Genomic DNA, 72089 nt, shown 5'->3' on the forward strand with positions numbered 1-72089 from the left:
AGCCAGTCTGGTTGAGTGTTGAAACAGAGACCTTTCTCACTCCTCTTCATTGGTCACTGGTGGTCCCAGGGTCTGAAGCAAGCATGACCTCCCCTGGCATGGTACAGGGCCCCAGCAGGGCTGGCTGAGTGCTGCTGCAGCTCCTTGGGCATGCCAGAAGCTCAGCTCAAGCTCAGCTCAACACCTCACTGGCTGGGCTGTCACAGCACCAGCTTCATTCCACTCAGTGTCCTACTCTTGTATCCTTTGCCTTTAAGTGCCTTTTTTTCACCCTGGTGGTTACTTACTCATGCAAGTGCTAATGGAAGCAATAAGCAACAGGCAATACTTTACGTGAATACATTCAGCCTTGTTCTCCTAGACTTTGGAAGATAAAACCTCATAGTTCAAATTTCAAGTTACAGCTCCCAGTTCTGAAAGCTGTTTGTCTAACCTTTCTGCATTGACCATCATTTTCACAGTTCTTTTTTATGGAGCCTACTGCACAGGCAGGAGAAACCACTCTGTCGGAAGGAGGTCCCAGTTATCTGAAGGGAAACTCCACCTATTTGCAAATATTTTGTGTGACAAGAAGTGCATTCAACTCCCTAGTTTCAACTCTTTGCAGTATTTCTTTTCTACAGGATCCACCACAAAAAAATAATGCAAGTACTGTGTGAAGATCTTGAGAATTAAAGCAAAATTAAATCTCCACTCTTACCAATACTATTTAAAATACCTAATTTGAGACAGTTAATGAATGAGAAATAATCCAACAAAAAGAAATCCTTTGGCATTTACTTAAGAGGCCTAAATAGAAGCGACTTAGCTTTCTAGCAAAAAAGAACTTAAGAAACAAATAGAGTTTTTCAATTATTTTACATCCTCACAGGACCATTTATTTTGGTTTTCAGCTCAAAACAGTGAAAGGGGTCTCATTTCTATTTTCAGTGAATCAAAAAACATTGAGTTTCGATGTGCATCTATGAAACTGTTGTGCTTTAGGTTTTTGTGAATCGCACCTTTACTTTCGAAAGTTCTATGCTGTCATCAAACACAGGCAGCTAGGAAAAAGAACTACAACAGAAAAAAAGATATCCAGATACTGATTACTGCAAACTGTTGGAAAGGAGCAAAACAAGCACATGCTGTCTGGGGAAGCACTAGTCTGCCTTTTTCTCTCAGGCTAAAATTAAAGTTAATTCTTACTGAAGGCGGGTGGGGGATGGGGGGTGTTTGTGAGTAGATAATCATATCACCAAACCTCTCCAAATATTTCACTTCAAGCATCTGCAGAGCAGTGTCATGTTATATGGAGGTCATCCAGGCAGAAGGCTCTCCAGAATATCTTAGAAGGCAGTTATGCTTTTTGAAAATGTGTTAACCTTGATGGTGTCAAATGTAAAAAAGCAAGCAAACAAACAAATAAACAAACAAGAACGCAGAAAATATTAAATCAAAATGATGAAAAGATAACCAGAAAAGATTTCCATGTGTGGGAACTCACAGGATTTATAATGTTCCTTCAAGGACTGCTGCTACTAGCTAAGGGGTCAAGTGCCGGTCTGTCTGGAATCTCACTTCTAGACCAGTCCCACTTCAAGGTTACCCTATTGAAGATGCATTTACAGCTAGCTGAAGAGTCTATTCACAACTGTTTACTTTGGGAATTACTGATTTCCAGACTGGACAGAGAATTTAGGAACCCACAGCCAGGACTACTGAAGGTCCAAATTAGGACCTTCAGCATTCTTTAACTGTGTCAAAACTAGCCCCCTTTAAGCACATCTGTCTTCATCCAGACCTCATCCAAAAGCAGTTCAACTCCTTCAGGCTGGGTGAGGTAGAAGCAGCTGTACATGCTGGCCGCAGGTGCAAGCAACCACTTCCAGCCCTGGAGGGACAGAGCTTCTCTGAGCTATTACAAGGACTTAAGAGCAGATTTTCTCCTCCTGATGTGATCCCTTTGGCTGTTTCTGATGCCTTCCTTGCCAGAGGAACTGAACTACTGACTATTAGCAAACATTTTGCATCTCTATGGTCACTTTTGAGTCCTTGGGGGTTCATGACACTTGGTTAAGTGACACATTGTGGAAGAGCAATTGTATCAACTTCTCGGATAATTAACTAATTTTAACACCTACCACATTCTAGCGGAGACAATTTATACATGCTTTGGAATAAGTGTCTTTCTGGGGAATGTGGTCAGTCATATAGTCACAGCTTGCTTTCTAATGCCTGTACGAAAAGGTGCACACACATTCTAAACCTTCTACTGACTTATTCTCCAGTATATCCCAAAAGACTTGCTGGAGCATTTCTTGGATGCAAAAGTTGTGTGGAACTTTTTTCCAAATATATAGTAAATACTTTTTCCACATCTTATCTTATGCTTGTTTCGGTACTGCTAAAAATTAATGGGATTCTGGGCAATTGTCAGCATGAGCCATTCTACTTTGAACCTGATTTTCAAACACCTTGAGTCTCCCATGACTTTATTCAAAGTCATGAAGTTGGAGTAGTCTTGGAAGTAGATCCCTGAATGACTGGCAGGAGGTCAGAGACACGAGTAACTGGAGATGCACTTATAAAGGTTCTCATCAATAGAGGTTTCTGATATCTCAAAATATTCTGATATGGAACACAATCCCATATTTCTGAAATTTGTGGTGAAATGAGCAACAAAGTTTGCCCCAGTTTATGGGAAAGGCTGCGGGACCACAAGAGGGAAAAAGGGGACCTGGGAAAACTCGGATTTAGAGCAGCCTGCATGAAGCCATCCTCTCCAGTATTGCTGGAGTCCTGAGGTCATTTTTTCTTTGGCAACCTGGGAGCTGGGAAAGCAGGGACAGCAAACACAAAGAGCTTCTTAAAAGCTTTTCCTATATTACTGAAGGTTTCATGTACAGTAAGAGTATAACTTTCAACTTTAACAAACGGTCATATTATATTTCATTGAAATCTTCCTACCAGATCTAAAACTAATTGTTGCAATGCAGATTTGTTGTAGAAGGCTGAAAGCTGTTCTGTAGTTCGCTCACCATATTTTTAACTCCCTCTTACCCAATCTCTTATTCAATTCCTAGAAATATTCATATCTGTAGCCAACACATTAGCTGGTAGGACTCCTTTTTAATCTCAGAAGTAATTCACAGAGACAAGTCTGAGGAGGGGGAAAAAAGCAATTATAGTCTATTAAACTTGTAATGAAATCATGTCTAGGTACAGAAATATATGTATATAATAGAAACAGCATTTTCTTCTTCTAACAATATACTAAATGATTCAGGCTACTTGCACAGCAATGTCAGCAACATTGGCTGCAACACATAACCTTGCCAAAGCCATACCAGAGAGGAACTCACTCCATGTGCTTTCAGTTGCTGGGCTCAGACCAGGTGTAACAATACACACTTGGTCTCACACAAACATCCCACCTGTGAAAGGTGCCAAGATATTTCCATGGTCATGAGGGTCAAACAGTACCAGGAATGGATTGTGAAATGATTAGTTATACAACACACTTTTCACTCTCCAAAGGGAGAAAACTCTGATATTGGTATTTGTAAAAGAGGAAGAAGTATTGCAGGCTTGTAGTTTGAACAATGGAAGAGAACCTCACTTCTCTGCAGTTCTTTGTTTCTAATCTTCCGTATTAAATGCTTTGAATTTTTTTCCCCAGAAATGAATACCTATTCACTTAAAACCCTTAGAACTCCTTAAAATTCTGTACTGAGGATCTCTTGTTGGTACCAATCTGCCTTGTGTAGCGTGTCTGAGCTCAGGTATCCCATCTCTTAACTACTCAACTTGCCAAATCCTTATTATTATTATTATTTATTCAATTAATATTTCAGAATTTTACCCTAAATACAAAGATTTAAATGAAGGAATGGAGGAGACACTTAAAATTTATTTACGTTCAAATACATTGTTTTGAGGAGGAATGAACCTGAGATTTCTGTTTTCTTGGGTAAATGTTGTTATATGAGGTTCTCTACCTGGAACTGATCCACTTTCTCTGGGGTACTACATCAGTCCATAAGATGGGGCAGACTGTTAGCCTTCAGGATGGGACATCACCAGGGAGGTGTGACACCTGGCTTCCTAATCCAGAAAGTATTTCCTTACCTACACAAAATGAAGACTGCCGGAATACACCTCTAGTCTGGCTTGATACTGAGCCATACTAGAATGAACTGAGAGTTTGGATCTACTCAGGTAAAAGAATAGAATCATAGAATCATTTATATTGGAAAAGACCTTGAAGATCATCAAGTCCAACCATTAATCCAGCACTGCCAAGTCCACCACTAGACCACCACCCATCCAAACTATGAGTAGCCAGTTTCTCCAGGAAAATGATGTGGGAAATGGTGTCAAAGGCTTTACTAAAGTCAAGGTAAACAACATGCAGAGCCTTCCTCTCATCCATTTAAGCATGTTATCTTGTCACAGAAGAAGATCAGCTTTGTCAAGCAGGATCTGCCTTTCATAAACCCATGCTGGCTTGGACCTGATTCTCTGGTTGTTCTGGGGGAAGTCTTTAGCAGCACGACCAGTCTTTAAAAGCAAGACCAGTCAGTGTGACCTTGGTGCTGGGAAAGGTTATGGAGTACATGATCTGGAGTGCCATCACAATTGTGAGACTTCTCCCAGCTGCTTATAGAATATTTCATCTACCTCTTCATCCTGGTTAGGTGGTCTAGAACACACTCCCACCATGACATCTGCTTGTTGGCCTTGTCCCCAATTCTTACCCATAAAACTCAACCTTACTGTCACCATCATTAAGCTCCAGTAGTTTGGTCTGTATCTACACTATTTTAAATAGCTGTTGCAACAACTGAACTGATAAAGTAAGTAAATTCTTGTTCAGAATCTCTATGAGTCTGCACTTCAACCCTCTTCAAAAATTGTTTTGCAAGTTCCTACATAAATTGACTAATAGATTTAAAATTACAAAAACTGCATCTTCTCTGCAAAATTTTATTCAAACTAACAAGATCCATAGAGACATGAGTAATTTGCGTTGACCTTATGGTTATTAAGTAATAATTTTTTTAAATACTTTTTTTTAAAACAAGTATTGTATGAAATACAATTTTTCAGCAGCAGCAACATCTTCGTAATGACATTCTTCATTTTTTCCTGTTGGTATCTTGCTTATAAAGCCTAAGTGTTGGTATCTTGTCTTTAAAGCTTAGGCATCCCTAAGCACTTACACGGAAAAGACTCAAAAATATATATGCAAAAAGCTAGCTCATTATGAAAAAAAGAGGAAAATCCATAAGAACAGGAAAGCATACAATAGGATATCACATAAACTGTAGTTGAAAAGACTTTATTTAAGTCACTTATAGAAAATTGTATTTTCCAAAGCAATACTTGTTTTTCTATTTCTTCCTTCACAAAGAAAAACTTGCTTTCTGAAAACAAAAAAGCACCAATCAAAATGAAAAACCACCCACAACTGTTATTCTGAAAAAAATCTTCATCCTTTAGGCATTGCCCTAAAGACAATATATATATTGTTTATAGTTGAAGATCAGTATTGAAATGACTGAATTTCCAAGATTATATTTTAAAAATGTCAGCTTTAGAAAAAGGCAAAGGACCTTAGAAGACTAGCTCACATCATTGGAAAGAGCTGCAGCTGTTACTAAAAGCTTCTTTCTGTTTGCCTTTAACTGTGAGGACATTTAGCCATAAGCCATATTTAAAAAGTTTGCCAAGTAGTTATTTTCCTTTCAGATCAGGTGAAAAAAATCTTTTTCAGCAAAGTCATTTAGATGAGTTTACATATTTGTTCAATATGTGACTTTTTTTGTGAAAGGCTTCTATCCTCACTGCTTGTATTAACTGCTGAATTTTGGGTTTTTGCAGGATTGTTTTTTTGGGGTGATTGTTTTTTGGGGTTTGTTTTGTTTTCTTTTGTTTTGTTTTTTTGTTTTGGGGGGGTTTTTTGTTGTTGTTTTGTGGATTTTTTTTTCATTTTCTCTCCTGGTAAGTGCTGGCATAAGTGACTGGTAGACAGAGCTTGGCTGGCAGATGTTTTTTACATAACTCCATTGCCCAGCGTAAGAAACATATATTTTTACTATGAGATCATGGGCATTCTGTGTACCTTTCATAACTATTAAAGTTACTTGGGCAATGCTATAAAACATCTTTTTGCCTTTACTTTTTCCACAGGGCAGCTTCTTATTTTTATATCTCTTTTCAATGGAAGGATCAGTATATTCGAAGCTGGACCTACCTAAAGGATGTCTGGCTTTTGAGTGCAAGTCTGCAAATGCTAATTTGTTGTCAAGGGGAGTAAGTGTGCCAGACTGATTGCAGTGTTTCAGAACTGACATTCTTTTAACTCTCATTACTTATTTTGTCATTTAAATCTCATTTGCTGGGTTGAAAAACAAGTAGCTATGTGCCCCCTAATAAACACTTCTAAATTCTTCTGTCTTCTCTTTCCAAGTTAATCTGTATTTTTCCTCTTAGATATATGCTTGAACTTCTTGTTCTGGGTATCTTAAAAGGTACGGATTAGCAGGCTGCAGGGGTTTCTTTCATAGTATCATAGAATAATTTTAGAGATACTCTTATCTAACTCCCAGTTTCAAGGAGTCAAGTTACACTTTCCCTAAAGCTCTCAGAGAACTTTCCTTTTTCTCCCCACACCCTTTCCCCTTGTAGCCTTTCTATTTCATTTTAAAACCTCTTTGGATATTTTTCTGGTGTATATATATGCATATACCATGCCCAACATCAAGAATGTTAATCAATGATCTTAAGGTGATTGTTTTATTACTAAAACTTTGCTGCCTCCACATTTTCCCCTTTCTTTTCCCCTAGTTTTGTTCTTTGGATTGTTTCTGTAGGAACCAGATTTTCAGAGGCTAATTGGCAAATTCTGGGGAAGACTGGACAAAAATAAATGGCAACGTGTGAAAACTAAACTTCGAAGTACGTATAAAAGAGTTTTGCATTTTTCTACCTAGAGTACCTTAGCCCACATATAAAACAGAGCAATTCTCAGCCCATTCCACCCTACAGTCATTCAAAGCAAGCTCTGCTTCAACAGTGTAATACATGTCTTCGGAAAAATATTTTCTGGAGTGTTTCCTTTAACACAATGCAGTCCTTAGGATACATTAAGGAACTCTCCATGTTGCAGTTTGTATTGCTGGAGGTGTTATGAGTTAGTAGTCCAGCAATTGTCTGTGAATGATTGGTGTAGTAAGGCCTTAGCAATGTTTATAGAATATGTGCCAGCTACATAAAAATTGTCTTTTGTTCTATTTAGGCAGTCACATACAAAGTTGAGTAAACTGAGTGTGGTAACAGTATTTGTAAATCACACAATCATAAAGGAGCAACTCAAATGATAAAAAAAGAAGGTGGAATGGAATGTGGTTAGTCTGGAGTTAGATAGAAGGCTAGAAAATCTTCAGCAAACTACTGGATATCAGGACAAATCTCCACTGCAATCTTCTATTCCTCTTGCAGCATACTGTGCATTCACAGTGTCATAAAACTGGGGTTATATGAGACCAGTCAATCTCTGTCATTTTCTCTTCATTTTAGGAGTTTAGAAAAATCAATTTTCTCATAAGATTCTTCAAAGTGCACCTTGTTAAAAGAAATGGAAAAAAAGTCTTCACAAAATACTGTAGTCTTAGTGAATATTGTCTCATTTAACTGTGGAGAAGAGTCGGGCAAAGCTTTCAGTGCAAAACTCCAAATCATATAAAACATCTGGTTTTTAATTCTTTTAAAATGCAAAACTCAGACCAAGTTCTTCGAAAGTTTTGCTGAACTTCACAAGCATTTTTGTATTATGAAACACAGTACTGAGAAAAGCTGTCCTGATTTGTGGTTTGAATGGATACCATGCAAAATATCTGGATTTTTCACAAGATTAGGTGAAACTTGGTGATTTTGACAGAAGGTTTTATTTGAATTTTGGGTTTTGACATCAGCAAAGACAGAAAATGCAGTGTTTACCTGGATTGTATGGATTACAACCCAAACCCATGGTGAGTAGAAAAACAATATTTTGAATCCCAGTAATAGAGGATGAGCAAAATATTTGTTATCCACAGATTTTATGAGACAATAACATAAACTAAAGTATATTAACTATGAGTGCTTTTATATTTGCGGCTGGTTTAGAGCACTGTTTATGAAAATTAAATAAAAATACCAAAGTTCGTTGTCCTGATATCAGATGTATATTTGTGAATGTAAATGTTTATTAACTCTGCCTAAATGAATAATAAGAACTCATTTCAAATTTTCTGGTTCTGCCTTTTTCACAATTTGTCCTAGGAAAAACCCACTGGGAAGAAAGAGGAGAAAAAGAAAAAACAGGAAGAACAGCACCCAGTAGTAAAACATTCTGAGCTAGTGTTTTTGCCAAGTTCTCATCTGCAGCTTAGGTATTTAAAAATCCCTACAGAAATTATTACCTACAGATCTGTAAAAGTTAGGTTTTAAAAAGTCTAAAGTACTCCCCAGCTCATGCTCTGGTCAAATAATTATATCCACAATTATTTATGTATAAGTTGAATTAACTTATGTATGTGAATTATTGATTTACCTTAAACTTCATGTACAGTGTCTATTTCTTATTATACAGGTGATGTTTGTATTTACTTATGTTACTCAACATTCAAATACCAGCCCAGGGAACTGCTTTAAATACAAATCTCATAATTTCCCAGAGCCATTTCCAAGCTCCAAGGTCAAGGCTGACTACAATAAAACAGGTCACATAAGGACTCTGCTGTCACCAGAGTGCCACCAGCTGAGATCTTACCTATGTTTTTGTTTTTCCACAATGCCTGTTTTTAATCAGTGTATTTGCCAGTCATATCACAGCATTTTTATACTAATTTCAACAGCATTTATACAAGTAAATTTTTAATTTCTTTTTTTTTCATCTGTTCAAGAAAAAGTTTGCCATATTTAATGGAACAAGAATAATAGCATTGTCTTTCAGAATAAATATTCTGCCAGGAGGACACAGAAACAATACTTGTTTGACAGCAACTATTTCCCTCTACTTTTACCACATCCTAACCCACACAAAACTACCTCAATCTGGTTATCAGAAAATGTCTAATGTGAATATTGCTCTCAGATTTGGCACAAATTTATTTTCCCTGTAGTATGATATTCTCTGCCTTCATGCTGCTGAAATATTCTTATTAAAAATAGAAAAAAAGTCTGATCTTGACTTGATCTGCTTTTTGTCAACAGAGTGGATCTCACAAGCGAAGTGGAGATTGGTGGCTGTCTTGGCCACAACAACTACGAAGCAATCAAATTTAAAATCTCTGTTAACAGGAGGAAAAGTGCCAGCAAAACCTCAACTCTGGACATGAGGAGAGCAGACTTCAGGCTACTTAGAGAACTACTGAGTAAAGTCCCCTGGGAAGATGTTCTTGCAGGTGCTGGGATCAATCAGTGCTGGTCACTTTTCAAACATCACCTCCCAAGGGCACAGGAGCAGGCAATTCCCAAATGTCAGAAGTTGAGTAGGTGAGACAGAAGGCCTGCTTGGCTAAGCAGGGATTTTCTCAAAAAAAAATGAAGGTGTATGCCCAGCAGAATCGAGGTCAGGGTGACATGGGAAGAATTCAGAGATGTTGCTTGTCACTGTAGGGAGAAAATTCATGCATCCAAAGCTCAACTGGAGTTGAAGTTGGTCAGAAATGTGAGGGGCAATAAAAGGAGTTTTTCCAAATATATTAATGGCAAAAGACAGCTTAGAAATAACATCGGCCCATTAAAGGATGAGGATAGTCACCTCACAAACAGGGACAGAAACAAGGCATGAGGCATTTAACACTTTCTTTGCCTCTGCCTTCAACACAGATGATGAACCAAGGGGGTCTCAGTGCCCTGAGCTGAAGGACCATGACTGTGAGACTCCCAGTCAACCCTGATATTGTGTGGGATCTGCTGCTCCAGTTGGACCCCTACAAATCCATGGGCCTGATGGGATTCATCCCAGAATCCTAAAAGAGCTAGCTGATGTCATCTCAAAGCCTCTCTCAATGATTTTTAAGAGGTATTGGGAATCTGGAGAGGTCCCAGCTAACTGGAAGCTGGGAAATGTTGTCACAATTTTCAAGAAAACCAAGAAGGAGGACCCTAGAAAGAGTCCTGCCAGTCTCATTTCAACGTCAGGTAAAATCACGGAAAAGATTATTCTGGGAGGTATTGAAAAACACCCGGAGGACAATGCAGTTCTCCAGTTCTCCAGTTCGGTCACAGCCAGCACGGCTCCATGGGAGGAAACCTGATTCCCTTCCACAACAGTGTAACCCACCTAGTTGATCTAGGAAAACAGTAGATGTAATCTTTTTTTACTTCAGCAAAGCTTTTGTTACTGTCCCTTACAGTATCCTTCTGGAAAAAATGTTCAGCACACAGCTGGATTACCATGTTATACGGTGGGTGAGCAACTGGCTCATAGATCAGGCACAAAGAGTCACAGTGAATGGAGTAACATCAGGGTGGTGACTGGTCACCAGTGGGGTTCTGGAGGGCTCCATCTTAGGCCCAGTTCTCTTCAATATCTTCATTAACAACCTAGAAGGTCAAAGGAATGCTAAGTAAATTTGCTGACAACACTAAAGTGGGAGGAGCTGTTGACTCCCTCGATGGTAGAGAGGCCCTGAAGAGAGACCTCGACAAATTAGAGAATTGGACAATCACCAACCATAGGAAGTTTAACAAGGACGAGTGCTGGATTCTGCACCTGGAACGGGGCAATCTTGATTATGTGTACAGATTGGGGAATGAGAGGCTGGAGAGCAGCACAGCAGAAAGGGTTCTGGTCAATGGCAAGTTGAATACGAATCAGCAGTGCCCTGGTAGTCAGGAGGGCCAGCCTTTTCCTGAGGATTATCAGGCAAAACATCACCAGCTAGTCAAAGGAAGTGATTTTCCAGCTCTGCTCTGCACTGGTGTGGCCTCACCTTGAATATTGTGTGCAGTTTTGGACCCCACAATGTAAAAAAGACATTAAGCTATTAGAGAGCATCCAAAGGAGAGCCATCAGGATGATGAAGGTTCTGGAGGGGAAGCTATATGAGGAGTGGCTGAGGTCACTTGTTCTGTTCAACTGGAGAAGAGGAGACTGAGGGGAGACCTCATTGCAGTCTACAACTTTCTCATGAGGGGAAGTGGAGGGTCAGGTACCGATCTCTACACCCTTGTGATCAGTGACAGGACTCAAGTAAACAGCATGAAGCTGAGTCAGGGGAAATTTAGGTTGGATATCAGGGAAAAGTTTTTCACCCAGAGGGTGGTTGAGGCTCCCCAGGGAAGTGGTCACAGCAGAAAGCCTGAGTTCAAGCAGTATTTAGACAACACTTTCAAGCACGTGGTGTGATTGTTGGGGTGTCCTGCACAGGGCTGGGGGTTGAACTTGGTGATCCCTAACCCTAACCCTACCCCTAACCCCTTCCAATTCAGCATATCTTATGATTCTATGACCTTCCTCTGTCTATCCTCTCTCACCTTTTGTCATCCCAGCACAAAGCAACAACAGATACACCTTCCCATAAGTGCAGGGGACAGATTTCAGAATTCCAAATTTTAAAAAACATAATGCAAGAGGTTCCAAACAAATGCTGATCATTTTTCTGATCTCCCTGGTGAAAGATAGTGTTCAGAATGCATTATTTGGTCTGAAACTTCAATAAGTAAAAAGGAAAGCTGAGAGAAAAAGCTCAAAATCTGCCTCTTTGAGGAAATCTAATATTTTTATGTTTAATTTCACCCTCAATAAATTAAAAAAAAAAGGTTAAATATTTAAACTCACTGTTTTAGCAGTTCACAAAACATGTCCCAAGTAAAATTAATAATTTTGACATTGCAATTTTGTTTGGATGTGAACACAGCTTTGCCTGAAATGCACAGGTACCTTAAAGGGAAATGTTTGGTTTAATGAACAAAACAAAACACTATCCCACTGTGGTCACAAAACCTTTATAATCAAACCTCCACTTTTCTTTTCCTTTTTCTTTTTTTCTTTTAATTTTCTTTTTTTAAATTTTATTTTTGTTTTCACTAAAAAGCATTCTGAGAGGAAAAATCCTTGCATTTAGCAACAGGGATCTACTGCCACATGTAGCTCCCAATTGCCAGAATCCCCAGTAGAAAATCATTAGTTTTCTTTAACCTATATATCATTTTGCTGGTAATTCTAGGATTTTATTCTATGATTCTATAAAGAAATGCAAAAGAATGACTGTGGAAAAATTTTATGTTGACAGTGAGGTATATTCGTTCATTGTTGTTATTGTTATTAAAGAAGACAGTCTTGGAGACATAAAAAGTTGTAAGACAGCTCAGAAGTGATAGAAAGAGATGGAAAAAAATCTGAATAATTAGAAGGAAATAAAGAACCAAAGAAAAAAGCAGTGTTATGCAAGAATCCAATTCTAGAACCAAAGTTAGGGCTTAGACTGAGTGAGCTATTTTGAATATCTTGTGCAAACTCACTCTTTCTCTCGGTGATGGAAGAACCAGTGATGTCTGTTTAAATTATCAGGCATTGCTTTCAAACACAGATCTGTTTGGTCACATAGAGTCTAGCAGAATTGTGAAAAACATTACTGTAGGATGCTGTGAAGTCTATCTATGGTTTAATCATTTCAGTATCAGATATCTCAAACTGATGGAAGCTAGACTATTAGATGGAATGGTCAGGATAAAATTTCTGTGATAGGATATCACTAAACCTTTGATGGATCAAGGCTAAAGAGCCATCCTATTTTTGCTATTTTTCCCATTAAAATCCACTAGAGACCAATGATACAGACATGGTACCACATACAAACTATCTATCTGATAGTACAAATTCAGCCTATATTTCTGTTAGTGATTAAAATTGCACTTACTTCAGGAGTAGTAGTAGACCTAAACCAATTTCATTGCCAAGCATTCCAGAAAACCTGGATGTAAGTGCAATACAAAATGATTCTTGGTAACCCAAGAGCAACTTGTAGCAGTGACTGCAGATCCTCACTTCATTTCTTAAGTGAGCACCAGGTTTTCAAGATGTATATCCTAGGCTGAGCTTAAGCTGTGGTGAAGTCTGAATTTCATCTTTGATGACACTTCTGGCAGAAAGAGTAACACCACAACCTGTAATTTTGCTGACGTGCTTGTTTTGATTATATTGTCATTGTTGTTTTCTTTTTCTATTTAATTGTAACAGTAACTTTGACATGTATTAGAACTGTTCAAATATTTTCTTTGATCTTGTATTTCAGTCTTCCACTTTGTTTGGCTTATTGTGACAAAAGTTGCTCTAAGAAATGACAATTGTTTGTTCAATTCTTATCTCACACTTAGTTTTATGTGTTCTTTGACAACAACAAAACCTTTGCGAGCTTGTTATTTCCCACATTTCTGTCAGGTCTTTTTGAACCAGAGGGGAAAAAAAACCTCACAATAATGTGTCAGGTTTATAGGATGATCTTGAAGTGGAAAGATAATCAAGATTGGCTTATTTGTTTGAGATTTGTTTGGTTAGGTTTGGTTATTTTACACAAAGCATCTTCTTTTGCAATGAACAGGAGTTTTGAAAATGAAGTAAAAAAAAAAATCAAACAAATCACCTCGAACTTAGGCATTTTATTCTCTGTCCAAGTCTTTCAGTTCAGTACCATTGGCAGCTTCAGAACTGCTGCCTAATTGCTAAACCTTTTAGATGCCTATATTCTTGTAGATAATTGCATGCAGGTTACATAGATATTGGGAACAGAAAAGTGTTTTGGAATTGGTGGGAACCTGTATTTGGTTCATGTCCCAAGACACTACAAAACAAAATTACCAGTCTCTGAAAACACTGAAGTTAGTAAACAAGACCCAAAGCTCAGTGTGTGCTCCCTACTAATATGGCAGACACAAGTTCAAACCTGTCCTTCAAGCAGGGAATTAGACCTCACTCTTCATACCATAGGCCATGTGACATTCAGTATAATCATCCCTTTCCTTTGGCGTTGAATTCCAGAGGAAGATTCAGAGCTCAGGATTCAGAGAGAAGACCTGGGTCCCTATCTAGCTCCGCTGTGTCACTCCTTGTTAGGTGGGTAAAACTCATCCTTTTTCTCTGCATTTCACCTCAGTGTACCTCAGAAGTTTACTGGTGAGGAGTACTTTCTGAGGATTCCCCTGTGAGATAAAATGTAAGGGGAGCTTAATAGCCAACTCCAGTTCTGCATTGCTCAGGCTGGACACCAAAAGTTGGAAGCTTTTGTGTGGAGATGTCTTTGCTGGACTTTCTCATCTATTATCATTTTCTTCCATTTTATAATGCCAAGTAATTTCCACAAACCATTCTTGAACAGAAGAAAGTAATACAATAACAGGTTATTCTGCCACAATGTATTGTTGTAGAGAATTCTCTTCTCACACAACATGGCTAAATGTATGTCTAGATTCAGAAAAAGTGAATTTTAAATATTCAGTTTATTAGGAAAGTTGCAAAAGTTTAAACTAGTTGCATCTGTAAGATCCATTTAAACTTCTGTCCATTTACCTTCCACTTAATGAGATAACCTTTGCTAGTATCACTTTCAATTGCATTGCTAAGGTTCAAAGGTAAATCAAGATGACTTAAGAAAAGACTGAGGAGCTTTATGTACAAGTATGTAGAAAATTTTTGTTAGTTAGCTGTCATCTTATGCGATGAAACTAGTTCAATCATCCACATTCCTATCAAAACCAGTGAGGTTTTGGAAGGATGGACAATTATACAATTTTGTCATCAATCTACAAATTTTTGAAGACAAAGTCCAAAGAACTTCAGTATTATTGAAAAAGTTATTAGTATTCCAGACTTTCCAGGCTCTGGGAACAGGAAATCTCCTGCAAAAATTTAAACTTACCAACAATGGGATTCAAGTAAAGAATGTTTTGCATGTTTTTCAGCTGTCATATATTCTGCTTAAATTAATTCAGTTCTCAGTAATATTATAAAATATACCATAAAAGCCTTTCCTTGATTAGTTTGTTTCCTTTAGAAAATCTAGATGCTACTTAAAATTTAGGGAAAAAATTCTTTTGTAAAGAAGACTTAACTCTATAATCATAGCATAATGCAGTAGTCAAGTATGAAGATTTATAGGTATGTTGCCAGCCTCTTGGAATTCATGGAAATCTTTTTCTTTGTCTCAGTGAATTCTGCTTAAGGAAACCAATCTATACATGCCAGGTACAGGAACATCTACGGAATGCTTAGCAAGAACAGTAATAGCACTGAAACCTGGAAGTTCGTCCTGAACACTGAGAGTATTTGGAAATACAAACCAGAACAGAGAATGAATTAGAAAATTGCATGGCCCAGTCCAGAAAGTCAATGGTACCAGCTATGAACATAAGTTTATTACCACTGCTGACAGCAGCTGGAAGGGAACCCAGCTTAATATAGTGAGAAAATGGCAGCAAATCATACACACTTTGATTTTAACACTCATTTTAACATCATTTTTATCTGATAATAAGGTCAATACTGTTGAAGGATTTTAATGTAATGACCACTGTGGAGTACTGACTACTTTGTGTACCCTCTCAGGACAATAAATCAGAAAGGAAACTTCTTGCACTAAGGAATCTGACTAATGGTAAATGGGAAAGTCAGAAGATTTACTTGTATCTGATATACATTTGAAGAGAAGTGAAATGCTGTACTGCCCAGATTTGCAGTGATTAAATGATATCTTCCCAAGTTTACCCTACAACACTGACAGTTAAGCAACAGTCTTAGAGAGTGAACTGCATCTAAAAATTAATGCCCAGCCAAAAAGATTTCTTTGGAGTCAGCACTTCTCAAGTCTAATCAAAAAGGAATCTTGTCTTGTAGCAGTATTGATATTGACTATTAGTAACCATTTTTATTTGTTAAATAGTCACCAAAATTGTTCAATTTTCACTAAATTTCACCAGCAAAGCAACCTTTAGTTTCAAAAATAATTGCAAGAAATCCAGGTTAAACAACTACAACCTCTTCCACTGACTTTTGAGGAAGTATCCAATCAAAATATTCATTAAGATTTCCTCACAATAATCCAAGATAGTCAGACACTGATGCCCTCTATGTTTCTTAGAGAAACAAAGAAACAAAATGAACAACCTCCACCCTTATTATTTGTGCTTGAAGAAATTAACTGTGTCTTTGGTCAAACCAGTATTATATACAAACATACTTCTTTTTCTCACTTCTGAGAAATTGCTGTTAAAATAATGGAAATAATCTGAGTTCTTTTCCAGTTTGAAATGACGATTTGTTCCAAAAGGAAGCTAATTATGATTTAAAAAAAAAAAGTTTGAAATACAAATTAGAAGTCATTTGTAAAACTAAAAGTAAACATTCAGTTACCTGGAAACAAAAATTTGCTGGAGAATGAGAAAAGGTCAAACACTTTAGATGATTTCCTGAGCTGAAAAATCACTGTCCTTCTAGTTTTATACCTTTAATTTTAATATAAGTTAACTTGCCTCTGTACTTTTGCATCTTTCCCATGTCTGGTTTTGCTATTTTCTTTTACATTTTGCCTGAACAGGCCAATTTGCCAATTGTTAGTCTGAAGCATTGGCTGCAGATGGGGCTCAGAAGCTTGAAGAAACTTAACAAGTTAGGGGAGTCCTTTGTCTTGTGACCAAGCATTCAGGACTGATATTTTGAGCATTTGCACAATCGTGTTGTGGCTACATGGGAATGCCATTATTTTTATCTGCAAGTATTTCCTGCTGAGGTGAGATGGCATTTTATCCCATGTTAGGTCCTTAGGAGCTGTACTAACCTTCTTCCAGCTGGAAATCATTCATTCCAGAAGCCCCTTAATTTGGGATATCAGAGGGTATGATGCCCATTCAGGAACTGATTAATTAATTTTTACATATTATGCTCATTCTTTTTTTCTAAAAGCATTTAACATGCACCTGCTGAAAACTGCCTCATACTACAACACTACATGCTGATAAGGCATCACTAGTAAAGAACAAGAAAAACTTTGTTAATGGGAAGAAAAAGGATAAAGATTTCACAAAAGACTGTAAATTTAAACAATTTTCTAATGACAGTTTTGACTGTTGGATCTTTCTAATATTGTTTTGGGTTTCATAGTTTTGACATAATGAGGGGGATTTCTTTGGCCAAATAGACTCACACCCACATCTGAATCAGTTGTCTGGCCTTCTTTTTTCATCAGTGAAGGAGAAAAGGTCTTCCATAGCAAAGTCATTTAAAGTGGGTGAGATGGATTGTGGCCATTTTTTGCTATCGACTACACAAGATGCCTGAGGATGCTTGATGGCTGTTGATGTCAAAAGCTGGTTTGGATCCCAGGTACCCCGAGAGACCATAGGCCTCCATACTACAGTAGTGGTTTCTTTGTTTAAGGGCCTTCTGATTATTGGGATGAATTCAGGCTGTATCTTATAGCATTTTGGAATCTGCAACAGACATGTGGTTGTCATGTGAGATCTTGGTTTCACTTGACAGTATCCATCCAGCTGGACTGCTCTTACATAAGAAGGTTTTCAGTGTAGTAATATTTGTGTTAAGGGCTTCTAAAAACTAGTTTTAAGCAAAGTTTATCTTAGTAAGGATTTTTCTCTTTTAAAAACAAAACTGCCAAGTGATTAATTTCTTCAACTGCTTAATTGAGAAAAAATATGGCAGTAGCTTAATTTTTTCCTAGCATTAGAGAAGTGTTTTAGATATCACTTCATTATCACTACGTGAATTTCCAGTTAACCCTTTGCATACTATCTAATGATGTGTATTCTTAAGGTCATCTCTGTTGATTGTCATCTCTTTTTTGTCCTCAGTTATTTTTGGTACGATTTCTTCTTCCTTGTCTTTGGCACTGCATATTTTTTTGGGGCTTACAAGTTGGTCATTTTTATTCTAAGTGCTTTTCTTAATCCTTCCAAAGTATTTCAACAACAGCCAGATGGAACAGCCCTGTTTCATTCTGATCATGGGATGAAACAACTGGCACTCTAAAGTTTTAGAGGTAGTTCTGATAATTAAAAGTCTTCAAGAAAACTGTAAAATATAGCAGCAAATCCTGACCATGGCTACACAGTAAGCATGGGGCATCTGTATTTCTTGTATTCGGTATGCCTGTATTTCCTATAACTCCAGACCCACAACTCCGAACATCTGAGGCATGTAGTCTTCCCATGGACCTCCTCCCCTCCAGAACTAGTTAGGTTAGCAGCAGACTAGTTTACTTAGTTGCTTCATGCAGTCTCCTATGCTTCCAGCCATCATATTTAAATCAGTGGGAACATCTGCAGAGAAAAGAACAAATTAAGGAATTATTTAATTTAGATTTTAGTGTAGAGCCCTAGTATGCAATCCTAAGTATCTTGTATTTATTTTTCACTTCCTATTCACATACATTTTTGCACGTGGAAATAGCTCTAAGAGACTGATAAATGAAAAAGCACAAATAGATCCTTCTTCCATCTTGACCTCTAAAACAGTTGCTCTATTTAGCAGAACTTTTAAAAACAGAATTCTCGTATAACCAACAGTTTTATCTTACATTATCATCTACCAGAATGAGACAAATGTAGACAAAACAATGTGCTTCAGTAAGAGAGTGCAACATAAGTAGATTAATGAAAGGTCGGTTATACAACCTTTTAAGTTTTGAGATATGCAAAAAGGCATGGTACTTTCTGTTGTTGATAAACAATAAAATATTAAATATTGAAAAAATACCATTAACTCTGTTTTTTATTTTGCAATATTTGTAAAAATACTTATTTAAAACATGGGAACTAGTTTAGTTTTTTAGCACTTCTCTTTAATGGTTTGAATTGCAATGAGTTTAAGTTGCAAATCTACAGTATCTAGATACCCTGCTAGTCAATACAACATTATCAGTGTGAGCTTCAGTCATATAAGTTATGACTAACTAATTCCAATTTTAATAAAAGGGTCAGGTTTCAATTATAAGCATAAATAATACCCCTCACGGGATTAGAGAGTCATCTGTTATGCTCCTAAACACCTGGAACAGCCCCTAATAGCAGTCACATCAAGATCTTTCTATTCTCTCTGATCAAGTGTTCATTAAACAAATTCATATCCTTCTGCAATAATAGCAAACTCTTTGCATATTTTATTGTGGTCATTGTTACTGATTTTAAAGCTCACTTGTTGCATTTGTCTATGGGAAATAAATGAAAAGTAAGTGCAATTTAATACCTCACCTTTTTATTAAGGTTTTGAAAAATTACTTGAATATCATGGTCACATGGAAGTGCCCTTTAACTCCAGCCCAGAGTCCCCACATGCACCTTACAAGCTGAAGCTAGTCTGTAAAGAGGGAAGTTCAGCCTGGTCCACTGTGGTAGCACAGCACAGGCCACATACACAGGCTTGGGAACCTGGAAGTGAGGGGAGTTGCTGAGAAGTGATTGTGACTCCACAGGAAACATATTACTGAAAGTTTCCTCAGAACTCACAAATTCTGCTTTTGTTAGTGGCTTCCTATGATGTTTGTTAAATTCTGCAGATCACCTTTGGAGGAAATTATATCTCCCACTGACTATATAAGAAGAGTGGGCAAGTGGTATGATTTGTTTCACTTTATGCCAAGACAGAAAATTTTTTTTGCAAAACCTTACCTGGAGGTGCCTATGTTGCCTTTCAGTATCTCACACTAAGCCCCTGAAACTCATTCAGGTTGACAAACAGCTCATATTGTTGTCAGGAAGCTATTGGTTAGGTTATAAAATCTCCAATCTTTAAGAATATACAAAATCCTTTACATTTATCTGTAGGAATTACTATGGAAAGAATAGATGTGCTGTTTTACCTTTTTTTTTTTTTGGTAAAAAGAAGTTCAAAGTAAACCTTAGGAGACATGCAACAGGCCTAAGACTGATCTTCATTTTCCCCAGCAGACCTGGCATTCTTATCCTGCCGTTCCAGGCTGATTTAGGAAACATCACTCCACCTTTGAAACAGAAGCTCCTGCTCAGGGAATGTTCTTGAATAAATTTTTCAATGTTGACTGTACTTTCTGTGCTTCCTATGCTAAAATGAATGTCCTCATACATATTCTAGAGAGGGTTTTTTATTGAGTTAGCAGGTCTCTGTGAAAATTTCTTTTTATATATGACTAATGTCACTTCCTAACATGTGTCTGAATTTTCTGATATAATATAATCCTTGTAAACCCAAAATCCAGGGGAGCTGGCATAGGAAATTGTATCTGTAGGAGCATATTTCTCTTATTTTGTACAAGCCAAAAGTCAAAGATACATTGTTAGTTGCTCAAGTTAAGAAAAAAAAAAGGCCTTGAATTCTGAAATATCTCTTATTTTGAATTTTGTTTGAAGAATATGGCATTGTTTTGATCTCACAAATGAATCTGCCCATCCTAAACTCTGCCCTTTCCAAAAGAAAATCCTTACAGCATTTCTGTTTTACTATAGTAAAAGAGAGTTATAGAAAATTACATTGGGAAAGAAAAGCTTGGAGAGGCAAGATGTTTCTCTGACTCAAACAGGATCCACTATCCCTTGTCAGTGCTTGCAAAAGTATATCAAAACATCTCTGAAAAAACTTTGGTGACATGAACTTGCCCAGCTCCCCAGACCACACAAGCCAGAGCTAATCAAACTCTTACATAGCTAGAAAGTTTCCATAATATTCAAGTTGAATTTTCCTACTACAATTTAATATCTTCCCATCCTGTCCAACAGAGATCTGAAGAACAGATCCCATTCTCTGTATTTATAAACTTGAAGACTGCCATTTTTTCTTTCTTTCATCATATTTCTTAGACTATCCAGCTACTTTTAAGCCATGTTCACAGGTGATTATTTCTGTGTCTTTATTTCTAGACTTCTCAAGACCGCAATAGACATTTGACTGGAATGGGATGAAGATCCTGCAAGAAGAAGGCAGGAAAAAGTGATAGGTTGGTTTTTCTCTTGTGAGTGAACCCAGGATACAATCCAGGAGTTCAGGCCTTGGCTGGAGGGCACAGCATGGGAATCCCAGGTCATTCACAGGGAATAGGATTTAGTTAAGATGAGTTAGGACAAGGAGTAAGCTCTTCACACTGGTTTCTAGGGGGTGTTCTTTAGTCATTCTAAGTCCTCATCTTTCTAAATGTGTGGTGAATAAAACAAGACAATATTCTGTCCTCTGGCCTCTCAAAAATTGAAATGAACAGTAAGATGATTTCATCTTTTGTGCAATTGAAACTTCTCTTTATATATCTCTTGGTTTTTTTCATATATCCCAGGATGATGGTTGTCTCTTTTTTTAAGAGTGTGATGTGGCTAACTTTTGTTCAGCTTGTCATCTTCTATAAGTAATATTCTCTCTTTCACAGGTCTGCTGTAACTTTCTACACTTTTTTCTCCAAACGTGGATATGTTCTTTCATCCTTGCAGTATTTAATCCTTAATATTTTTCAGATTATTTCTCCAACTGGTGAAAATCATTGTGAATTCTCTGTCCTGCATCAGTCTAGCAATTCCTTCCAATTTCACTTCATCACTAGACCATATTAGTTGTAAACATAATGAATATCCTCTTCAGCCAAGGATATCCTGGGCTGCATTAGGAAGAACATTACCATGTGGTTTATCCTTCCTCTCTACTAAGCCCTAGTGAGATCACCTGTGAAGTGCTGGATCCAGTTCTATGAAACCTAGTACAAGAAAAATATGGACTTACTGGAGCAAGTCCAGCACAGGGCCAAAAAAATGATGACTAAAACATCTTCGATATGAGAAGGGACTTATAGCTCGGACTGTTCAGCCTGGAGAAGGAAAGGCTCCCTTGCTGAGGTCACTTTGTTCAGAACGCCTTCACGACATCACTGCCAATCCTGGTCACCAACCTATTTGCTTTCCCAGACCATGACATCTGGTCCTCCTGTGCTGCCAAAGATACCCATTGATGCTGCTCTGCCTTGAGGGATACTACAGTCAGATGGGATTGGTTTTCTCTGGATTGTGGGGCCAGACTGTTGATGTCTTGTCTCTCGTTACAAACTAAAATGTGCAGTCAGAGCTGACCAGCCCCACCATGACAGACAGGTCAACTTATCCTGCAGCTCCCTGGCTCCTGAGGGAAGTAGCTGAGCAGACAGAGACTAACTGTATGCTTGTTGTAACTTGCCCATGGTCCCACATCTCTGTGAATTCTATCCACTCCAAACAAGTTAGGGCTGATTCAGTAGCCTTGCAAAGTGATGGAACCCAAACTTGCCTTTTATTTTTATTTAACTCCTTCATATTTACATTTAATTATTGGTTTCATTAGCTCTAATCAAAGAATGCCTGGTACATTATATACCGATACATTTGTGTATATATATTTAATTTCTTTTTTTTATCTTTATGTTCGGATATATATTAATATATAAATAAATATAAAGTGCAAAAATAAATAAAATGTATTTATGCATGTTTGTACACTCCTATCTATAAATAGAGAAAAATATATATAAAGGTATATGTTTTTATGTAATAGCACTTCCATACCCGAAGGAAACAAGTAGACAGTCAGGGGGTGTTTTGTGATCACATGGCTATGACAAGTTCAAAAAATGGTAAACCTGCCATATGAAAACCTTTGAGGTTATGACATTTTTAATGATGGTGACTTTGGTGTATCTGGTAGGTAGGGGCTTTTTGTTCTCCTGTATTTCAGGGTAAAGTGGAAGAGGCCACTAGTCCTGCCAGCCAGACAAAGGGCTGCCTGCCAAAACATGGAAAAGCCATTTTACCACACGTGATAGAAGGAGGTGAAGTAAAGAGACTTCATGACCAGAGGAGGAGTGGGACTTCCAGGGCAAGTAGGACATGGTACAGCCAGCAGTGGTGGAACTTCCCTAAAAGGCAAGGGACACCCAGCACTCCTAATGTTGCATCAAAAATGTCCTTACCCTCCTTCCCAGGAGGGTGGAAGAGGATTTCCAAGGGGAACAGTAGCCACTCTGCTGTCTGAGCAAGGAGGACAATGAAATATTCAGCTGCTGTTTGAGAGGGTCAGTAGAACATGACTGCACTCACTATGTCAGATCCACAAAGATTCACTACATGCACACTGAGCAGGAAGTGTTGTAGAAGAAAAGCAAGTCACAGCCACTCAAATTTGGAGAGGAAAAAGAAATCATTAAAATGAGGCCAGTAGGTTAAAGAGTAAAATGTGTAGGGTTTGCTTTTCTAATTGGTTCATCAATAAAATTTATATATTGAGTAGTATCTTTAAAACAAGGCATTTTATAACTTTCCATTCCATAGTGAGCTGATACGACACTATAAAATTATACAAGCTGAGTTTAGAATGTCTGCTTTCTCTAAGTACCTTATTAATTGTAATGCATATGCTGCATCCTGATGATTACTGACTGTTGAAGTAAATCAATCCCAAGTAAAAGAAGCAAAGTTTGCAATAGATAAAATTGGTACTCAGCAAGGACTCTGCACATTTCATGCCTAGATTTACTTGAGAGTTGCTAAGTTCTCTAAATCTTTTGTAATAGAAACCTATATAAATTCACAAATTCTGTGTTTGTGTTCATATTTGCATTTTATTTCATTTTGTTATATCATAGGATCATTTTTAGGACTCCTTTTGGGGATGTCCCAAAAGATTATTAACCCCAGGGCTGAGTACTTTAGATAGCATAGGTAATCAACATACAAGTACTAAAACCACCTACCTTTAGGCATTAAACTTCTAGTGAATAAATTCCAGTTAATCAATTGGGTTTAATATCATCACATTATCTATAAATATTAATAAAAGAACAGTACCAACAAGATATTTTAATCTAGGGTTTTTTGATAGTGTTTTTAAACACATGCTTGACATTACACCAAATTAGGAACTTGGTAGAACTTGGCTGGATGTACAGTGCAAGACTGGATTTTATCTTACATGAAACAAGTCAATTGGAGTTGATCCACAGAGCTATAAAGAACCATGTAAAATAGATATAATAAAGCTAAAGAAATGCCAGGTCTTCATAATGAGACTACTCCATAAACAAGATAGATCTAAAATGAATTTTTTATGGACAACTGATTGTTGTCAATCAGTTAATGTCAAAACCAAAGTTCACTTGAATTAGGTACTAAGAGTGTAAATCATCAGTGACTATTCCAAAACTTCTTTGGGGTGCTATAGTCTTTCAAGACAAGAAAATTCAATACAGCCAGATACATAACAGTGCATGACAGGGTATCTTTCTTGAGGTCTATATAGTTTTACTGTCTTTTCCTTTCCAGAAAACCTTATCAACAGGAGCAGCTCAACTTGCAAGCCTCCTTGAGAAGAGAGAAAGGATTAAACATATCTTCCTCTGCAATATCTTGTCCGTATCAAGACTGACCTGTTTGTTGATCTTGTTTACTCGCTGACTGTGATAAGTTTGTTCTGCAGATTTTCACTAGTAGTTTTATGGAGTGCTTTCATAGCAATGTCTCATATGCATCTCTCTCTTACTCCTTCTCTTTTCAGATCACCAATGTGATAAAAATTGACCAATCTAGAATTAAAAGGAAACAATTTATACTAATTTTCCTGTAGCTTCACACATAGTTTCTGATATTTTCTTTTGTCTGACATGAAAGCTTTTTATTAATCTTTTCTGAGAGAGATTTTCTAAATAGTTTGTTGTACTTAATCAGTATTTTATTTTTCATTTGACTGTTAAACATGATCAGGGCCCAGTAGAACTAATTTGAGGTTATAATTTTAATGATATTATTGTTTTTGCAACTGCACAATGGTTTTGCTGAGCAAAACTATGTAGGGAAAAAATTGTTCATCTGAACTTGAGGCAAAGGCTAATTAGTTTTAGAATATTTTAATTGTACTTCCTAAGAACTAGGAACAAAATATCAGGACTATGAGCAACAAAACTAAAACAAACCCTCTTTCTGCCTCATCAGACAAAGAAATATAATTATTGTATTTTCCCCAATCCAATAATGGTAGAGGAGAGAAGGTAGTTTGGATATGAATTTTTTAATATCCATTCTCTTATTGATTATCTTGTCTTACTGCTTAACAAGTCTAAAGGCTGACAGAATTTGCAGGCAAATATGCAATATGAATTCTCTTTTCCCTTATTTTATTCCCCTCATTTTCTTCAGCTCCAGACTTGGATGATGAGGATGATGTTTGTTGATATTCAGGTGTTGAATGCAGAATATACTTCCTGCACTCCTTATTGAAAGTTTTCATGTTCCAAATATATAGTTGTTTCTGCATAAAGGTACCAGGTGATGTCATGTAGTCTTATAAAATTGAGACACACAATATATTCAAATGAGATTTACTTTATAAACCAGTTAAGCGAGATAAACCAGTAAAACCAAATAAAGTTATATCAACATTTGAATACAGATTCATGATGTCACATGGAATTGGTACTACATGAATGACTTAAGAATTCTTTATGTTTCAGAAGGATAACCCATAATGCGCAATCATACACCCAATCAGGTGAGAGCTCTCAACCTCGTGGAATTACGTTGGGCAGCAATCTGACCCAAGGGGAGAGGCCCCAACTGCAGACTCCCTGCAGACCCACTGCTCCAAGGAGGACCAGCTCAACTGACCCACTCTGATGAGGCTCCATTTATACCAGAGCTGAGTCTTGTCTGTGGTTAAATATGGTCACTTCAGCCTTCATTGGCTGGAGGGTCTTACCTGCCTCCCACAACAGCCACCATGCAGTCGTGATGGGGGTCAGCCTGCACAGGGGCTGGTCAGTGTTCCATGGCTGCAGCCAGCCATTAACATCTGAGGTAAGACACAGGTCACTGGCTGGAGGGCCTCGATTCCTGCTGCAGCAGGTGCACCTGCCATGGGTGAAAATGTTCAGTCAGGACACATTAGATTAGGCAATATTGACCTGTAAATCAGGAAAGAAAGTTTTCTCAGAATCAGATGTCACTTAGTTTTTACAGGTGTTCATATTCCTATCTAATCAAGTAAGTGCCACGAAGATAATCTTACCTAATAGAAGGGATAAGGCCAAAACAATAAAGACTATTTGCTGAAGATAAGTGCCTCTTTCAAATTCCTATCATTTGTAACAATTTATTTTCTACTTCCTATATTCCAAATACAAAGGCCTCAACCCCTACAGAGACCTAGTTGTTACCACATTTCTTCCTTCTCTTTGTTTTCTGTAATGTTATCAGACAAGGTCCTTTTATGTTACCAACCCTAATCTTTCCTTTATGTTTTCTGCCAGTCCACTTGCTACTAAGTCCTTGAAATAATGTCTGTTTTCATGCCAGATCTCACTTTGACAATCTGCTTTCATATTCCTGTCTATCTTCCACTCAGCATCAGTAACCTTGACAACAATTCTCATTCAAAGTTTGACGCCAGGTCTTGCTTTGCCCATTTCCTGACAGCAAATAATTCCCAGAATTAGGGCCCTGGCTCTTCCCAGCACTTCCAAGCAATGGACTTGCAGAATATATCAGGGTCCTATGTCAGAGAACGCATTTCAATGCATAGTAAACGTGTGTGCCACCTTTGCATTCATGGACATCAGCTTGATTGATTCCAAAGTTTCCTTCATCCAGGGCTGAATAAAGTATGACTGGTTGTGCTAGAAAACGCAGCCCTGTGTGATCCTCTTTTTTTTTCCATAGAAGAATGGATTTCTTTGTATGAGAAATATAGCTTTAATATTCTCTCTCTATAAAAGCACTATTACTGTCAGTGATAACCTTTCCTTAGCTTTTACAGTTATTAATATTCTGGGCCTTAAAAGTAAATGCCATTAATCTTCCCCAAAGAATTTTTAATGTGGCAGGAGTTTGTTATCAGTTCTTAAGTTCTGTCACTAGAATTATCAATCCAGCTTTCTTTTATTTCCCCTTTCTCCTTTTTCTTGACTTGTATTATTTTGTTTTACAAGTTTTATCCACAGATGAATGGATAGGTAAGTAGGTGTTAATGTGCCATCACATATGTAGAAATACATTTACAAATACATGTTCAAACATATGCATTAAATAAGACACAAAACATCTTCTAATTCCAACACTCTTGTGATACAACCAGTATTGTAGCAGTAATGTCATTCTCTCACCTTTCTCTACAACATTAATTCGAAAACACTCAGTCACATTTTAAAGTGTCCACAGCCAAAATCCCACAGTCAAAGTCATTGCATGACTGTACCAGCAGTAGTGGTCCTTTGTCCTTGAAGAATTTCCTCTGTACTTAGTACCCTAATAGCTTGTCTTCTAAATATAATTTTGGAAGCATAAGCATTTTAAACATTGAATCAAAACAAAACAAATTTTGCAGCACTCTTACAAACTTATTCCATCTTGTATTGACTCTGCTGGTACACTACTCCTTGGATCAAATATCACTTCCTGATTTTTTAGTTTCTAATTATGCTAATAAGTTCACAGCATATCAGAGAGGTAATGAACCATTGAATTCTTACCTTGAACCTAAATAGTGTGAAACATGGAAGATACTATAAAATTGTAGAGAGTTTGAGAATTTACTCTAATCACAGTTTGTGATGTCATCTCCATGTACAGTGTGTGAATGTGGTTTGATACTTTCAGTGAATAGCATGCTGTCCTAAAAAACCCTGCCCTGCACCCCAAACAAAACCCCACAAAACTAAAGTGAGGGAGTGGGACTTCAAGTAGATATATATATTGAATTTCATCCAGAAGCAAATGGAAAGTCAGAGAATCACAGAATCAGTTATGTTGGAAAAGACATCTGAGACCATCCAGTCCAAACCTCGACCAAACACCACCATGTCAACTAGACCATGGCACTGAGTGCCATGTCCAGTAGTTTCTTGAACACCTCCAGGGATGGTGACTCCACCACCTCCCTGGGCAGCCCCTTCCAGTGTTTAACCACCCTTTTTGTGAAGAAATTCCCCCTGATGTCCAGTCTGAACCTCCCATGGCACAGCTTGGGGCTTTATCCTTTCATCCTGTGGCTAGTTGCCTGGGAGAAGAGACCAACCCCCACCTTGCTAAAACCTCCTTTCCAATAGTTGTAGAGAGTGACAAGGTCTCCCATGAGCCTCCTCTTCTCCAAGTTAAACACTTGCAGCTTCCTCAGACGCTCCTCACAGGACTTACCCTGTATACTCTTCATCAGCATCTTTGTCCTCCTCTGGACACACTCCAGCACCTCAATGTCCTTCTTAAAGTGAAGGGCCTAGAACTGGATATGGTACTTGAGATCCAGCCTCACCAGTGTCGAGTACAGAGGGGCAACCACTTCCCTAGTTCTGCTGGCCACACAACTCTTGATATGAGCCTGCTGGCTCTTGTACAACCACTGTCAAACAGCACCCCCAGGTTCTTTGCAGCTGGGCTTCTTTCCAACCACTCTTCCCTCAGCCTGTACCGCTGTAGAGAGTTATTGTAGTTGAAGTGCAGGATTCAGCACTTGGTCATGTTGAACCTCATACAACTGGTCTCAGCTCATCTCTCTAGCCTGACCAGATCCCTCTGCAGAGCCTTCCTACCCTCCAGCAAATTGACAGTCTCACACAACTTGGTGTCATCCACTAATTTACTGAGGGTACACTTGATCTTCTCATCCAGGATAAGAATAAATAAAAATAAATAAAGATAATTCAGACCTGCTTGTGCTGGTTAAAAACCGATATGCCAACATGTTGACAAAGCTGGAGTTTGTGAGCGATGGATATTCAAAGGGTTATATAATATGCTAACTTTTAGATGATCCAATACTGCAATCTTTTCTATAAGACATATGTTGCTTGTCATTGATGGCAAGGTGGTGGAAAATATTTCCTCCTGCTCCTGTCTAGTTATCAAGTAGAATTGAAACTTAGTTCTTATAAATTCCCAATATTTTGACAGAGCCAAGAACACAAAATATTTTTTCTTTTAACAACTTATAGCAATACATAAGGAATTTCTAGAATGACTTTCACAGCGACTGTGGTGTTTTAACTCAGTTTCTCTGTGTTCCCTCTAGCATTCACGTACTTTATGGTGTGAGAGTGTAAGAGCAGTTAAGTTAAAAGGCAAACATTTCTCTTCAATGAGAAATAATTTCCAACTTCCAGTGAAGTCATTGGATGAATGACTTTGAACAAGCATCTCTGTCTGTCTCTTGGCTCACATCCCTGACTTTATAGCACTCACCGCACACCATGTTATTCATTTCTGGGAGCAAGCAGCATCCAGCCCATCAAGAAGAGAAAAGAACAAAGGAAGCTAAAGTGTATTTCCAAGAGGGAGTTACTTTCCAGTAGAGATTATAGGGTTCCAGAGCTTTTGGCAAGCCATTTGGGGGATGTCAAAACAAAATAAAACAATGTTGAAAGGTTAGATTCAACTCTTGGATAGGTTTTGATGAGCTACTGGAATGAGAATAAAATTTAACAACTCTTATTCTAAAACCATCTATCCCCTGTATTGCTGTAGGAGAGACTTACTTTTATAAGCAGAAATGTAAAGAGGGTGATCTAGTTCAGATTTAAGATTCTTAATCCTAATTAGTATGGCTGTTTAAAAACACCACTTGAATGAAAACTTTATATGAAAACTTGACTGAAATGTTTGGTTTCAGGAAAATAAGTTATTAATTTTACATTTGCTTGCTTATAAATTAGTTTAATGAGTTGTGGTTCAAAACAAGCAGGATTCATCAGACCTTAAACAAAAATACTTCCTCACCCATAAACAGTCATAATTATTGACAGTGCTTTTAGAATCCCATTCAAAGATGAATTTTCAAGAATTTCTTTCCAGGAAACTCTGCCTAGAGAAATTTGAAAAAATGTGTTTGAAAAGACTGTTAAGTGCTGTCACTTTTCCTCATATTTTGTTTCTTCAATATTTAAATACTCTGATTTGCTCTTTTAGAGAATGAATTTTTACTTTTTCATGGTTAACCCTTTGAATTAAACAACAGCACAATCGGATATCACTTTTTACAACCCTGTTGTAGCCTTCCATTTTCCATAAAACTTCCTTGTCTACAAAGGGGTCAAAGACAGAAATTACATATCTCAGACAATGACAGGGACAGTGGGAATTTCTTTGCAGGAGCTAGCTGAACTAAAACTTGGGTTTTAGTGATTAGGTGATTCAAATTAGGTGATTCAAACACTGACATCCAGTTTTCTGTCTGTGAAAAGTGTTACGTCCTGATGGGCCTATGTTCCCTCTGTTTTTACACCTTTGATAAATTAAATTATCAGGATGCAGCACACATCTTCAAACTTATTTGGAAGACAGTATTTTAAATTATTTCAATGGAAAATAAAGAAAAAAAAGACAGGAAATTAGAGTAATTAAATATAATGGTTCATCTCTCTTATGATTTGTTAGTAACTCATATGAGAGCAAAGCTAGTTGTGCTTCAATATTTGCAAGGTCTCAAGTTCATGCTCCATTACATTAGTCTTAGACATTAAGATCAACTTTGCTGGAATTGCATAGCTTTCACTGGAATACAATAAAGCCACTGTATCATATAGAAAATACTGTATGTATACTGTGCTTAAATGTCTATATAAAAAGTATGGGAATTAAAGATGAATTTAGTAAGTAAGAGGATCTCCAAGTATAATACTCACCCTGTTTCCCAAGTAAACAAAGCCAATAGCTGTTTAAAATCAAAACCACAAGTTCTGGGTCAGACAACCTAACTGGCAATGATATTAAAATAAAAATTACTGTAATTTCAAAATTATTCAAAATTCAGAATCTTTAAATAAGAATCATTGCACACATTTTTTCTGAATTAATGTTGCTTATGAGAGCTGAAGAATGAATCATCACACAAAGAAGCTTAGGTGTCAGTCCCCAGTATGTACAGACAGTGCTGTCATGCCATGGAAACTGCGTTTTTATATATAGAAACAGTACATCTGTATGACTTACTTTGAAGTAGAGCTGTGTTTTCAGTCAGTGGCATCTGCCAGATTGTGGGTGATGCTAGATCATGGCAATATGGTTAAGGTTGTGAGTTTGTGTATAATTACATTACAGAGGAAAAGAATGTGTTTTCACTGCCAGAAAAGAAGGAGGGAATGAAAGAGTGAAAAGAGCTACTCAGTGAAGAGAAATTCTGCAACACAAAGCTAGAACTGCTTCCATATTCAGAATCTGCATGGTGAGAAGTAGTGAGGGCAATGTGTATCGTAGCTTTTCACTTGAACTTCATTCTTCCATTTTTTTGTGATTGAACCAGTTATCTCAAAAGTTGCACATCTTTTAGTTTACCATAGGAATGTCTTTAAGCCTTGTTATTATCAGGCCAAATATTAAATTTCAGCTTCACAAATTTTCAGTGTGTGTAAATTCTCCTATGTTGGAACTAGTGATCTTTGACATAGATGATATAGATATTATCAGTTTATGGTGTTGTTTCATTGCAAAGAGGGAACAGAATATTTAGCGTAAAAGGAAAAGTTAGTAGTTTATTCTCTCTTTTTTTTCCTAGGTAAGTTTTTTCTGCATGGTCCCTTTTCCCTTTCCCTTTCCCTTTTCCCTCATCCTTCCTATATTCTCTCAGTAATCCATACACTCCAGTTCTCTTCTCACAAGGAAGCACGAGTCCTCCTTACAATACTGAATACTTCATACAAATTTTCTGCTTTGAAAAAATGCTAGTTACTGTACTGCACAAGGCAACCTCCCCCATTGTACTATTCCTTAAATGGCTGCAGGAGGTTTCTTTCAGAGGTAGGGAAGACTTTTCCCTTTCTCTGCTAAAATGGGGGCCAAAACAATCTCTTCACTTCTGTAAAATGACACATGGATAGAGAAAAGCTCCAATGCCATTCATAGCATCCAGGACTTGCCTGATAGGTGAGAGCAGCAAAAACAAAACAGCTATTTTCTTGCCCTGTGTTGGCTCCCAGTACAGAAATACTACCAAGTTTTGGTAAGTTTATGTTATTTTCCAGACATAGGCATCATAGAGGGTATGATTGTTTAACCCTGGTTAAAGGTCCCTGTGAAGCTAAAGTTTCATATAACTTCACTAATTTTAATGTTTTTAATTTGCAGCATTTGCCTGAGACATTTCTCACTGAGAGAATGAAAATAGTACTGGTAACTTTAGCTCTCTGACTCATCCGTCAGTGATGAGGGGGAGAATGTAGCCTTCTAAGTCATTCACTTTCTGTGGTCTAATGTTCAGCCACGACATCTTGGCTTGTGTCTACTTTATCTGGGACTTCCAGATGGTCTCTTATCCAAGTACAGGACAAGCCCAGGAATGCTTAGTCTCCAAGATCATTTGCATGAGCTGCAATGCAATTGGAATTGCCTTTACTCTAGCTCCATCTTCAGTGGAGTTTAGACCATCTGAGTGTGTCTATCCTTTGATGTACAATAAGTTAAGTTGAAATACCAGAATAGTTTGCTAATTGTGCATTGCATTTACTGGAGAAGACTGGTAAAACAAATTCTATGTTTTGAAACAATATTTAGAAAGAAGATGAAAATTTTTCAAAGATTTTCTGAGAAAATCTTGTGCTTTTTCTCTCTTTTTCAAGAGAGGCTTGATGTTGCTCTTCAACACTAAACAGCTCCTAGCTTAATTCATCAAAAAGTACTCCAGTTATGTAGGTGATGAGAGGTGATTTCTCATGAGACATTGCATCAACCTCCCATACAGATATAAAAATATGAAAACTGGAGGTATAAAGTCAGAAAAAGAAAGCAATATAATGGCTCATGAATCCTATGTCTGGTTGCAGCACAGTTAGGGTAAGGTCACAGACTTCAGTATGTCCAGAAATGTGAAAATAAAATTTCCTAAGAACAAAACTTAAGGATTAATCAACCCAGAAGTATTCAAGCATATTTCTTCCTGACCTTGTTCTTAGTCTCACAACATAATATCACATCAGGGAAAGAGTACAAAAGAGAAAAAAAAGCTCACATACTCCAGCATAAAAACTCTTCGCCATAGGCAACATTCACTCTTGCCTAGAAAAAGGCAATACTGTTCATCTCATTAATAAATGTTACAGTCTGTCCAGTGCTAAGCCTGAACTGCAGTATGTTAAAGAAAGCATCAGCTGTCCACGTATAAGAAGTGGTGGGATAAGAAACATTGGTTTTATTAGTTCTGAGAAAAGGTAAAAGCAAAATCAACATTTATTATTCCTTTTCCTCTGCCTTTCTCCATTTTCATCGGAAGGAAAGTTGAGAAAAGGTTGTAAAAGTTGTGTGCAAAATAAGTAACTGTGGTGATCTGGGACTGGCAAGAAACTGAAGCAAGGCAGAAAATGAATTCTTGCAGGTTAAAAGGGATCAATTGATGAATGCTTTAGGCTGTTGGCAGCAGAAGAGTATAGGAATGGGTTTGTTTAGTCCTGTCATTTGAAACAAATAGAAAATCTACCATGAAAATCTCCCAGAATATATTTCTTATTTAAAAGTGAAAAAAAGAAAAAGTTACAGTCTCAAAGGTGAACACTTGTGTGTCAACGGATCCTGTCAGCAAGGAAAAACAAATTTGCCCCAAAATAATAATTATGTGCTTCTGAAGGATGAGGAAACCAGACTTCTGTAGAGGAAGAGAAGTGCAATATGTAAATGCAATGTAGCCATAATATATTCAAAACTATATATAGCATCACATGTAGTGTATGTAATTTCTGAGAGATACCAGAAGGATTTCATATATAAAGAACAATATATTTTTTGTATAAAAGCAAAACATTTTTCTTTTTTTTCATATTAAGTGGAAAAATAACTTACTGGAATGAACAGCCCTAGACCCTGGAAAAACTTCATGTGCCCATGTGGTCAGAAGAAATATGTGCTCTAGATGGGAAAAGAGGATATTTTTAAATTGTTCCCTTATACTGGATTTGGTTACATTAAAAACTTTACATTCTCACTGATGAAAACAGATTCTGACCAAGTTTTGTATTTAATCCTCAAGCTTAGAAAATGTCGCTTAGAATAGCCACCCATGTTCTACTGAATAGCTGTAAATTGAAAGATGATTCAGATCTTACTTATGGAACCGCAAATTAAACTCTCCATTGATTGTAACAACACAGCTTAGAAGAACACAGAATCACAGAAAATGCTGAATTGGAAGGGACCCACAAGGATCATTAAGTCCAGCCCTTAGCCCTGCACAGGACCATCCACAAGAGTCACACTGTGTGCCTGAGAGTATCATGTTTCTTGAACTCTGGTAAACTTGGTGATGTGATCACTCCCCAGGGAAGTAGTCACAGCACCAAGCTTACCAGACAAAAACATCTATACCAAAAGCTGTGGTACTGCACGTTGATTCTGATACCACACAGAGGAGTATCGTCGCTGTGAATTTGGTCACAAGCAACGTGTCTCAGGAGTAAATACTGTTTAATATTTTCATTATGACCTACATGACAATGAAGTCAAATGCTCCCCCTGTCACAGAATCCAGATAGATTTTACCCCTTTATAGTTTGATAACACTGTGCATTGGTGTCTACTAGAGCCTGTGGGTTTAAGTGCCAGGCCAATTGGATCCACGCAGTCCAGTATAAACTGTGTTGTCCTCTTATTCCACCTGGCTGAAGGCAGATCCCCTCTAGTCCGGGACACAGTACTTGTAACTCCCTTCCGGTAAATACAAATGAGAAGTATCTTTCAGAACTAAGATCAGCCTTTCTACTCTTTTTGGAACTGCCCACTGGAAACAGAAGCAGCAATTTTCCTGGAAATTTTGCACAAAAGAGATTCTCCTTTTGTGGCTGTTTTTCCTTGCAATTCAGATACCCATACTTCTAAGGTTGAGGTAGATTTTCCATCCCATTTCCTAGTGTCCTCCCTGTGGAACCACAGGTAAATTGTAGTTACCCTGGGGAGTATATCCACTATGTCCTCCCTCTTGAACAGAGGAACTCTTACTCCTCATACTTGAGGTGCTCATTTGTACAGGTGAGGAGTAGGACATATCCTCTTCTAATTGCTGGAACTCTCAGAACAATTTTTGCTTAAGTTTAACCTTAAGCAAGACATGTAACGCATTAAGGAGACATAGTAGTAGGAACATAATGGTTGAACATCCCAATGATATTCAACATTCTCAAGAGCTATTATAACCAGCCTGGAGGCTACTTCTCCAAGGAGAAATGGTAATAGATGTAATTATTAATAGTTTCTGATAGATGGTTCTTGAAGTATAGAGTCAACAGCAATACTGTGTACAAATACCAGTTTAGTTTCACAACTAGTCATTTTATCAAATTATAAACCAGTACTATACAAAATGTACAGCAAAATTATAACCTTAATCCAACCCCCAAGATGATAAACAGCACAACAGGAAACGTGTTGCATAACACAACCCTGAGAACAACTGCATCAACTCTGAGAGTAAATAAATCAACATTGTAACCAATGACTATTAAATTAATAAAATGAATACTTGTAACAAATTTGTTTTAATGAATTGTTCTGTAACCAGAACAAATGTTCTGGTCAGATCTGTCATTATCTCAACCCTTCAAATCCCACATTGGGGCCCAAAAAGGACTGTTGGGATTTAACCCGGCAGGCAGCTAAACACCTCGCTGCTCCCCAGTAGGATGTGGGAGAGAACTGGGAAAAAATGTAAAACTCATGGGTCGAGATAAAGGCAGTTTAATAGCACAGAAAAGGAAGGTAAAATAATGATAAAAGAATATACAAAACAAGTGGTGCACAGTGCAGTTGCTCACCACTCACTGACCAATGCCCTGTCAGGCAGCAGGCCATTGCCCCACAGCCAACTCTCCCCAGTTTTTTTGTTCAGCATGACATCTTATTGCATGGAATATCACTTTGGCCAGTTTGGGTCAGTTGTCCTGCTTGTGTCCCCTCTGAGCTTCATGTGGCCTGTCATCCTCCTTGCTGGCAGGGCAGTATGAGCAGATGAAAACTCCTTGATTTACTGTAAGTACTTCTCAGCAGCAACTAAAACATTGGTGTGTTAACAACATTATTCTCACCTTAATTCCAAAACACAGAAAACTAACTTTACCACAGCCAAAAACAGGACAAAGACTAGGATGGACAAAGACTAGGATGTACAAAGTGTAGCAAAAGTCTGCTGCAATTTCTTCCAGGTTTTAAATTCAGCAGCAAGCAGTTGCAAACTGAAGACTTTGAGAATACAGAAATCTTGTCAGACCAGGATGTTTTTAAAGGTTTAAAAGTCTGAAGAACAAATGCAACTATTTCACATACACACACACACAGAAAGAGTTTTTCTGCTACAGACATTTTCTTCTTGTTCCTACTTTCTCTTTAACCGCAAGGGATTTAGGCAGTTCTAAGTCTCCTTAAAGCTTTCCTTGGATTGAAAAGAATGGTTTCTTTCTATTTCCTAGTCATTCACCTGGCTACAGAAATAGCAACCAATCATCTGAGATTTTTAAAACAAAGGGTTTTTTTATCTAAGCAATAAGAAGGCCCAAACACATAGGAATCAGTAGAGCAAGGACTATCTTACCACTGAAAAGCTTTTGGGTAAAAGATGCTTTCCAATCTCTGTGATAGATACCAAATAAGCAGTTGGAATAAGGCCACCCAATACCCCGACTCAGCTTCGTGCCATTTCCTCGAATCCCGTCACTGGTCACTAGAGCACAGAGACCAGTACCTGCCCCTCCACTTCCCCTTGTGAAGAAGTTGTAGACTGCAATGAGATCTCCCCTCTTCTCCAGGTTGAACAAACGAAGTGACTCCAGCTGCTCCTCATGTGGTTTCCCCTCTAGAACCTTTATCATCCTGATGGCTCTCCTTTGGATGCTCTCTAATAGCTTAATATCTTTTTTACATTGTGGTGCCCAAAACTGCACACGATATTCAAGGTGAGGCCACACCAGTGCAGAGCAGAGCTGGAAAATCACTTCCTTTGACTAGCTGGTGATGTTTTGCCTGATACCCCCCAGGACAAAGTTGGCCCTCCTGGCTACCAGGGCACTGTTGACTGATATTCAACTTGCCATCAACTAAGATTCCCAGGTCCCTTTCTGCAGCGTTGCTCCCGAGCCTCTTGCTCTCCAATCTATACACGCAACCAGTGTTGCCCTGTTCCAGATGCAGAATCCAGCACTTGCCATTGTTAAACTTCTTGCAGTTGATCAAGTCATTGAGGTTGAAAAAGACCTCCAAGATCATCAAGTCCAACCTTTGACTGAACACTCCCATGTCAATTAATCCATAGCATTGAGTGTCATGTCCAGGTATTTCTTGAACATTTCAGGGATGGCGACTCCACCATTTCCCTGGGCAGCCCATTCCAATGCTTAACCAAATTCTTCCTGATGTCCAGTCTGAACCTCCCCTGGCCCAGACTAAGGCCATTTCCTCTTGTCCTGTCACTTGTTCCGTGGGAGATGAGGTCAATCTCCACCTCCCTTCCTGTAGTTGTAGAGACCAGTAAGGTCTTCCCTGAGCCTCCTCTTCTCTAGGCTAAAAAACTCCAGCTCCCTCAGCTCATAGGACTTACTCTCTAGACCCTCCACCAGAATCTCAATGTCTTTCTTGAAGTGAGGGACCAGTATTATGACCACCAAGCAATTCTTGAAACAAGAATTTTGGCCAGACCACACAGAAAAAAATGTGTTTCAGTCAAATCTAGAGAAATCGTTAACATTTTAAAGGATAAATTCTGAACCAAAGGTCAGAGTGAGTACAAAGCCCTCTGTATCTGTGGTAAATAGCAAACTAGCTTTGAAAATCCAACAGACTGTACTTAGTAGGACAAATAATATAGCCTTTTATTTGAGCACATGCACTCAACCAGCAAATTTATAACACTCACCCATAAAAAACCAGCTTTTTTTACTTTAGGTAAATAGATAAAGCTCTCTCAGTATTCCTTTGTTTCCTCCATGGTGTATATGGTGCAAATATTGGGCTAGTGGGCTGGGATACACCTGTTGGAAATGGGAACCATTCCATTGACGTCAAAGGCACTAACCTCCAGCAGCACCAAGTGAGAAACTGGCCTAGAGCGTGTTTTGACGTTTGCTAAATGTTAATTTTTTAAGTTTCTCTCCCTTTTTTCAAGAAAAAGTCTGTCTGTCTCAGTTGCTGCTCAGCTCGTATGCAACTGTGAAATAGTCTGAAATCCAGAGCTGTACTGGAAAAAAAAATTAAAAGAAAAATGGAAAAGAAATGGTCTCTTTTCCTACCTACTTAGAAGGACCAAATAATAAACAGAAAAAAAAGGAAATATTTCAATTAGCCTTTCCCTGCCTTTAATTGACTTGTTCTCATTAATTTTACACACTTTATAATTAACATTCTGCTAATTGTTCAGACTTTGGTTGACAATAGCAACTACTCAATGATTTATGATATACTATTTAAAAGGGCTTCTTGGATTAAAAAAGCTTCTCAGAAAGAAAAAAGCACCAAGATAACAAGAATCTAATTCCTGCTTTGAAGTGTCTTTTTCAAGGCTAGGACTTGGACTCTAGTTTTCCAAGCTCTCCAAAACTCATAACTTCTGATGAAACAGACACTGACTTTGTGGGACTTAGTGCATGTGCATCCTATATGGATCTGTCCCAGTGGGAAGGGACTCTGCACAGCCTTGGCATCAAAACTGAAGTAAAAGCCATGCAGTGTAAATGTTGCACACATATAGGCCACAGGCTTGCCAAGCTGGTGGTGAGGAGGGCTTTGAGTTGAACTTGCCAGGGCAGGGGAACCTCAGCCCATCCCTCTCCTACCAGTTTGATGCCAGCATCAGCAGCAGATGCTTGGAGTCTGGAGGGGGAGAACAGGTCAGCAAGAGAGCATCTGAAGAGCAAAACAAAGGAATTCCAGCTACTCCAGCCAGTAAGTCAACCTCATTGGGGGCTCAACTTAAACGCCTCTAGGCAAACAAACAGAGGATGGGAAATAAGCAAGAGGAGTCAAAGACATGCACACACCTGCAGTACTATGATCTTATTGGCATCATGGGGACATAGTGGGATGGCTCCTAAGACTGGAATGTTGGGATAGAAGGACACTGGCTCTTTAGGAAGGACAGGCAGGGGAGATGAGGAGGGGGTGTCACTCTCTATGGCAATGACCAGCCGGAGTGCATGAAGTTTCACCTAGGGATGGGTGAGAAGATGACTGAGAGCTTATGGGTGAGGATTAAAGGGAGGGCAGGGAAAGGTGACATTATCATAGGGGTCTGATACAGGCCACCTGACCAAGAAGACCAAGAAGATGAGAGTATAAGCAATCCAGGAGGTTCCTGGAATGCATTGATGATAACTCTCCAAGTGGTAGAGTTATCCAATGAGCAGAGATGCTGTGCTGGACCTTGTTCTTACCAACAAGGGGAGGCTGGAGGCAAATACGAGGCTTAAGGGCAGCCTTGGCTGCAGAAACCATGAAATGTTGGAGCTCAAGATCCTTAGAGCAGTGAGTAGGACACACAGCAAACTCACTACCCTGGACTTCAGGAGAGTAGACTTTGGACTCTTCAAGGACTTGCTTGGTCGAGTACCATGGGATAATGCCCTGGAAAGAAGCAGAGCCCAAGAAAGGTTGTTAATATTCAAGGATCATCTACTCCAAGATGTTCAACTCTCTACTCTTAACTCCAGGCTCTCCCATATGTTGTCTTGGACGCAGATGCTGACCTGTCATTAGACATCTGCAGGATGCAAGAGTTCATGATAGAGCTCTTTCTATAGGCTATCTTTACAGTCAAGGGAGAGAAACAGGCATTCCTTGTATGGTGTGCCTTCTTGGGACATCTACCTTTGGGAGGATCATCTTAAATGCATATATTTTTTGCATTGATCTGCCTATCTGGAGTAATTTTTTTGGACGTTATATTAACATTAAGGACATGCAAACTGAGATACACAAATAAAAATAAAATCTATTAAAATGTAAATAATAATAAAAACAATACTGAAAGAAGCTACTGTGGATCTATACTGCCACAAAGATGTGAGGATGGCTCTGCCAGCCTAGAGGACCATGTGGCAGGAAGCAGTGCTATGATAGCCAGTGCTAACAGAGACCAGGAAGCCTGGTGTGCAGAGGGGAGTCTGTTCTATGACATCTTCCTTATCCCCTCTCTCTCTCCCCAGCCTTGGATACTCCATAGAATAGGGGCTTTCTCAGGCAGATGTTGACCTAAGAGTCACATCAATCACCAATATTTTCTCAACTTCTTTTTTTTTTGCACTTATTTTATACATTTTTGTCCTCCAGCACAATATTTAACCTACAAACTCTGACTTCTACAAACTCACCATGCATTTCATTCTTTGAAAGATCAAGGGTTTGTTCTTCTTGACAGTAAGTTAGAATTCTTGGGACAGTGAAAGTTGGAGTACTTTGGAAGTGTGTGTCTGTTGTAACAGTTTGATTTCAACTCACTTCCTCAGTGCATCAGGGGGCACGTGTCCCCTTCAGTTACATATAATGCACTCAAACATGTACAGGGTTGAGGACTGTTTCAGCTCAAGGAAATTATTAGGGTAGTGATTTAAAATTTGGGAATGACTTTATCTGCAGCCATAAATCAGTATTGCTCTATTTACATTAGGGAAGAATTGACATACATATTTATATATTTTTATTATGACAGATTATTTTCAAAATATTCCTCTACTTTGGTTTACTTTATTTTGAAGACATTCTAAACATTTTTTTCTCATTGGACTTGTTTAGGACAAGTGCCTTTTTAGAGTCTTTGGGGAGACTCCTTTGGTAGTTACAATGATATAGGATAAACAGTTTTATATATTGGATATAAAAATTCAGCTTTACTTGAATGCACAGGGATTACGGGCCTGTTGTGGAGGCTATAGTGCACTGCATTGTGGAGCAGGATCAGTGCCTTGCAAGTGACTTGAAAGCAATAGTATTATCAAATTTGCACACATGAGCCACCTTGATATGATTTCACCTTTAGCTGCCTGAGCTCAGACAAGTGATGGCATTGTGACAAAGAGCCTTTTGTCTCTAAGGCCCCATTTTGAATGCAACATAAATTGGCAGCAAATAGAGTAGGTACCTAGCTGCTGTCTCTCACCAGTTTGTATAAAATTAATTGCATGCTGTCACATATTTTTAATAATGTGGTGTGAAAAAAAACTTAATGCTACCTGTCAGCACTTGTGCCTGGTTGACCATGAAACCATTTTGAAATACTTTTTAATGGAGTTAATGCCAGAAGAGACCAACAGAAGACCTACGCTGACCTCCTCTGTGTCACAGGGGATTGCATTGCTGTTAGTTATCCTTGTCTTGAGTTCAGTGATCCAGGAGGGCTGGATCTGCCCCATACCAGACATGGCCTGTTCCAGTCAGCTCCAGCATATCCACTGCAGGGCACAGCTGAGCCCAGCAACTGAGATGGTGGTGCCTTGGAGAAAGTGTACTTAGGAAAGGACAAAATGCTGCTTGGCAGAGAAGGATAAGGAAAAATGTGAGAGAAACAGCCCTGAAGACAATAAGGTCAATGGAATAAGAGGGAGAGGAGGTGCTCCAGATACTGAACCACGAGGACTCTCCAACATTTGGAGAAGACCGCAGTGGTGCAGACTGTTCCTCTGAATCCCATGGAAGTCCACGGTGGAGCAGATATCCAAAGAGCAACCCATGGAGGATCCCATGCAGGAGCAGGTTGTTTCACTCATGAAGGAAGTTGCAGCCGGTGGAGAGCCCATGGAACCTGGCCCGTGTGGAGAAGCCCAGACAGGGGCAGGTTTTCTCATAGGAATGGTGAACCTGTGAGAAACCCATACTGGAGCAAGGGAAAAATGTGAAGAGGAAGGAGCAGCAGAGGGGAGATGAGTTATGAACTGACAACAACTCTTATTCTCCATTCCTATGCACCACTGAGGGAGGAGAGATTATAGGAATCAGGAATGGTGACCAAAGCTTAGCCTGGAAAAGGAAAGGAAAACTGGCTACAAACTGTCTCTCAAAAAAAAAAAAACAAACCCAAAACAGCAAACAAATAAAATTAAAAAAAAAAAAGTCATTCAGATACTATCTGTATTAAACCAAATGTTTGCAGAGATCAAATTTAGTTTTAAGGAATCCAAAAAATGTCCTTTCACCATCACCTCAGAAAGTTGTTTTGAGGTTTTCCTACCTTTATGAATAGAAATTCTTAGGGTAAACTTGTCAAAAGTCAACTTTGAGCCACAAGGTGCTGGAAGGTTTTGCAAAGTAGATTAAACAGATGTAAGGCTTGTTCTCTGCCTGCCAGTGACCAGGTACAGCGCACTGGTTTGCCTCTTAATATTCTTTTTTGTTAAATCAAAAAAAGCCACCTTAAACCACTTAGGCTTCACAGCAGGTGAAGCAGGTTTTTGCTTGCAGACTCTTGATTGCAGTGTAGCCCTTTCCTGAACTCTGAAGTACCCCATATCCTTCAATAATTCTGGTCATCAGGATGAGTCTAGTAGCATCTTATTAATGTTGTGTTTACTAATGCTATGTTTACATGTATTTCTATATTCTTTTTCATATGTCCAGAAAATTGTACCAGTTGTATCTTAGCCAGCATCGTCTGGAGTCGTTTATCTAAATAAGTCTCTAAATTCTTGACTCTCTGCATACTCAATTCTCATGTGATATTTGTATTTGTCTGTATTTATTGATATTGTATGGAGTGACACTCAAAGTGTGAGAGAGAAGTGTCTTACAGCTCTGTAATGAGGTGGGGAGAAAATTGGAAGAGTAAGGGGGGCATTTTTTTCTTATTTTTTTGGCTTTTTGCTGAGCTGCAAGAACATCTGCTAATATAACTTTTGGAATGAGTCATAACTTTAAAAGCATAATTCTACAGCACATAGAGTAACTTTATTCACTAAATTTAAGTAGGTGTGTGATTTCTGTGTAAAATATTTGATCTATTTTTATTATACAGAAATGCTTATTTGCCTCAATTTGCCCAACTTCTTTTCATTTCTAAGTTGATCCTAGCGGTGTTGAGAAGCAAGGGAAGGTACCTTGTAAAGAGAAAGGAGAAAACCTTCTCTTGGGGTGCACCAAGAGCAGGGAGCTGAAGCTGGGGCTGAGTGGCACTTAGCCCCACGTGCTACTACTGGATCTGCAGGCGATGCATGACTCACTCTCACAGGACCAGCAAGTGACTGCCAGAATTAGCATCCCGCCTGCAGTTTGGAAAAGAGCTGGGTCCTCTTTACTGTGATAGTTTATATTTTATCCTGGGATCCCTTACAAAGCAATATATTTACTTGCCTCAGTAAATCACCCATCAACAGTGTCTGGTTTTTTTCAAGTGCAAAAATAGCACTTTTTCACAAAGTTTGTACTTCTGCTCAAACTTCTGATAAGAGTGTAAAATTTATTGCACACAAATTAACTTAACTGAATCTTGTACAAATGAGGGAGGTTTCAGGTAGAGGTTCAAGAAGTACAGCTTCTGAAAGAGCTGGATTTGCCTTATTTTTATTCCTCTTGGCTTACAGAACTTAAAATTCATGTTACAAGGAATAGCCAAATCCTAATTCCACATATATATTAAAAAAAAGAAAAAGGCCAGGTTTGTACTAACAGGACAACCTTCATCTCAGTTGATTTTTAGAATATTATTCACTATACTACACCAAAGAGTATTCTGGCTTTACAAGCAAGTACTGTGTGGATTTATTCAGGTGACAAACATCATGGCATGATTTTATCAGGATGATAAAAGAAATATGTTTACCTTACTGTGATGTAATTTCAGGTTTATTTTAAAACACTCTAAAAGCTGATTGAACTAACACAAATGTTTATTCTTCACTTCTCTTTCCCTCAGATACTGATTTTAATATAAATTATAGGAAAGCACTTTCTAGACAATTTCACAGCATGAGCTGGTTTTAAGTGGATATGATCTCCTGACTAGCATTTCTGTATGAAATCACTGGTGTAACTGTTACCTTAAACTATTGAGCACCTGAAATAGCCAAAACTACACTCAGACAGAAATTGATGTTGCTATAGGCATTTAGGAACATGGCAGTTCAGCGCCACAATGCACTCTAAGCTAATTTGAAATCCTACTGGTCATGTATAAAGTATCTATTCTGGCAAATTATTACTGCAGTTGAGTATTTTTGCAGGTTTTAGGGCCTTGCAACAGAAGTAACTGAAGTCTAAAGAAACACAGGATATTCCTTATATTTAAGCCCTTCTTAGAGTTTCCAGTCAGAAGAGCTCACAGTATCCAGAAAATATATCATAAACTGGGGAGGTGGGGGAGGAGCAGGGGAGGGGAGAAAGAGAAAAAGAAGAAAAATATAGGCTGTGTCATAATTATTTTCTTTTTATTACTGGTAATTAATAAGCAAAATAGATCACTTATACCTTATGAAGCCAAGTGTTTGCTGTCTAGTTCTTGATTATCTTACATGTTTTTGATTTTGTGTTTGGATTGGAAAAATCTTAACCCAAACATCAACTTTTCCCTTTTGCATTAGCACATTTTTAATGTTCTAGTGATATTGCCAAGAAAGTTTGACAAAAATGATTATAAGGTAACCTGAAATGGCCCAGTTCATTAGCCCTTCTGGCTGTAAAGTATTCTTTTCCACAAGCAACTTCTAACAACATAGACATAGTGCATATGGAAAGATCTGGAAATATCAATTAGAAATACACTAAACAGATCTCAGGTTTTTCTAGTAAAATACTGTATTTTTTCCACTGGCAGAGACTACAGTTTCTGGTCGAAATTACCTTAATAGAATTCGATTAAAAGAATTTCCCAATGTCTGGTGTAAAACAGAATAAGTAACCTAGAGCTATATAAAAATAATTTTGTTTATTCTCCTTCCCTAAATTATTTGGAAATACTTGGTGATCTATAAAAGGAGAAGAAGTTGGCAACACTTCAGAGTGCATCAGGCCACTTTTGTGTTATGCTTTTGTTTTGCAAGTTTAAAAATGAAACTTGAGCATCCCTAAGCCTGAAAAGGTTTTTATGCGTTCTCAGCAATGCAGAAAAGCCATTTTTTGTAAGCTGTATGCCCTAACCATGACAAGATGATTCAAAGCCAGAGCTCATAAGCAAAAACTGTGTTCACAGAAGTCATTCTCTACCATAACCATCTAATGAAACCAAAGAGATGAAAAATGTGCTCAACCTTTCCTGAGAAATAATAAAAAACAGGAAGGGGGGGGGGGGGGTTGTGCAATCATTTTCCTCAAAGTAAATTTTTCCTTCTACTATTACAAAGGAAAAAAAAAGACAAAAAAAGAAAGAAAATATGTGAAATATATTTAACTTCAAGCCCTTCCATAAAAAATGAGAGACTGGGAAATTTTGGATGAGACCATTACCTCATGGAAATCGGCTTAACTCATGCCCTCTAGTGGCTCTGTGCTGATTTTTACTGAGGGCAGATTTGGCCCATAAATGTATCCAACACATTTTAGGCTTGTGTCACACATAGCCTTGTCAGTGGTACATAATATTGTAAATAAATCTACTACTTATTATCCCACATGGGGACTCAGAAACACAGTTTCATTTAGTCCAGTTGGTTCAAAGAAGCCGACTATAACACACATAGCAGAAAATTGCCAGTGCTGGCTTTCTCCAGGGGGGGAATCCTCTTCCTATGTCAGATTTCCCAGCAAGTGGTCAGCAGGGTGCTGGAGGTCAATCCGCTTCTGCACAAAGGAGGTTATGTCTGGCAGACCCTTCTCTGTGAGCACTCCAAGACTTAGAGCTTACTTCTTCTCTCATTCCAAAATAGTCTGAATTTGGGGACCTTCCAAGGCTGCTAAAAACACCATCTGTTTGGGAAGTGGGAGAGCTTGGAAAAGGCTGAAGATGTATTTGCTACAACAGAGAAGGGCAGAAACAAGCTTTTGTAAATAGCTGACTAACTGATCTTTTGTTGGACTGGTCCTCTTGTTACCAAGTCTCCATCACATTGCTAATGCTGATGTAGGGCTATAAATCTTGGAAAGAGGACTTTTCAGTTATTTCTAAAATTAAAAGAGTAGTAATTAACTGTGGAAACTCATGGATATGAAATAAGAAAGTCCTACCATGATTACTGCGCACAATTTCTGTGATTTCTAAGGCATGAAACAATTGGTTGAAGACTTTAAAAAGTATTATTGTAGAAACATTGTAAAACATAAAAAACTAGAGAACTTACTGGAACCTGCATTTAATGGTTCTGATTCATTTTCACATTTGATTTTATTGTTGCTGAATCTGTCTGGACATTTATGTCATTCTAATGCTGCATCAAGATGCTCTTTGGTTCTTAATGGACCAAATCAATTGGAATTATTTTATAAATCTAAGGGGGAAAATGCTTGCTGTGCTCATCAGCTCTGTTGCGTAAATGTAGGTGTTGAGTGTCATCTGAAAATAAGCAATCACACTGAGCTTCCAGATGCTTCTGCGGAAAAGGATTTCCTTTTAGTCACATTTCTAAGCCTTTTTCAGATGCCTTAAATACCATCAGACACCTAAAATAGCACTAGATGTGAAAACTGAGGTACCTGAATTCCTGGCTCAGACAGCTGGTCAGCTGCAAGTCTCCTGCGAGTCCACTCATACAACAGGGTTATTGACTTTTATGGGAGCTTAGGTACTTTAGTTGACAACAACTAATGTGTTTTAACCTGGAGCTGAATCTTACATTTGAGAAGAAATTACTTGGAGATTTTGTCAAAGAAATCCTTAACTGAATAGACACCAGTGGGATTTTTTTCTTCATTCTTCTTTCTGCACTTTTCTTGAGTTCGCATGGTTGGAAAAATTGCATCAGTTCAACAGTAAGCGTACTGCAAACCAGACTGACTTTTCCAAAGGATTTTTCAGTGGCTTCTTTAGAAAATCTGGTAAACACTGTTCCAGGAAAAAAAAAATCATCAGCCATTGAGAGAAGCAACATATCATGGTCATTATAAGAACATGTTCAATCATTTTTATGTTTGCAAGACTGAATAATATTTGCATTTTTGAATCTCTGAAAAGCTTTGCCCTCCTCCCTGAAATTTAGCAACTGCACATTCCTTTCAAGTCAAGATTCTCATGTTTTCACATTTCAAGAGTCATGGCATGGGCATGTTGTTGCCATGTCCTGTGACATTGGTTTGACTGCTTTAAGAATTTCTGCTGTATTTATTAGGGAATCTTTGAACAAATCACCACACAAGAGAAGAAAAATGGAGCTAAGAAACATTCATTACTGTGGATGAATCCTAGGACCTCAGTGCTATGAAACAGTCAGTAGATAACAGTTTATGTAAAGTACTTAGGAGGATGGATCTAAGGGAGATTAGGGGAATGAACAGCTTTCATCAGGGTAAAGCAGATCTAGATTACATCATAGATATTAAATGGCACCAGTAATAAAGCCATTCAAACAAACTACTAAGGGAAGAGATGGGTTTGCTGTCACTCAGGCTGGCCTTCCTCTCCCCTAAACGAAGGACCCAAAGTAGGTGTAACACGCTTCCCCAAACTGCAGTATTCAGTTACCATGGATCTGCCATCTAATTCTTTCCTAATATAAATGGATGGCAGGCTAAGTAATAGGACTTCCCCCGAGTAGTATATCTCATCTGTGCGCATCGGGACACAAGGCAAGTTGGGTTTGCCGTGGCTGTGCCTGGGCTGTATATTACATAGTGTCCCTTCTACATGACTGTTTCTGCACAGACATCATTCACTGTCACTGTCGTGACTCCCTGTCCCAAAAACACTTTGGAGCCACGATGATTATTCTGTCCCTACAGACCCTGCATGTAAAGCCAAGCCAAGAAAACCTGAGACATTCACACAGACCCCCTCCTGGACACAGAAAGCAAATTCATTCCTGGTTTTCAAGCATGGATTCTTTCTACCCCTTTACTCCTTGCCTAATGAATTGCAATCTCTGTCTCCACACCAGTTGTCTCAGTCCCCTCACCCCTTCATTGACTGCCTGTATTTTGAAATACATGAGTTCCTTGCTTCTTCCACATCACTGGCTCCAGTGTATGGCCTCTTCCAAACCTAAGATTTGGAATATCATAGGTTTCTGAGTGAATTAGTCAGGGATAAAAGAATAAAACAGACTAGTCTCTATTCAAGTACACTACAGAGGAAAAATATCTCTTCCAAAGTCGAGTTGCAGTCTCCAGTCCACAGTCAGAAAACAGGAGAGTCTCAGGAAGCACTCTTTCAATCATCCAAGGACTCAGCCCAAAGTGCAGGACTATTTACACTTTTCCCAGGTACAGAGTGAGCAGAAACACACCAAGTTGAAAAGGAAGAGGTGATATTATAACTTAGAGGGAAAAACAGGGAGGGGTGCTGATCATGCATAAACTTTACCTTCAAAACAATGTATTGGTAAGCACAAAAAAACCCCACTCCCCTGGTGATAAAAGTTTGCAAGTGTTTAGAAACCTGAATCAAATTTGCTCGCTTCTGTATGAAAGTGTACAAATGCGAATTTTTAATGAAAGCATGACACAGTTCTACATACACCATCATTTTGAGTGGTTGCTAATCTTTAGGGATGAATGCTTCAGCAGGTACCTTATGAGTGAAATACATGTGTTTTTCTCTATAGAAATTGCTGCAGAAGTACTGAACACCACAGCAGCTGGATTAGCACACAATGAGCAGTGTGTCTACATTGCAAAAAGAGAGGATATCACCTTTCAATAATATTTACATAAAATCCCTTAATATCTTCAAAGAGAAGCTGGGAAAATAATACCAGAGATTTTCTACTGACATTTTTTAAGAGCAATTTAATTCACTTTAGTTATGTTCATGGTCCTTTTGGATTTACTTTTTGAAAGTATGCGAGTGATTGCATTTCATGTTCATGGAAAATAAATTTCAAAGTTACATTCATAAGTAGTTTTAAAAATCAAACTTCAGTGTAATGTTAGAAGGCATTGAGATTGAAAGTCCGTACGTGCTCATGTAATCAGGGAACAGGACAAGTACCTTATGTCTTATCTGCACCGCTCTGTAGTCTTAAGAGCATCATTTCAGTTTGTAAAGTTATGGATCATCAGTAGAGTAACATACTCAGGGATCATTACAGAATAGACTTGAAATACAGATAATTTAGAAAGAAATCAATCTGTTCACATAAAACAAAGCTAAATTCTTTAGAAACAGTTAATCTCAAGAATAATTTGCTCTCTTGTTTTGAGAATGGAATATGGTCCATCAAAACTCAGTTTTACTTCTCCATACAATATAAATATATAGAAACATTGAGTTAAATGTCAGCTAGAAGGAATCCCTCTTGCATTTAACTGAAAGAGAAGCTTGATATAAATTCTTGTTTAAAACAGTTTATTTTTAATGAGACAAAACCTTAAATCTAGACTGACATCTCAGATTTAGGTAAGGGACTTCTGCAAATCCAAACATTAGTTTAGTGCCATAGTCATTTCTATTTGACATCCAATTGGGTCTTGTTTCTACTATTTTTGAAATCACAGACAAAACCACAGGCAACTGGATCTCTCCTAGGAAAAAATTGGATAAGAAGCAGAAAGAGTTTAATATTCTTTCATCCTTTAGTCACAAAAAGAATATTATTCTTATTTCTGTTCTTCTCATTTTCATTGTTCAATGGTTGTAGCACTTAAAAAGAAAAAAATGAAATATATGTTTTTATTGCTTAGATAGTATTGTCCTAAATATTCAACATATTTTAACTATATTGTAACTGTTAATAAAAAGGCAGGTAAAGCAGGATCCCTCTTCTTTCTTTTCAAGATGAAAACACAACTGTTTCAAAGAGGGTGAGATTGGAAAGAATCCCTCATTAAACCAGTGATAGAGGCAAATTCTGAGACAGTCAGAGTTGAAATGTAGCTAACAGGGACATACTTGTAATTTTCTCCCAAAACATTTTTCATTGTATTATCTTCTCACATCTCAAATACTGGTTTTTAATGTAAAATATGCTAAAACTCTTCTTGCAACTAATTATGCTCATTGTAGTTTTCATATCTGCTAAATGAATAAAATACCTTCTATAAGTAGGAATGAATAAACTGGATTCAATCTGGAAAAGAGAGAGCTGGGAGGTGGGGGATGGAATAGAAGCCTCCAAAATTATGCTGACTTAAGCATAATTGATAGGGCTTGACTGTTCCTTCAGTTTTGTAATACAGAAAAAAGTACAGGACAGTAAAGAAAAGAAGAAGTGAGATTCAAAAGAAAAAAAAAGCTGACACCAGACACCTGGCCATCGAGACTCCTTGCCAAAGGATGCTGTGGATGCAAAGTTTATGGTCAGCTGAGGACAGTCTGAAGAAGCAGGTGGAAAAGACATTTTCTGATGGTCACTGAAGCCCCAAAACCCATATATAACTCAGGAAATTTACAGAACCAAAAATAACTGAAGTCTAGGAGAGAATTATTCTGTACTTTTCTTACCCTCTCCTTGCACAGCTGCAGTCTGCTGCATACATACTGGGATACCTGTACAGTTACTGACTCAGTATGGGCCTGCTTATTTTCTCATACATGTCGATGAATAACAGTAGGTTAATTAATAAAGAGTGGCTTTAATAATTTTCTCTACAATGTGTTTTAAAATTAATTAATATAGTTTTAAAAAAATCTTGATTTCAAGGTATTCATTTGGGTGTGAAATGGTATGATCTGCAGAACTAGGGTCCAGAAATGTAAGATTTGCTGTTGCTATATTTTATTTTTCTGAATGAATGGATGAATGCATGAATGAATAAATTAGTTTACATTAACTATTTCTTTAAATCTAATCAGTACAAGAAGTAAATTTTACAAGATTAAGCAGAATAATCCTGTGCTTTAAACAGATTCTGAAGTTCAGATTTTTAAAGGTCTTATTTCCATTGATCCTTTGAAACAAGAAACCCTACAGAAATTTTAATCCATATCACTTGGTGCAAATCATAAATTAACTGCTTGTTATTTGAAAGTGAAAAACTGACCTCCAAATAATCTCCAATATTCATAACGCTTGAACTATTACCTTCAATGAATATCACCAAATACAAATGGATAAAAACAATACTTTACACTTTCTAAAATTCAAATATGGTCATTCCCAAATATCCGTACCTAACTTTCCATTCATTTTCTGTGTTGGATCACATGGTTCAATCACATATGAAGACCTGTAGAGTGTCCAAAGGAGGAATGGTCCTTTCAACCTCTCTCAAGCTGCTAATGTCCACATTGACTCATTAACTTTAAAAGCTGCTGACATCTGTCTGCCCAGTGTTTCCATTGCTCGTCCTAAAGCACATTGAAATAAAGTTGCTTTGTTTTGATTTCTGACTATTAAAGTCTCACTGAGACTATGGATCTCATTAACCTGTCAAGGAATGCCAAGTTGACATGATTATAAATAGCCTCAGACCAATGATATAAACACTGAAGGATATTTAGCTCCATTCCAAAAAAAAGCTAATTTCCCCTGGGTAAATCAGAGCTAAATTTGTCAAGTAGTCAGATTCCTTCTTATCAAATTATGCCTTCCTTTTCTTGCTTTTCAAATGCACAGACATATACATCTGCCACAATGCAATTCAGTGCACCTTTGTACCTTGTACCCCCAGTTTGTTTTAAAGTTTCTTAGACCAGGGGACACAGACTCTTGAAAAAGAGCTGACATTTCTCTGTAGTTCGGGTGTGCATACCTTTGAATGAATGCATACTTTATACAGTAATGATCCCACCTTTCCAATTTCAAATGATATGCATATTATCAGATCTACATGCAGATCTACATGACCCAGATTGTTTCTACATGTATTAGAAACTGTGCTATAGTCACTGAGATTGTATCATTACTACAGACTTCTTGCATCTCCAAATAAAAAATTACGGTATATACTATCCACTAGCTATATGTCTTTCTTGATATATGTATTTGTAACCTATTGGATTTGACAATTAAAACAAAGTGTTAGGTTATAAAAGAAGTGCCCAAAATCAGGACTTGGGCAGTATTTAGTGACCTGAATCCCAAACCACTGTCATAAAAACCTCTACTCAGGCAGTAATTCTACTAACTATCCCAGTCCTTTAGATGCATACACTTGATAGCTCTCTTTCTCTTTGGCAGGGAGTACTTCGCTCATACCCATGTTCTGATCTGCCTAAGTATGAGCAGCCTAGAATTTACCTCCTTGGACAGTCAGTATTCAAAGACAAGGCCTCCTTTTGCATAAGTGGAACCTCATCTATTAGGGACAGACCCCTAAAATTCAGTGAGAAATTTTTCTTTGTTTCACAATAGAACTTCTGAAGGAAGAGATTGGAGGACATGAAACAACTTTCTATCTTAGCTTAGTAATTAGAGTACCCATACAGAAAAAAGTCTTTGTTTGACTGATGGGATTCAGGTCCCTATACCTTAAGCTATGATTTCATAGGCAGAGCATTATCAGGATTGTACCTGTAAAAACTGGTGCACTCTGGAGACTGGATGTCTGATGAGCAGAGAGGACTGTTTAAATCCGTGGTTGTAGCAGTTTCTTATGAGAAGATATATGGGTTTCTGGTCTTTGTTCCCCTTGTTTTTTTAGCCCTATATTTCAAGTCTGCCTAATATAAAATACACTAAAAGCCTTAAATTCTAAAACCAGAATCTAGATTACCTTTCCAGCCTCAATGCTCCATGTTGTGTTCTGTTTTTTTAGCCCAATCAGTCTTGAACTACCTTCTAAATAATTCAACTTGAGGAGAATGTTGGAGGTGTCTGAAATCTCTCTCTTTTCCAAGTTCAGAGGACTGTGGGAGAATATCACAAATGCACAGATCTGAAAAGGGTCAGTGTCACTCTTCTTGATGAGTTTATCAAAGCCTTTCCCATATCTTCCTTTCTATTTCCATCCCCTCTTACCTCAGCAATCAGCTTCCTATAGGGAGAAGGGAAACCTGCTCTTCCGGGGCCAATGAGTAGTGGCTGTCCACTCATCAAGCCCATGTTCCTGGCAGGAACCAGTATCTCCCTACAGCCCTCAGCAAGATACTTGAGCCAGATTTGACCATGGGTTTTCCATTGGATGGTTTCAGAAAGCTCTCTGGTTGAGGTGGTGATGTGTTAAATGTCTCCAGCATTCCATCTGGAGTTGAACCTTCCCAAATGCGTGTTATTTTGCTTTTCAAATTTTGTTGTATGTTTGCTAGAGTTGTGTACAGAAACAAAACAGTGCTAACTTTACGGGACTGATATTTAGATTTAAATAATATTTTGCTTCTGCCCCTAAGTGGCTTGAAACAGACTTTTAATCACATTGAGTGGTTTACCTCCTAAAGAAAGCAAGCCAGATAAAACTTCAGGTCTGATGCTAAGATTGAAGATGCATTTTAGTCTTAGTCTAATCCCAAATGAGTAAGAACTCAGAGGACAGAAACCAGAACCACGCAACCAGAGCCATCACAAAAAGTCTCAGCCGAGGAACTAGGTACAGTCATAAACCCTGTCACCCACAAATGACCTTTCTCAGATTGTTGCATTGTAGCTGTTGAGCCACTTATCCACGACATATTGTGAGCAGGTGCAAGCTGGCTTTAACTTACATTGCAAACATTTGGCTGTTGTTAACACTGTAGTGAAACCACAACGCAAGTTATGCTGTCTCTGCAACCATGAGCTTATTCCATAAGGGTCAGTGATGACTTATATCACATCTACAGATCATTCAGTTTAAGCTGATCGTACTGTAATACATAGCTGTAAATACATATTTCACTAAGAAATACCACAGCCCAAAGGCGGAAATCCATCTTTCCTTTGTCAATATCTTCCAGTGGTCAGCTGATCTCCACCTTCAAGTTGAAGCGACAAAGCATAACTGTTATATGTACACAGCTTCTTATTAATGACAACAAAATCTAGCAGAAACTACTGTAGTGTGCTTTCAAGGAATTACAAAAAGGTATAAAATTCAAGGCCCACATTCCACTTCTGATCTTCACCATTGAAAACTCATTAAAGGAACTACCTTGATTAAATTAGAAATGACCTGTAAAAATTAAAAAAAAAAAAAACAACCAAACAAAAAAACTATCTTCGAGACGAACATCACATATGGTGTTTAATATGTTATTGATAGATGTTATTTCCTCATTTTTTTTTCAGGAAGAATAACTGGAAGGTCCTTAGACCACAACCCCCAGAGCCTGCTGTAAAACAAGTCAAATGTATTCAGGATGATATATCTTCTAAGGGGTATATGATCTATTAGTTAAGCATTTCAGTTTCTTATGCTGAATGATCTTTGATATTCCTGCACAGTTGATTGCAAATTGTCATTTATGGAAATTTATCAATATAATACTTATGAATACCCTCTCTTGAGGGGGTAACCTCTGAGCCTAACTATAAGGGCTATGTTAAAATACTGCAAGACCACACTTTCAAAGGGCAAAATATTGTGTGAACTGACATCTAGGTCAAAAGTGGAAGAGCTTTTTTACAAAGAAAACAAACAAATCATTTTACTCACTGAATAAGGAAGGAGCAGACCTAAGATCTGGTCTGCATGGGAAATTGACAGAAAATTTTGTTGTATTCATCACAAATTGCGGTGTTAGGAAGGGGAAATATGCCTACAAAGACGACTTCTGTTACAGGCCACCTTGCTTGTGCAAGAAGGGAAGCTGTATGTACATCTAGGTAAGGAAACACAGAAATTTTTTTCCACCCAAAAATACATTCTGCATGTACCAAGAAAATACCAGCTTAGGTTCTGTGAGAAGTTAAGTCTCATAGAGGAAAAGCATAGTGTTATTTCTGCTTGCCCTAACTCATCACCATGTGAGTCAGATCCCCAGTTTGCATAAATGAGAGAAAGTCAATAAAGCTCTATTGATTCATACAAGCTTATTTTTTAACACAGTGGTATTTCAGACCGTATAACTCTGATTTAAAATGGAGTACAATCTCTTAAATATTCCTAAAAGAAAAAGAAAGCAAGGCAGTACAATAAATCAGAGTAAACTGAAATATGTGTAACCACATAACTACACTAGCCAAAAGCAACACTTCATTATTGCAGTTGGAGTTACATTTATTAAGTTTGCCCTTTTTCCTGTTCTTTTTAAAACTATGACAATAAGATCCTCTGGGAGAGTCAATCTTGCAGAGAACATGGGCCTTTCATATGTCCCAGGCTAGAATACAACATATTTTGATACAAAAATCCCACCTGCAAAATTTAATCTGAGGGAAGTAGAGCTAAGGCTTTTGATTTTTTTCCCCTTTTTGTCTCTTTCTGTCAATACAAATCCAGAACTATAAAAGCTTTTAATATTTTGAAATACCTACAGCTGTGTGTAATTAGTCCATTCTGCTTTAATATATTCTCTTTCTTGAGTTCCAACTTCTTGATATTCAAGTTAAAGGGACATTCTGTAGATAAATATGAGTTAAACCAGGAAAGCTGGTTAAAATGCCCATGTGAAATTATTTGAGTACCAAAATATGGATCAGTCCAGGAGAGGATGAGTGAATAATAGTAGGGGAATTATTCACCAACTGGAAAGAAAAGTTGTCAGTTTCCCTCAAGCTACATTTTCTACCTGTTGCTTTTTGATGTGTTTGGCGCAAAAATGTAATCATTAAGCTGTTAAAAATGTAGTTCAACTAAAATCTGCTTGGTTCAGAGAAGAAACCTGTAGATATTCAGTAAAATATTGAATTAGGCTGGGGTAATTTTATCTACTATGGTGAGCCTATATAAAAACTCACTCTGCAAATATTTGAATAATTTTATATTGTGACAGTCTGAACTCCTGAAGGTTAAATGGAACAGGGCACACTACATTAAGCAAGAAATTGTATCAGGCCGGGGGTTAGCAGGTAGCATTATGAAAGATAAAGGAAAAGAACAAATGATCTAATAAAAGAAACTTCAGAGTGGAGCAATTAAGTGAATGGTATCAAACCAAGACACCTGATGGCATTTATCCAAGAACCCTGGAAGAGATCTCATATGTGGAACTCTTGAACCAGTAAGCACAGCATGTAACCTATAGCTTAAATCACCAGAAGGATCAAAGCAGCAACAGTGACAGCAATTCTTTAAAAAACTTCAGGTATGATCCTGGAAACTAGAAGCCAGCCTGATGGCTAAGCTAGGTTAACTGGTAAAAAAAAATCATAAACCAATAATTAATAGAAATAGTAGATAAATATGACCTATTGAGTCTTTAAATTTTTGAAGAAAATAATACTTCATAGGACATCTTTGAAGGAGCCAAGAACAAAATTCTGTTGCTAAAACACGTTGGGTAATCATAAAATTATCTGTGAAGACCCTCATTGAAGATACACAGTTGCCTTTGGATAAGAACTAAGTAAGGTCCAAAATGGAAAAACAGGGCAGATCTGCGGAGGTATCCCTGAGGATACTACTTGTGAGTATAGTGAGGTACAAATACTGCTGGTGAGACACACTTAGTTAAAGGAGTTAAATCTGAAGAATTTTGTAAAGAACTGAAAAATATACAATAATATTGCAGATCTGAATGATATGTGGCAGATGAAATTCACTGTTGATGTACACAGAGTCATGAGCAAAGGGCAAAATTCCCCTCAGATTGCATACACACTAGTGGACTTATTTAACAGCTCTAATCAGCAAAAGGATCTTTGAGACACCATCAACAGCTCTCTGAACATGTTGACTCAGCAGTGATCAGAAAGGTAAAAAGAAGAGCAGGATTACTGGGGAGGAATGAAGAAAAAAGCAGAGGACACCAGTATGTCACTCTACATATCCATGATCTGGTCAGCTTCTGAGTAATGCATGCTTCTGTAATCATCCCTTTTCAAGAGGGGTCTAACACAAAAGAAAGATTAAAGAAATGGTGACGAAAATTACCTGAGACATAAAGCAACTCCTTTACAAAGAGATATAACGTAGATTAGCACTCAGACTGGAAAAGCTACTTCTCTACTTGGGGTAGAGGAGGAGTGTAATGCTATATACAGTCATGAAGGGGATGAAGAGGGGTGACTGGGGAATGATGATTCATTATTTCTCATGGTCACACCTGGTCCAGTGATGGTTCACTGAAATTATTGTGTAGTAAAAGAAAAGAGGAACAAAAGGAATGGAAAGAATTCTGAGGGAGCAGTTATTTAGTCTTGTCGCAGATTTCATTCTCTTTCCCTGATAGAGCAATATTTCATGCTAGATTGATCTCTGGTCTGATCCAAGCTGGCAGTCCTTATGGCCATATGTTCCATGGGCCTCAGAAATTCAGGAAAGTAACTGGATATAACAGTAAAGAAGAATATGTAAATCTGCATTCAGAAAAGACTGGAAACAAACAGGTTAAATTTATTCCAGCTCTCATTTTTAAACAAAACCTTTTCACCTTGCAGAATTATTTATTCAACAGCACAGTTTTGTTACATTGCTTTCTTCAAAATTGTGCATGTGAATGTAATTTTCACCCTCAATGCATTTCTAATGTAATATTTCTAGTGAATATTATTGTGTATTTGATGAATAATTTTTTGTCATCTGTCTTAAGAATTGTGCCAAGATCATTAAGATACCACAATGGAAAGCTACAATTCTATTGTCTTTTGTCTTCTGTCTTAAAAATGAAATATCCATTGGACTACATAATCATTTCCACAAAATAAATTTACTATATTTTATATTTCCACAGTACTACTACTAATGCAATCTTGAATTCTATTATTTCAGTTAATGTTGTGCATTCTTCAAACTGCAAATTATTGTCACATTTTGCAGTTATATCACATTGCTTTCTGCCAAAACAGTTTTCTAACATGAACCAAAATTACTCCTACCACTAAAAAGGATCACTAGTGGACTATATGTCTTAAAATGAGTTAATATCAAGAGTGACCATTTCAAATGACATGTCCAAAAGGCACTTTTGTGGTTTACAGTGCCTGCATCTGAAAACATTGGTCTTAATCAGTGAGACCAAGGGGTTCCAAAGGATTTATCCTGAACTTTGGATATATAAGAATGATAGTAAATTAGTTGCTCCAGTAGACATAACCATACACCCTGTGCTAGGCTGCAGGATCCCACTAACAACTCTGAAATTTGGAAAATTACTTCATTTGCATTAGAGTATGCTTTCAGATAGATACAACCATAAGCAAATAGAGTGACTCAGAAATCTCCGTGGGACTAGCTGTCATCCTGCAACAGATTTAGGCACAAACTCAGTTTTAATCATGCAAATAATCCCTTCTATACAAAAGACAATGCAGGTATTTAATACTAGATTCATGCTTACATGCTTCAAAGCTTTGGAACATCATCAAGACAATAGTTAGTGCTACTATGTATGATTTAAGGTAAAAGGTTTGGATTCAAGTCAGTAATTAAATTAATTGTTGGGCAAAAACTTAAACTGTACTGTTTCACCTCCAAACTATATCATGCATTCCAACTAAAAATTAGAAAAGTGAGGAAAACCATGATGGGATGGTAGATCTGCATTAGTTTCTTAAGCATATGAATGGAGCTGCTATTCCGTTAATCCCTTCAAGGAGACATACAAACTGACTTGTGATTTTGTCTTGAATATGGTAACAGAAATCTTGATGTGACTAGTATTGCAAGTGGAAAATATTTTCCACATTTTTGAAATGAGGTAGAATAATGCAGTCAACATTTCTTTTCTCTAAATACCTCAGCAGAACTCCTGCTGTAGGACACTATAATCTGGTCACATAGTTCATTTTGACCACCGTCTCTTAATTAAAAGCTAATAATAATGGGTCAAAGCAAGTGACAGTAGAATTTATTCATTACTAGACAAAAGCATAACTAGAGGTGTTGTGCCTGATGGCATATAATAGACGGACTTAGCTTTTCTCAGTTTTGTTTCCCTTTGTCATTTTCAGTAGTAAAGAACAGCAAAATCCAATAATGTGTTCTTTCTTCTTAGCACTTTCACTGCAGGAAAAGAACAATTCTGAATAACATTTCCAAGTCAACTTGCCTCAGAAAAGAAAAAAATAAAAAGTCTTGAATCAATGCAGTTATAAAAGTAAATTTAATCCGTTCTTAATGGCCCATGGACACAGTTCGCCAAGGTTCCTGCCAGCAATTTCCTGCTGTTCCTTTGGAAAAAAAAAAAGTAATTTAATGAAACAAGTTGAAACTTGTTGTGTAATCCTCTCTTGAAAGTCGCATTCATACATTTTTCAATAAGAATCAGCAGCTGATTAAAAATGTACATGTCTGAATGCTTGGAGCTGTTGGAACAGAACCTGTTGCTTATTATTAGGTTTATTAATACTGCATTAGCCTTGTTTCTTTCTCTTTTTTTTTTTTCCCTTTCTCGATCATGGCAGAATGTGATTTGCTTTCAGCGAAGGCATCCTTGAATGAACCAAAGTTCATTAGACAGAAAACGTGTATCAGTGAAACCTATTAAATGTAATTACAGACAGGAAGTTTACATCTAGTTTGGATCCAAGTTTTCAGAGAATAGAAATTTCTCTCCTGGGAGACATGGACATGAATCCTTTGATCCAAGGAAACGACAGCAAAAAAAGACACCGTTTCACACTTGCATGTGTGTTGGCTGAGAAATCACGGTAGCTCAATGCACGCACCCCACCTCTGCTGCCCATATGGCTCACTCTCCCCTCCCGAGTCACCCACGGCCCTGTGAGAATTAACTCCCATCTTCCTCCTTCACTTCTGGGGAGGAGAGGACACACCTGGAAATGCAGGAAAGCACTGAGTGTCAAGTTGAGACCTGCGCTGCTGATGCCTCCGCTACTCATCCCGTTGTCTGGCTAATCCATGCTTTGGCATTCCCCTCCATATTGCCACAATTAAAAGAGCAACACCTGCTTGGATTTTCTGAAGGAAGAGTGACATTATCTACCTACAGGAGAAAAGCATAGCCCCTTGACTCAAAACAAACAGACCCATCACCAGCATCTCCGAGTAATATCTCTAAACCTTAGTCTAGAGGAAGGATTTAATATATTCAGGATCTGAATTCCTGTATGTTTGTAATCTAGTATTGTAATTAAGCCTCTCAGAAACCAGAGAGCTGTGCTAGAGGTTCTACTTGGAGACTGAGCTATGTACATCTTGTTTGCTTGTTAAATGAAAGAAATGTAATGCCAGCAAAAAAAAGAGAGATTATTTCAGTAAAGTTTTCCCTTGAACTCCACTGTCTTGAGCATCCTTAAAAGGAAAATACTGATGCTGACAGAGCTATGACAGTAACATTTTAAAAGGGTCGAAGTGCAAATCCAGGTTGAAACTTGATGTATATGACTCAAGTTGAGTTTTTTCTAGCTTTTCTCCGCTAGGAGGTACTTGCTTCTAGCACCAGCTGCTTTGTCAAAGGCTTCTGCAAGTTTCTTGTGTCTGATCCATTCAGGTTCCTTCTTAGAAGGATTCTGTTCTTGATTTCCACTATGCACTGTTTTATTTTACATGAAAGACCTGACGGGGGAAAAAAAAGTCAGAAATCCCTTCCAAAGTGCTTATAGCTGTCGAGGATCTGTGAAGATGTATATCTTCCAGATGTATTCCAGAAGATTCATATATTCCATTAAATCTGGTACTGAGAGTTTCTGGAAACAAAAAAGCTGAAAACTCAGCAGATATTTCTTCCCCCAGCTCCACAGCATCTACTAGTCTGCACTAGTAATCATTTTTTCCTTCTTCCTATTACCTAAACATAAGTGCCATGGATACATAAGCCTCTCTGTCAATGGTGTAATAAGCAGTAGCACTATATTGACAAGGAGACATGTAGAATTGATTTAGAGCTTGGTTTTGCAGCTGCTCAAGTTTGGAATTACTACTGCCTTCAAGAGGAATTCTCAAGAGGGAGCGGCTACAAATTCAGACCCAAAGAAAGCAGTAGCACATCAACAGCTCACACATCCAGCCAGACTCTCCCTCTTCTCTATGACCTGAGCTGACCCAGCTCAGGGGATCCAGGCAGAAAAAACAAATGTTGACTGGAAGGTGATTTACTGAAGATGGAGTTTGTCAGCCATCTCCCATTGCCACCAACATTGCCACAGTTTGTAAGGCCAGAACCAAAGACTGGAAAGAGACAGCTGGACAAAATAATAATGGAATAAACTTTCATTACAACTTTGGTAATTATGAGGCATTAGAAATTCAGATCATGTCCTTTTTCTCTCTCCCACCTCCAGTCATTTCTACAGTTTGTCCCTTTCTGCAGCCATTTTATAGCCCAGTTTGAAGCAAAGATTAAGATTCTGGAATGTACGAATTTGAAAGAGCATCAAATGTAAGACTAATTAGCAAACAAGCAACAAATGCACTGAGAATTCATACAGAGTGACCCCTTTAAGTTTTTTTTAATCCAGGTATTGCAAACATGCTGTGCTAGTTTCAGGGCCTGGACACGCAGGGATTCTTGTAAGAAAAAGTAGGAATAAAGAATGTTAAAGAGTACTGTTCAAAAGCAGTTCTCTGTAAACCCAGCATTACTGCCTACCCTAGGCCACTAAATGAAGATATTATGATTTCTGCCAGTATGACCACTGTTAAGAGAACTTATTAGCACCACCCTGTGATAGGGGAGTTTGTATTTAGCAAGACTGTACACGTAATTGGGCTACTTTGCTGTAGCAAAGGGGCAGAAGCAGAAACAAGTCTTCCAGGGAAACTATCCTGGGTTATTGCAGCAAGACAGATATAATAATGATAAATTTTTTAAATACATGGCTGGAAAATATAGCAGATTTAATCTCAGCTTCTAAATGTTTCTGGGTTTTTTTCTAGCTGGTTTGGAATACTTTTTTGGGCAAATATTTCTGTGATCAAATTTCAACTTATCAGTTGTGAATAAACTGTAATTTTTTCACTTCCACCTGAACTGTGCTATTGGTCGCTCAAAATCCACAGAGCTTCACAGATTTACGTCTGTTGAGAACTGAGCAGATTGTGTAGTTTGAGTTTCCTGACAGATGGCCTAAAATCCCTTTTTTAATAAATAAACTACTTCCATTTCTGCCCAGAACTAATTTATTTTGCTCATGAAGCAAATTTGATTTTCAGATTAGCCGATGCTTGCTCATAAGCTTAACTTCATAAACATTCAAACAAATTTTTTTATGAAAGTTCTTCGAAAGTGATGTTTATATCAAAGAATGGTCAAAGTGGAGATTTATGTAGCAGCTTTTCAACCAACTGTAAGTAACATTCTTATTGTACACAAATTTTAACCCCCTCTGCACTCAGCTGGAGTCTTTCCATGGACTTTAGGGGGAACTAAACTGGATTATTATGAGTCTAGTCACAACGAACACTGTAAAATCTCAGAAAATCAAGCATGTTTTTCTTCAGGGCTTTTCTCTAAGTCTTTAGCTTCTCAATCTCTAGATTTTCATATTTCATGTACATACCTTTATTGCCAGTGGGTAACAGCTGACTTCTAAGGCAGCTGTTGCTCCTTTGCATTGGATAATTCTATATATACAGATATTAGAATCTGAATTTGCCCAGTTGTAGCCTGTGGGGGGAAGTCGTAGCCCCACAATTAAAGTTTGAGGTAGTGCAAAAGTTAGGCCGTGTTCCATGGGAGCAGTGGAGCTGGTTAGATGGTTTCCATGGACACGGCCTTGGGTTGCAGAGAGTACAAGGTTAAGACGGTTTGATAATGTGCAGGTGCTTGGATTCCTGGGTGTTGTTGTGGGAATATGTTTGTGTTGTGTGTGAAGTTGGCAAACTCAATAAAGGCTGCCTGCTGCACTGAGCAGGCAGACATCTCGTCTCACTATCCTTGTGTGTCTTGTGTGTCTTGTGCGTCTTTCTTCCCCCACCGGACCAGGCCTCAAGAGTAGCCACTCTGCCAGAGTTGGTTCTTTCATCCTATTAATGGAGGAGGAAAAGTGAGGAGCTCCCAGAAAGGCCTCCACCACCACTGGCACCCATCTGCAGACTCCACGTGCTTGATTTCCTTGCTGCCTCCAGGCTTCCCATACTTCCTCTTCTGCCTGCTGATTCACCCCAGCCCTGTGAAATGACTCCAAACTGTTTTTTTCCTGCTTTAAGCAATGGCACTTCACTAATTTCACAGACAGAAGTCCTGTACAAAGCAGGTGTCTGAAGCCTGTGTACGGTTCCTGCAGGCAACACGATGCTGTCCCCAGGCACAGAGCTGTGGTCATACCACTCTGACAGGGGCAGTGGCCAGCACCTTACTGTAAATGCACGTCTCTTCCTTTGTGTGGACGACAGCAGAGAAGCTGGGATGAAACCAGATTACGCTCCTTTTTTGACCAGTTTTTGAGGATTGACTTGTCACCTGAAATTGTGATCAGTGCTAGCTGTCATCCTGTGCAATGCAGCAAGAATTTCCTCCCATCTGGCCAAATGATGTATATCAATATGTTTTTAACAACCATTCACTTCACATTAAATATTCAGACAGGTGTAAAACTGAAAGGAATAAATAAAGAGAACAAAGCATTGTACTTCTAGGTCCTAATATGTCTTAAATGAACAAAGAATGCAAGACAACACAGTTTTACTATCACAACTTAATTACTTACTCTTATTTACACAGGCTAACTGTAATTAAATTATGTCTGTTTTGAAACACATCTTGTTTCTCTAGCAGGCCTTAATTTAATTTAATGCTACATTTTAATTTAAAACTGCTTTAATGTAATTGAAAACAATTTGGGATGACAAATAAAGGGCTAATGTGCAGATATGATTCATTTGCTCATAAATTAGTTAATTTTTTTAATGGAACTCCTTTAAATAATGCCTTTTTTCAATCAGCTGTATTCCTACTCTTTATACTCCTGTTGTTAAGGAACCAGCATTTTACCAATGACACACCAATACTGACAGGAACCACATCCTAAGTGTATTTTGTGACTCATTTCAGTTTGCTCTTTGATGCATTCACAGTTTGCTCATTAACATCAGCATTGGTGGCTAATGGATACTCACTAGGAAGCTGGGAGTTTTTCATGAATGTTTAATGGAGCAGCAGAACTGAAGGCAAGGAAGGATTTCACTGGTGACAAAATGGACTTGTGGCTGGACAGCAGGCCATGAGCCATGGAATGAGCACTATTGCCTCACATGCCAGAGCCCACCATGGCTGATATCTGCCATGTCACCTACGCTCCCCACTGCCTGCCTGCACACAGCTCACGTGTGTCGGCAGCAGAGAAAGGGCCATGATCTCTAGGCTGAGGGAAAATGATGTCTTTGTACACTGATCCTTGTGATTGCTCCACAATTCAGCTGATGCCTCAGAGCTTTTTTGATTTTTAATTTTTATAGATTTTAGAAGTAGATATGTAGTGAATGTAGATTTTAATGTAGCTGTATTATATACCTTACCCTTTAACACAATGTTTACACATACCCAACCCTACTACCCTGTCTCATATCAATCCTTCAAAATTCCGTTAGTGTGTTTAGTCTTCTTTTCAAGGTAAAATTGTAGAAAAACACCTTAAGGCCTGGACCAGAAGATATCACACAGACATAGCAACCTTCAAGCCCAGAACTTTGGAGGAACTCCAAGGATTGCATGTGCTTTGAAGAAGACGAAGATGAGGAAGAAGGGGTCCCGAACTCCCCCAGACCCAACTCCCGAAGGGGCGTGGCGGGGGGCAGAACCAAGGGTGGACAGAATTGGGATTGGATGGGCCTTATTATAAAATCATAGAAGCACTGTCTGAGGGCACACATGGTATGTATTCCTCTAGGCCTACAGACTCATTAAAGCACCTACTCTCTTTATCTTATCTCCTACGCTAAATTGGCCAGGAGTTTTTTTCTCTGTGGTCTTTTAGGCAACACAGCTTTCTGAATACCATGGTTGTTATAAACGTGAATATAGAACACACTTGGCTGAGTTTTGCTGTACTTTGCTTGGGTCATTTTTTTCTTAGCTTTTGATCTTACTTTTTCTTTCTCTTTTTTTTTTTTTAATACAGTAGAAAAGATACTGTTTTTTATGTTACCCATTTAACACAGAAACCACTAATCTTTTCTTGCCCAGGTCTTCTGTTGGAGACAAAAAAGCAGAAAAAATTCATTCCCTTTCCCCCATACACCAAAAGAAAACCATAGAAATCTGAGAGTGCAGCTCATTCTTTATCAAAAATTCCCGTTAGGTGAACTGGTTATAGTATTCAGTGATGAATGAGTCAGGTTTCTGGTAGATACTAGTTATTGAAAAGCCTCTTAAAGACAAACATCTTCTCTCTGTGTTTGTCTTCAGTTGAAGTCCCAAAAAGCATCCATAGTCCGTTTGTATGAACTGGATGTCACATGTATGAAAATTTCCGTTGCTCAGAACACTTCATTAGGGCATTCCAGTGACAAAAATACATGTCCATAGGCTCAGGTTCCTACAGCGAATGAAAAACACACAGTGAAGGACATAAGAAGGAGCCTGAACTAGGAGGGGGAGATGTCAAAGACAAGCTCAAGAATCCTTTGAAGTGTCCCTCTGGGGGAGGACAAAGAACTATAAACAACCAGGTCAGCAAATTTAAAAGCATTCTCAAGTGAAATAGAGGTTTACAGTACTGTTAATGTTATTGATTTTGTCATACCAGGAGCAATAACAAAGTCAGTATGCACTTCAAGGTGCACAGTGATCTTTATTATGCTCTCATATGGTTTTCCTAGCCTCAGGTTGTTTCCTCAGCTTTAAAAACAGTGATGTCACCACAGAGAGCAAAAAGGAGTGTATTATACTAGGTAGTAGGAGAAAAAAAACACTGGAATTCAAAGGCAGAGGATGGGTCCAGTGCACAAAAGGTATGTATACCAGAACTGATGTTCTGAATATTCCACAGTTTGACACATTTAATATTCATTGCAAAACAGTTGCGTGGTCATTTAAAAACAAAAAACAGATGCTGAAACAAATGAGAAGAAACAGTCCAGTGCCACTGATAAAATCAAAATGTTCCATATCCTGTTCGATTCATTCCTTACACACACACACATAAAGAAAAGAATACTTCTGACCTGTGTAAGGTAACTGACTTGGTACAGAAATGAAAACAAAGGAAGAAAAGGGACACAAGAGCTATTTAGATAAACTAGTATCATGACTTGATACAATTTACCCTGAAGTACTTAAAGAACAATATGAAGTAATTGTGAAACTGTTTGATGCCACTGTGAAGTCATGAAGGGCAAATGAAATCCAAAACACTGAAGACGAATCGGTGCAATATGTACTCTTATGGGGAAAAGAAAACTGTAGGGTAATAAGTGCAGTGTACCCAGCTTGGGCAATGGGACATGTGCTAGAAATCCTTTGAAAGCCCCAAGAGAGTGACAAGATAATGAAATGGCCAACACAGATATTTGAAGAACAAGTTGGACCAAGCTGATCCTTTCTTGACAGGATAATTAGCCAGGATGCCAGGTTAGGATAAGCTATAATTCTACTGTAGCAAAGTCTGGATATCATCCCATGTGACATATAAATAACCTGGGGAAAGATTGGCTAGATATAATTACTATAGAGTACAGCTTGTTGTAAGTCAAACTCAAAGAACATGTGTAAGTAATGTGTTGTGAAAGTGGCTGTGCAGATGAAGTAGTGTCCTAGAGGAGTCCAATATAAATTCACTACTAAGAAATCTTTTCAGTTAGCTGCTGAAACAGAAGGTTTTGGTGAAATAGAATGTGCACATCAAAGCAACTTGGGAGGCCTTGCATGTATTGTTTTCAACAAAGTGGAATCCAAAGTGCCCTGACTCTCTGAATATGGCATATGCCCTCTGAAAGGTGTACAATGAAAGCGAGTGAAAGAAGACTAAGCACCAAAGTTGAATGCTTGTGTAAAAATTAGGTAATAATGGCTACAAGGGATGTTTATGTTTTCATTGGATTTGCATGGCAAGGTTTTGTTAGCAGAAGTGCTAAAAATCTCTCACCTTTTTGTGGTTTTAAGAAAATACTAGTCAAATATCTGTTGGGAGACAGTTTGAGTGAATCTAGTTCTGTTTCAGACTGGCAAGGTAAGCTGTACCTCCATCACTGCTATGATTTTGTTAGCCCTCAGGCTTCATTGATGTGGTAATCTTTTTTCCTCATTCACTTTCTTCCCTTGTCTTTTCCAGACTTGCCTGCACTGAGGCACAATTTGCCATAGGATTGGCCAGATACTAGAAATCAGGTGGAACATTTACATATTGTCAGATCCAAGCACAGAGAAACTCGGTAAATAAACATAGCTTTAGCAGACCATCAGCTATCTTTTTTTCTGCCTTCTTGCTTGAGTATCACAGGTTATGTTACAACACATTTTCCACAGCTCTTATTTCCCCCTCATCTTGCTTTATAATGTTCAGCTCTGTACGCATGAGTACTGGCAGCACATGCCCAAAGCTGAAGCAGGGGGTCAATCTGTGAAGTTTTGGAAAACATTCATTTGGGACCAATGTTGTCTCCTAAAAAAGAGGAGGGTTGGGGAAGAGGAATGAAAGGAAGATGTCCCCAACATCTCAAGCCTGAGGGATAAGAGAGGGCAATTAAAGTCACAGCTGCTATGGAGAAGAATGCAGAGAGGTTGAGTTATTGCTCTCACTTCCCCTGCCACCCGTACTCTCACTCCCTCTGTATCTCTCTAATCAGCATCATCTCACAAAACCAAACAGAAAAATAAATCATTGTTGAAAAAAAACAGAGACTTTTCAGTGGAGCACATTTTGGATGCAGTATCTGTCACCTCACTTCTAATATTTGTAGTACTATGATCTTTCCAACAGCTCTATGGTTCAGTTTCTCAGTCACATGAAGTCATGACAAAGCTAGTAGGTGGCAGGCAGTAAATTCTTCTATTTGGATAGTAGAAACACAAGGGTTATAACAATATTTTTGAAAGACATTATCTAGATTTGTCTGTGAACTAAAAAGACCCAGCTACATGAGGGTCCTGATTTTTGGGTTTCAATTCTTCCCCATTACAATTTATTTATATAAAGAAATAAAACTTCAGTTTATGACATGTACTTTTGATAGGGGCATACATTCCCATATCAAAGAAAGCGAATTGATTTTTATTGATTTTTACTTTAAATGAAAATATCTTTGCAATTGGAGAAGGAAATTTTTTTAGTTGTGAATTGCAATACAGATTGCATACAGTTTTCTAGGGGCTTTTAGTAAATGGGGGAAATATAGTGGATCTCAACAGGCTGGAGAACTGGGCACAAAGGAATCTAATGAAGTTCAAGGAAGGGATATATGAAGCCCTGCATCTTGGGAGGAGGCACCAGCACATGCAGGAGGATAATTGGTTGGAAGGCAGCTCTGGATAACTTTGGAAATTCCATATGAACACACAAACCCAATGTATTTTACAGTGAAGGTGGTCAAACACTGGAATGGGTTGCCCGGAGAGGGTGTGGAGTCTCTGTCTCTGGAGATAGTCGAAACCCAACAAGACACAACCCTGACCAACCTAGTTTATATGATCCTGATTTCATGGCTAGGCTTCGCGAACGAAGATTTGGGAAGGGCTCTACCCATTTTTCATGCAAGCGCGTTGGTGGCTAAAAAGGCCAATACGAGAAAGGTATGTCCGGTTGCAAAAGACACAGCAGAAAGACTCCTTAGATAGTATATTCTGCAAGGTTCGATTCTTTCTGCGTTGTCTTTTCTCCTCAAGAGTGATCCTGCGTGCTTTCTCAAAAGCATCAGCAGCGTTATAAATGGTCTGTCTCCAGGCCTCCCGATTAGAGGCCAGAGTGGACCAGTTATGGTGATCAATATGCCCGAGGCTGAGTTGTTGCTTCAGGGAGTCCTTGTATCTTTTCTTTGGAGCTCCTCTCTTGCGGCAGCCAGTGGCAAGTTCACCATAGAGCAGGATCTTAGGGAGGCGGTGGTCCTTCATCCTAGAGACGTGCCCTGCCCATCGCAGTTGCGTTCTCAGTAACATGGCCTCAATACTCGTAATTGCTGCCTGTTCGAGAACAGATGTATTGGTCACATAGTCTGACCAATGGATGTTAAGGATTGTACGGAGGCAGCGTTGATGGAAGCGTTCTAGGAGACGCAGGTGGTGGCGGTAGATGACCCATGATTCGGAACCATATAAAAGAGTAGACAGCACTATGGCTCTGTAAACACTGATCTTGGTGCTTTTCTTCAAGTGTTTATTACGCCATACTCGTTTATGGAGTTTTCCAAAAGCACTATATGCCTTCGCTAACCTATTGTCTATCTCCCCATCAATCTTACCATCTGAGGAGATGAGGCTGCCTAGGTAATTAAACTGTTGGACTGAATTGAGTTCTGACTGGCCGATGGTGATGTGGGGATGGTGGGGGACTTCCTGAGGTGCAGGCTGATGGAGAACTTCTGTCTTCTTTAAGCTGACTTCCAGCCCAAAGAGCTCAGCAGCATCTGCAAAGCAGGATGTTAAACGCTGCAGAGCTGCTTCTGTGTGGGCAACAAGGGCGGCGTCATCAGCATAGAGCAGCTCCCGGACAAGATGGTTTAGGGTCTTAGTATGGGCCTTCAGTCGCCTTAGGTTGAATAGGCTTCCATCAGTACGATATCGAATGTAGATACCGTCCTGATCATCGAGGTCTGCCGAGGCCCTTTGGAGCATCATACTGAAAAAGACTGTGAATAGGGTAGGAGCGAGAACGCAGCCTTGTTTCACACCATTCTTTATTAGAAAGGGCTCAGAAAGTGTGTTGCCATATCTGACTTGGCCGTGCTGATCCTCATGAAGTGAGATGATCATTTTAAGGAACTTGGGGGGACAACCTAAACGTTCCAAAATCTGCCAAAGACCTTTTCTGCTCACAGTATCGAAAGCCTTGGTGAGGTCGACAAAGGTTACATAGAGACCTTTGTTCTGTTCCCTACACTTCTCTTGCAGTTGTCTGAGAACAAATATCATGTCTGTGGTGCTCCTGTTGGCTCTGAAGCCACACTGACTTTCAGGTAGAATTTCTTCTGCTATAGCGGGTATTAGTCTGTTCAGGAGTATTCTTGCTAAGATTTTGCCAGCAATGGAGAGCAGAGTAATACCACGGTAATTTGAGCAGTCTGATTTAGTACCTTTCTTCTTATACAAGGTGATGATGACTGCATCTCGAAGGTCTGAAGGTAGTTCGCCTAGTTCCCAACAGCGCACCACAAGCTCATGAAATTTAGCATGGAGTGCAAGGCCCCCATGTTTCCAGACTTCAGGTGGGATTCCATCAACCCCAGCTGCCTTGCCGATTTTCACCTGCTGTAATCCTGATTTAGCAAGCTAGCAGATTACATGATCTCAAGAGGACCTTTCCAATTTCAGTATTTCTGTGATTTTGTGAACAACAGATGTAATGGAAAACAGAACCAGTCATTCTTTAATGATAAGTGGGTACCTCATATCACCTCAACTCTTCTCAATGGAAAAGGCAGAGTACTGACTTTAAAAATTGGATTTCTGCATCACCTTTTGGAATTGTAGATGTTTCCATTATAGGGAATGCAGAGAAGGAAGCACCACCTCTCTTTCGGTGTTTTCTTCCCTCCAATTATTTTTGTTTTTATTTATTTATAAGAATAAATAAAGGATGAACAAGCAGCCCTTATTACATACTACAAAAAATAAACACATGAAAGTACATGGTGTGACATATCTACTATGAAGTGCTCATTTTGCAAAAATTACATGAGTTAAAAATTTTAGAGTTTATTTTGGTGGGATATAATTTTAAGAGGGTAAATTTTGAAAGTCATATGTCCAGGTTTGAAGACAAAATCTAAGAAGCCATTAAAATTTTTGATTTTTAGCACGCTCCTGTGTGGCTAGTAAAAAACACTGCTGAGGTACAATAGAAAGCTGCTAATCTCCACAGTCGGCATTTCAGAAAATTTTCTATTTAACAACAGGGTGAAGAAAGATTAGTCCATCATGGTGTCAGATGAGACAACATCATGTAGGTTCAAATGCTCCTAAGGACCTCCCATAGGCCAGCTCCTACCTGGTTCTGAAGAAAAGAAACAAATCCCTGGTATAATGCAGTGATACATTTGTGCCCCAGTGCAACTGTCAGACTATAGTTTTCTTCCAGGTGACAGCAACTTGCAAGCTCATCTCTCCCAGGTTTCATTTCCAGAATGGGGCTCCAAACAGATTTCAGCTGCAAGCAAATACCAGTAGTCTGTAAAGGAAGACTGCTCTCTCACTATAGAGCAGAGTCAACAGCAACAGCAGCATTCTCTTACTACCGAAAGATGGAAAAAGATTTGCTTAGAAAGAGAACCAATTATTCATTTGACAGTTCAGTCTGCTTCTTTCCCAGACTGTAGGAATTACTACACACTCACCTCAACAGCTACAGAAGATCCATAACTAAGCATTGCAGGCAACGTGGTTCTCTTCCTTGTGAGAATAAACCAATCTTCAACATAGTCAATGTGCTGTATTTCCAAGTCATAACCATCCTTATCTTGTTTCAGCAGGTTATGTTTATCATGTAAAAGTGAGACTCAATCAATTCTGGACCAATTTCATGCCATAAAACTTTTGCTGTGTTGGACTCTGTTCACAACTGGAATCCAATTATCTCATTCTGACAACTTACACACCTGAGGAATCAGGTACCAAATCAGTGGAAAACGCTGAAGTTTGATAGTAGGATGGCAGTACTAATTGTTAAAATCCTGAACGTCTATGTTTTCTCTTCAGGATGTTCATAGCAAACCCCTTTTTCAGTGGTTATTTTAAATTATAAAATTTAAAAAGGACATGAAGGAAATTAACATTTACTCATCAATTTATTTTTTTTTCATTGGTAATGTTAACAAAATGAAGTGTTAATTACCCATGTGTCTTAAAGTGTACGCACCTTCCTCTGAATCTGCAGCAGTGAAATGTCATTTCTGGAAGTACTCTGCATATTTCTTTCAGAGTGAAATTGTTCATGCAGGTGCAGAAGAAAAAAAGAAAAAAAAAGTAGAACTATTTTTGTTTTCCTCTGGGCTGACACATCTCTTTCATCATTCATCTCACTATTAATATATCACACAGTATCATGTTCTTGTGGCTTTGATTTGAATCAGGTTTAGCATGGACAAGTGGTGTTTAAACATTCTCCGCCCACACACAACTC

At 38.2% G+C, this 72089-nt stretch overlaps 1 long non-coding RNA gene across 1 annotated transcript; it reads right to left on the reverse strand.

Annotated features, from left to right (window-relative positions):
- Positions 1–25129: 25129 nt before the first annotated feature.
- On the reverse strand, positions 25130–38936 carry LOC113972910. The gene is made up of 4 exons (XR_003536065.1): positions 38736–38936; positions 33766–33831; positions 25712–25863; positions 25130–25296 (listed from the first exon to the last, which is right to left on the reverse strand). It is a non-coding gene; the product is annotated as an uncharacterized LOC113972910 (long non-coding RNA).
- Positions 38937–72089: the final 33153 nt, after the last annotated feature.

This window comes from Neopelma chrysocephalum, unplaced genomic scaffold (genome assembly GCF_003984885.1).
Source record: "Neopelma chrysocephalum unplaced genomic scaffold, ASM398488v2 Primary Assembly neopelma1_23b, whole genome shotgun sequence".
NCBI classification, from domain to species: Eukaryota; Metazoa; Chordata; class Aves; order Passeriformes; family Pipridae; genus Neopelma; species Neopelma chrysocephalum.